Source organism: Xyrauchen texanus, chromosome 5 (genome assembly GCF_025860055.1).
Source record: "Xyrauchen texanus isolate HMW12.3.18 chromosome 5, RBS_HiC_50CHRs, whole genome shotgun sequence".
Lineage (NCBI taxonomy): Eukaryota > Metazoa > Chordata > Actinopteri > Cypriniformes > Catostomidae > Xyrauchen > Xyrauchen texanus.
This window is the reverse complement of record NC_068280.1, coordinates 5,345,368-5,417,456: the sequence shown is the minus strand read 5'-3', so window position 1 is coordinate 5,417,456 and position 72,089 is coordinate 5,345,368. Positions and strand designations below refer to the sequence as shown.

Below are 72,089 nucleotides of genomic sequence, written 5' to 3'. Positions count from 1 at the left end.
GCCCCCTGCTGGACATTTCACTGGGAAAATGCAGCCAAACGTGTAATGAAGCATGTCATTTTGGTTTGCAAAATTGTCGCCTTTGTCACCTAAATTGTCATATATGCCATATGAAGACACAACGTTCCAGGTTTAACACCAATGATGCCAATGATCTCGAATCATCTTGTTTTAAATACCAAGCAGTAAAAATTAGATTTTAGAGCTACAATGTCTTTAAGAGCTCACACAAAGCTATCGAATGGCTTTCGAATATTTGCAATATGGGAAATATCCTTTGGGAAATCTTCGATGTGAGTACTGTTGACAGTGTAAAACAAGGACTGCGCTGTCCTGTTGGTGAAATTAAGAGGCTGATGGCCAAAAAAAAGACACCTTTGGACAAATGTAACTTCAGTACCCAGTACCCATCTGTTGTGTTGGTTCCAGGCCTCTGTGAAGACTTTTTGTGTTAATGCATAGCACTGCTGCCAATTACCACACTTTTGGACAGCCTGATGTATTCTTGGGTTTGCTGAATTATACCCACACAACCTCAAAACATAATTCTGAGAAATATTTAAGTACTCTAACGGCCTGTAGACTTCTGATCTTACAGAGTGTTTGAAGCCTCTTACATGGATTTTCCAAAGATATACTTTGCATGTGAAATTCATTTTCCAATTGTGCATGTGGACAATTTATTATAATGCGGGCAAGTGTAAGTGATATTAGTACAGTTTGTATTGTAAATCCAGCTTTGTGTCAAGTTACACTTGCTATGCCCAGCAGGGCAGCTGGTTTGACTATAAACAAAGAGAGAGTTATGGACGCCCACAAAACTGTGCTGCCAAATCGTAAGTGATGGCTTTGTTTGCCCCAATTTGTCTGTTATGATTTGGGAAACCCCTGACCAAGTCTAAAATATTGTGGAGATTATTTTAAGGATGGAACAGAAGACAAGCAATATTTTTAAAGGAAAAGTTTATCCAAAAATAAAATTCACCCTTGTATCATTTCAAGCCCATATGACTTTCTTGAAAGCTTTATCTCCGTTAGTTGTAACTGAATGGAAAAGAGCAACCAGCATAGTCATGCGTGTTTGGAAAGAAATAAGGTTGAGTAAATGTTTTTGATTGAGCTATTCCTTTAAATTTCAGGAGGTTGTTTGACACTTTTGATTATAATCCAGTGGATTGTGCTTGGAATCTCATAACCTACTTTGGCAGCTGATATTTGGTGCATTGTATCTTCTTGATAAAAGGGGAGATGAATCTGGAATACAGACTTTTGGAAAGTCATGATCAAAGAAATACAAACCAGTCGCACTTGGTGTTTAAGACTGTTTGCCTTTATTGATCTTTCTGTGGCGGTGGGTGACGATCATTTGAAAGGAAGCAGACAAAGTTGTGACCCATTATGGTTTCTGTTGCTGTATTGCATTATGTTCTGATGATTAAAAACGTGGAAAATCCACATCACTGCAAACCTCATGATGAAGAACACAAAACGGACACAACACAATTCTTACTATATCAAACCATGACTAATATTACCATCAGAGTGTCTTTTAATAATTCTGTATAGATGAATGATATTTATATGACTAGTCTGTTCTAAAACCTAATGATGTCTCTACTGTATCAAATCGGCATTTTGAGGCATTAAGATTGTTCCAAAAGGTAGGTAGCATAATTATGCTGCATCTTTTGGACACATTTTAAGACAGCATTTCATATATTCTTCACAAAGAAAGTTAAAGCAGATCAAAGGTTTTCTGCATGTTTTTTTGTGCAGTTGGACAGTTTGACATATGGCAGTTTTAATGCATGCTGTTTAACACAATGATCACTATAAGTGGATAATAGAGCTTGTTTTTCATTAGAAATCCTATACTCACTTTGCATTTTCACATTGAGAAAAAAGAATGTTGGTTTCAGAGGCATTATATGGAGTTAGGATGAAAATAAGGGGCATTTTGGATTGTTCTCAGACCGGTGTCAGAGGTTAAGCCATTCAAATAGGGAGCAAGGGAGCATCCTAAAGATTTCCTACACTGCTAAGTGCATTCACTAAACAGTCCGACCAAAAGTTCAGTTTCAGGCTGCAGATGAAGTTTGGAACACTCAACATGTTTTTCAGACATGGGACAATGATAATCAGTACATAGATTTGGAATTTAAAATGTATAATTTTATTATAACTTGGTTGGCAGTGATTGGATAATGCAATTTTTTAAATATAAATTTCACAATATTTGTAATATTTTAATATTCATTGAGAAGTTATATGTCAGTGCCTGCAAGAACTTCCCATAGCCTTGGTTGAAAATCCCAGGTATAGAGTAATTGTTTTCACGGACCATAATTATTCCTGTTAATATATTCGCCTTCGTTCAGGGATTTGTACATTGACTACTTTTCCACTACTTTACATGAAGTTCTGCACATTGCACTTACATAATTGCATTCTGCTTGGCGGCCACAAATCTGAAGATTCAAGCCAGCACAGCTCCTCTGACACTGGACAGAACCAACTTCATAATCTTTTCAGCACTTTATCATCTTCCAACAGTATGGCCAAATTCACTTTTTCACCATATGAAGATTCCAGATGTATTGGAATATGATGTCAATTATGATATCTACTGGTCACACAGACAAACATTATATAAAAGAACTACGGCTTGGCTTTTTCAAGGTCCTCTGCTTTTTAACTTTCACAGTCTTACCTCAACCCAAACAGATTCTTATAGTAATGCTATCTATCCATCCATCCATCCATCCAATCCCATCCCATCCATCCATCTATCCTACTTATTTTTAGAGCATTCTATAATGTTCTATCTGTTTCATTGCATTTTTGATTATCTTGCTCTCAAAATATGTTGTCTGATATGGCAAAAAGCAATCACTAAAAGAGAGGTCACTAGTACAGACATTAAGCTTTTTTTGGATTTGGGTGTCAAAGCACAGCATTCACTGACAGAGGAAGAGATATGGGAATTGACCTTTGACATTGGCATTACAACTGGCCTCCATTAGCCCTCCATTAACCTCAACTGTCATTCAGTGACCCTCTATCTCAAGCACGTCCATCACTCCTCTAGTCATCACTAGGCCATTTGGACACTTTGCCCAAAATCACGTACAAGCTAACTATAGGAGAAATGCTATCTGCTTCACCTGAAGCAACATATCAGGTTACAACAGAAACATCTATGGCCCTGAAAAGGAACATAAGTATACATTGGCTGTTATGCGTTTTCTAAAAGTTGCTCTTCCACACTAAAACATATGAAAATGCTTAAATCTCCATTCCATGTACGGTTTGAAATACAATTGTCCTTGTGTTTTGTCGCCGGACAGCAATTCTGTGGAAACTTTGTGTCGCCTATAAAGAAATGCATTGTGAAGGTTATACAAAGTAACATTTATCTTTAACAAATGTTCTCAAAGTGAATAACAGGCACACTAACGCATCTACAACATGGGCCGCCATCTTGATTGCTTTGGGTTGGATGGATCAAATTATGATAACAAATGAATCATCATTTTCACATATCTCCTTCCCTGTCCACACTACAACATGAAGATGCCGTTTTCAAATTTGTCCATTTGGGAGAGCATTTCAAAAAGCTCTGTTTCAGTCTCAGTGTGGACGGAAGGCCAAAACATAGAGAAAAAGATGCATTTTCAAATGAAACTGTATTAGCGTGGACGTTGCCTCAGACACTCTAAACTAAGTTCAGTTCATTCAAGTTTATTCGATTCAGTTTAATTCGCCTAATGTTTTATACACTAACAAAAGTGAAGTTGTGAGAATGATCTGTAATAACTGTGTGACTTAAATGCCAAAAATTGTTCAAATACTTTTTGGGCCACTACATATTAGCTTTTAACTTTGTGATTTGATTAACTTGACCAGTTATAGTCACATTTGTGTAGTCTATTAGTGACCCTTGTATAATAGAGTCAAAGTTAATTTACTATATTTAACATTTTACATCTTAAAACATTTGGGGCTATCAATTAAAGATTAAGGGCAACAGTCCCTTCAGCCCCAGTCTAACAACTCCCCTTTGTGTCAGTAATGGTGGGAATTCTCTGCTCAAACTGTCATGGCTGTATGTTTCAGCTTCAGTATAGATCTATAAGTAAAGAATGGATCACATGGGAGAGATGCGATTTTTCTCTGAACAAATAAAAGGGCCCCATTAAGAAACCACACTTAACTGTCCCTTAGAGACATTTAGATAAACACGGCACTCCAATGCTCCAGGTGTCTTGTTACCACAAGGGACAGGGCAAAAGAATAGAGATGCTGTAAGAGCGTTGGAGAAAGCATTGCAGTTCCTTTTTTGTTTGTTTTCTCTTTCTCTACCTGCCTTGTATTGTTCCGGGTGATTTATATATACACGGACGCCACGTCATTTTCTCATACAAATGCAAAAAATCATTCTGTAAGGATGAAAACAAATGTCTGTGGATCCCGTCTAACAATGACAAGATGAGTTTTTATCCCAGGGTCCAACAGTGGCCTGGGGATATGCTGAGGAAAAGAAACAGGAAGTGCAGCGCCTGCTCGCTGTCTAGGGCAAGAACTCTTCACATGAAAGGGAAGCATGAATTGGCATGAAAGTAAAGGTGAAGGGTCACTTATAACACTGTCATCAGTCAAACCCTCAGACGACCCAAAACCCATCAAGAGGATTGTGAGACCGCAGTCTGAACCAGTGCTGTCCTTTAAGAAACTGCATATGAAAACGAAATAAAAGCATTGTTGTTAACTGCAACAAAAGAAAAATTACAAAATGACATTACATGTCCCTCAGAGGACAGGAAGGGAATTTATTTTCTAAAATAGTTTTGTGTTCCCTCGTAATACCTTTATCAATCTCTTTAAAAATTAACCATGGTTTTACCATAGCTGAACTGATATTTGTCGTAAAACCATATTAGCCACACAATTTATCTTGGATTTACTCCAGTAACTATAGTTCAACTATGGTATTTATAGGAAAACGTCTAGGTTACTGGTGTAACCTCCATACACTGATGGAGGGAACGAGACATTGTGTCGAGTGAAGCAACACTAGGGGACTTTCTTGAAGGCCTCGGTAACCTCTGAACTTGAGAAAAGGCCAATGAGAATTTGGCAGACAGAATTTGCATGTCCCTCCCCCGGACATACGGGTATAAAGGCAGGGAAGCATGTATCTGTTCATTCAGGTTTTGCACTGAGGAGCCGAAAATAAGGTTCGGCCATTCCAGTGGCTCTGTTCAGCGCCGTGGCCAGGGGGACACAACGCCTCATTCCCTCCATCAGGGAACAGAGGTTAAAACAGTAACCTAGACATTCCACATCTGTCGCTCACTTTGACGTTATGTCTAGTGAAGCAACTGACATTCAATCATGCCATGCTTGCCTTGCTCTGCACAATCGGCGGGGGGCGGGTTAGTGACTGAGGAGGAGGTCCCGTGTAGGCGTCCTCAAGACTCATCAGAACTGGCCAGCTGGGGGGCACCAGCTCCAGAGCAAACATCTCATTCCCTGGGTCGTCTGTCTCAGGAACGCTTAGGAGCCTTCCGGGTCCTCGAGGACGTTCGGCAGAAGGGGGCATGCACTTCCTGTGGTGCGCTCGACGCTGGGGCTGAGAGCTGGGCCCAGGTAGAGGCGGAGCTGTCTGGCATTTGGAAGCCACAGGAGGATGCCCTCAGCGAGCAGACGGAGCATGGCCCGTGCTGGACGCTGGCGGGGCATGATGTGGGAAATGGCCTCCGTCTGTTTCTTCACCGCCGAGAACTGTTGGGCAAAGTCGCTGACGGTGTCACAGAATAGACCGAGCTGGGAGACAGGGTGTTTAGAAAGCGAGCTTTGTCTACCTCCCGCATCTCCACCAGATTCAGCCATAGGTGATGTTCTTGGACCACGAGGGTGGCCGTTGCCTGCCTTAGTGCCACCTGGCTTCATGGCCAGGAGGGCGAGGTCGGTCGCAGAGTGCAGTTCCTGCATCACGTCGGGGTTATGACTACCCAAGTGCAGATCTTTGAGTGCCTTGACCTGGTGAACCTACAGGAGGGCCATGGCATGCAGGGCGGAGGCGGCCTGTCCGGTGGTGTTGTAGGCTTTGGCGGTCATTGACGACATCATCCTACAGACTTTAGAGGGGAGCACTGGGTGATCAAGCCAGGTGGCAGCATTCTCTGGACACAGGTGGATCGCAACAGCTCTGTCCACCTGGGGGACCTCCGAGTACCCATGGGCCGCCAGCTCATCATGCACCTCTGGGAAGAAAGGGACCTGGGGGGCGTGGCTGTGAGCAGCGCCCAGACCCTAGGAACCAATTGTCTAGCCGTGAAGGCTGCGGGGAGGATGGAGGTTTCCAGTCCAACCCCACGCTGACGACGGCCCGGACAAACATGTTGGCCTTCTGGACACCTGAACGCTCTCCGATGCAGTGGTGAATTCATCATCCAGCTCGGGGGGCTTGGACGGAAGTCAACGAGGTGCCGGGGGGTGGTTGGTTCATGGGGATCTACCCGGGAAACCGAGCACGCTGCCATCCCCAAGTTGCCTCCATCGCCAGTCGGGTCATCCTCAATCCCATGGGAAGAAGGTGCGACTTGGGGGGCTGCTGGAGAGGTGTTCCTCTTTAAGAAGGAAAGCCGCGACCGCAACGTTGCCATGGTTAAGTTCTCGAAGTGAGAACATGAATCATCCACAGATGCCGCCTCAGTGTGATCGCGGCCCAGACACACGAGGCAGCGTCTATGACCGTCAGTGGCGGAGAGAAATCAACCGCATCCAGGAACTACACAGGGGCGTAAGGGCATCTTTACAAAGACGCATCCTGAAAAGTATGTTCAATGCCAGCTGTGTATTGCTCTTTTAAAGAAAATAAACTATATTTGGAAAATACTCTCTTTTAGCAGCGCTGTCAAGCGCCCAGGGGCAAAGCTGCACTACAGTCCCTTCACTAACTAAAATTAAATAAAAATGACCACAAATTTGTTTGATACACAGTATATCATACATTTTGAAAATCAGCCCACCTTTATTAAAAATGAAAACAAGAATGTGATAACACTAGATGGCCATTTGAAAATCTAACGTGTATTTAACATATACAATACAAATATTTTAATTAGAGCATTAAATTTGGCATCTATAAACAGTAAAACTAAAAGCTAAATAAAGGGGAAAAGCTAAAACTAAAACCAGAATAAAAAGAAAGAAAAAATACACTTAAACAATCAAAGTGGAAATGAATGAAAACTAAACAACTTTAATTGACATGACAAATTAAAAATAAAATAGAAATAACTCAATTAAGTGTTAGAGTGCTATTACAATTGCCATGTATCAGACTCACTACTACAACTTACAACACTGAAATAAAACATTCAAAATGATAACAACCATAGTCTGAACCCTTGACAGGGGAAAACTTTAAAATGAAAGACTTGTAGACGTTGGCTTCTTGGGATCCAGTGTTCAAAATCTGAACAGTGTGTGGCCTGGAGGAACCAAAGTTATAGCATCAGCACAAGTCATTTGATGAAACAATCAAACTTTCTATGGCAATTGTATTCTTTTTTTCTTTTTTTCTGAACCTATGGAGACAATTGTCTTTGAATCAAACTTTCTCAGTAACCTTGATTATATTAGTGAAGATAAAACAAGCCAGAGATATCAAGAGCACTGCTCCAGAGCCACCCACCGAGTTTTGGGAAGCGTATTAAAACTGGCTATCAATAAGCTCCACGGCTCAGCAGGACAGAAATATACATAAATCTCCACACAAGTGATATTGGAAGCTTTTCTATTCATTAAAACCATTTCTGCTTAACCAAGATCATCTTATTTTATGCACAAGATGAAAGAGAATAAGAGATATTATGTCAGTTTTATTTCTATTGTTATTATTACTATTTTATTTACCCTAACTCTAATCAAATGATGCATTGCAGTGATTAGAGGCCCCATTTGTTTTAAGAAAAAACTTTAAGGAACAAAATGTTTGGCCACATGAATAGGGGACATATTTTGTAACAAATAGACTTTCTAAAAAGCATTTTTGCATGTTGTTTTCATCAAACAAAAAGTGGTTTTGTTTCATACAGTACATTATATTCTCATTTCTCAACCATCAATCTGAAGGTTCAACTTAAATTTCCTTGTGATGCTGGATTTTGCTTTTGCATAGACATAGAAGTAATTTTGCTTTAAATAATTTTGTAATTAGTGGTGCTCGTTAAGGCAAGTAAGTCATAAATGCAGTACAATATAGATTATTAAAACATAAAGCATTTATTTATATTGTTATATGTTTTTGAGGGTTACAAATTCATCGTTTAACGAATGCAAACTACATACTATATTCTAACTGGTCAGATAAAGTCTTGGTGCTAATGGCATATTCATACTGCACATTTTTCTAACATTACCTAAGCACACACACTGCCACCTCTCCTTTTATTTCTGGTTCTACTCCTGAAATGTCCTTAGTGTGCAGATTATTTTTAAAGCTGTTGTTCCGATTTCCATGGATACTTAACATAGAAAGGCACCAATAGTTATATAGAAACAAGTGCTTTGCCATGTCCCCACAAAAAAAGAAATATCGCTGCTGTTAATTTCTCATGACAGTGCATAGTTTTTTTTTTTTTTTTTTTTTGTATAAAAGTATCATTTTACTTGCCAAAGAATTCATCATTCCTCCCACGGTGGGACCCAAATCTATGTCTTGGCTGATGGCAATAAACAGATCATTACATTTCCAACGGTGCTGTTAAAGTGACAATGCATGGGAGACTCCTACACTACGGTCTCGTACAGACGAAGGTGGTTGGATGTGTAACACCAGTCTCTAGACAGATTGAGTAGACAATTAAGCAAGCTTAGGATAGGTCAAAGGGCAGATTTTCTCAATACTAATTCAAGCGCTTGACAGAGTCATTCTAAAAATTCAAAGTTAACAAATCACGAAAATGTAGGGAATGCTACTGCTCTGTTTCAAAACCAAGTAGCATTTAAAGGAATCACAGGCCACATCTACACTAATCATTTTATGTTTCAAAAAGCATTGGTTTTAGTAGGCTTACGCCTCTCATACATACTGGAATGGCACGGAGACAAAAATCCATCCAAGATGGCGGATGAAGCAAGATAAATTTTTATTTTTAACATACTTTATAAAGTATCTATAAATATAGCTTAATCGAAATAAAACTGGATTAATTTTATTCATTTAGCTGTGTCCCAAAGGACGCAATATACACTGTGCACTTACGTTATACTCTATGCAATCGGTCAAGGGAAGTATCGTCCCAAATGGAACACTAACATTTTTTACTACAAGGAAGCATTCAGTGTTTTTCATTGAAAAAGAAGTGATGTTTCAAATGCACACGATGTGTAGCTGCTAGCTTTAGCGCAGTATCCAATCTCAGTCCAACACATACGTATATATCAAAAAGTGTTCATATTCACAAAGCGTGGGGTGACGGTAAAGCATTGAACTCGTATTAGCAAGGTGATGTCTTCCCAGATTTTTCGATAATTGCCACAATCACCGTTAAGTACAAGTCAAGCTAGCGTCGCGGCAAGGTAATCCCGCCCCTTCTGCTACATATGCATAGGGTGGAGAGCAGGGCTGGGTCGGGATTCTGGCCCGTCTGCCGGCAGGTCATCCCGTCTACCTGGATGAGGGAGGGGAAATGGGGAGGGAAACAAAATAAAATGGAGAAAATGTACTCGCCGGTTCTCCTTGGCCACTCCTCCACCCTCTAATGGACGACAGCCGCGCTTCCCCGGGAGGATCGGAGGCAGTCCTCCGGCCCTTGGTGGACGGAACGCCCCGCCGCGTTCTGGTGGATGGAAGGGGTCTCCCCTGCCCCTTGCAGCAGTCTTCCCGCTCCAGGCGGTCGGCCAGGAGCCCCTCCCAGCTCGCAGTTGGCGGTCTCAGACCCCGCCTTGTTTCAGCGGCTAGTAGGGGTCTCCTCTGCACCTGGCATTTTTAAAACCAATTTAAAGTTTTTATTTTTTTAATAGTAAATTAATTTGAAATGTATATATTTGTAGACAAAGGTCTCAGCTAACTAGCCATAGCCACAGGATTTTATAAAAATACTTTTTTCTGAAAATTGACATTTATTCACTTCATAACTTACATTTTAATGTAATTTGTTTCACCTCCGTCAGACACACAAAAAGCATACTATTTTAATTCGATCCATCCAAAAAGAGTGTAAAGTATTGAATTATCTTTTTTATCTTTTAAAAGAGTTAAGTGATAAAATACATTCTAGAAACAAATGTCTTCCTGTTTTCACACTATTCTGAAAATTCTGATATAGTTGATGTGTTGTAGTTTTTTCCTCAGTTGAAGCTTCCTCAATAGCCTGAACTAAAATGCCAAAATTTATCCCACAATTCAAACAGAAATTGTCATAATGGGAATGACAGAGTTGACATGTTGAAGCTGTGACTGCAGAGACTTAAACATTGTTTATTTAAAAAATTAAAATATAAAAATTACCGGACCACGTGTCCTACTGTTGCATCCACCATGAGCAGGAAGTGGGAAGGGGTCCTCAGAGTTATAGCTGACCATAACATTGTCTGATTTATTCAGGATTATATACAAATCTGATTGAGTTTACGCAAAGTGAGTGCACAAATTTGATTGCATTTTTTTATGGAAAATGTCAAGTTTACTTTATGTATTATTTGATAACTTAAAGATCCCTACCTTTCATTTGATATTAACATTTAGATTTTTTAGCACTTTTAAGCACTTTTATTTGTCAGTTTAACATTGTGATAGAAAACTAAGCAATAGCTTTAGCTATTAGCATTAGCATTGTACTATTCTAGTTTTCAAAATTCATGGTATTTGGATGGTGATTTAAGCGCAGTCAAGATTCGACATCATAATGGATTGGTTCTCAACTGATAGGTCACGACCCAAAAATGGGTCACAGGTCTGTTCTAATGGGGTCGCGAACAGCAAACAATGCTAATTGTGAATTATAATCACAAGAGCTGCATGCACACAATCAATATATTTGCAATTCCGTTAGGTGACATTAGGGGTACAAAAGGACATTTTTATTTATTTTATTTAATTTTGGTACAGTTTTATTGTCGCCACTTGATGTCCAATGTAATATCTGGTTTCTTAAGCACAACCAGTTGAAAACCACTGTCATAATGGATATAAGCAATGCAAAGGCTTTTTTGATGAAATCAAGCATGGTATAGATTGTGTTTTGCCCCCAATGAATTCAACTCGCTGATATAAATCAGTATGTTTTCAGAGGTAAAGCTCGCTAAACATCAGCCTGATTGTTCACAAGATCTTTCCCAATGCTTTTCCCAACCGATGAATGATGAGATTGTAGAGGGGAGGGGGCGTAGCAGTGCGGTAGAGGACAGACCCAGGTAAATTTATCCTGTGGGAGCCGCCCAGTTTGTGTGATCTGCCCATTTATATAGTGGGATGTGGGGAGGAGGGGTGGCTGCTCTTTTTAACCGCCACAGGAAGGATGTCTCCTGCCTTCATGAAACTCTGGCGTCCCTTTTGTTATTTTTAAAAACAAAACAAAAAAGGGCAGCGAGTGAAAAAAAATGGAAAAAAAGTTTGAGCCAGTCAACGATAACAATGCAGTCTGCTGACTTGAAGAGACATGATGTCACCAGGGCACCGGAATCCCTAGTGTGGAGCGAGCAGGGTGAGGTATGTCCTACCCCCGCTACAATTTTCCCCTGCCCCTATCTCTTTCCTTCTCCCTCTCTCTCTCTTTTTTCATCTTTCTCTTTCCTGTCCCTGTGAATGTGTGTGTGTTGAACTGGATGTGGGAGCTGTTGAGCACATAATAGGATGCCTCACAGCTCCACTTCCGAAGAGTGGTCACACGAAAAGCCCATTTCCAGGTCATTCATTCATTGTGGTCCCCGTGTGCATGGCCAAGCCTGCTAAAGACTGTTAAAGGATCGCTCCCACGAGGAGGCTGTGTGCCATGTGAGAGGAAGAGATGGCTTGCTCTCCACATTGTATCATGCTAATCGTGTTTCTTATCTGAGGCCGCTCAAAAATAACTCAAAAACACATTAAAGCATGCTACAATATATGGCTTGAAAATATTTTTGGTTGAATCGCTCATAACTTTCAAAAGCCAACAACAAATAGCAAGAATTCGGAGAACTTCAGACATTTTTAATAAAAAGTATTACATTTAATTGAAGATAAATGTAATTCTTAGCTGAAACGTAGCTAAAGGGCTTAGCTGCTTTTAGCTGGTTTAGCTAGTCCCGCAGCCTGTCCAAGTTGGTTTTACCTGGTTTAGCTTGCTGGCCAGCTGGTCTCTCAGTATGAAAAAGCTGACAGGTGCACAAAACCCCTCTAAAAATCAGCCAACAGACCAGAAAAACCAGTGTAGCCAGGCTCAGAGACAAGCTAACAAGCTAACAAGCTAAGTAGTGACTGTATAACGTGTCGACCGGTCGAGATTTTTTTACCACGTAAAAATACGTTAGAGCAGGCCTCGCCCACAACTGGTGACGAACTTCACCCTATTATCATAGATCCTCCCCTGAGTGATCTACACACAGTCCGCCATTTTTTTCCACGCTGGAGCAGATACAGTGAGAAGAATAATGTCTCAGCTTCGTAAGCATCATAAGTTTTGTTTTTGAAGGAAATGTTCCACAAATCTTACAAAAATATGTGTATGTTTGTGCAATTTTACACCGGACTGCTTTGTGAATGAGTGTCAATATAAAGCAGGAATTTCAAAAAATTTGATTCTCAAGCATGGGTCAGAACCAACTGTTCCAGCTTTATATCCTGAAGATGTAAGTACGCACTTTATATTTTGTGAATGTTAGCAAATCGCCTTTCTGTATGTGCTTGTTAGCTGATTGCACGGCTAATGCAGCTAAAGTTACCATTGTCTCTGATTGTATTCACGGAGACCAGATATACATATATATATTCATACATATATTGCTGAACTTCGGTATTTATGATTTCAGTCATATTGGTTCTGATTTGTTGTTGCTGTAGTATCAGAAGCATGAGCTGTAAAGGCACATCCCTCAGCAGCAGCTCATTTGCATTTAAAGAGACACACACAAAATCAGCATGTTTTTGATTCCACCCAAAAAGAGGCATTTATAACATGGCATAATAAATGATCTGTGAGGTATTTTGAGCTTAAACTTCACAGACACATTCTGGGGACACCTGAGCCTTATATTACATCTTATAAAAAGGGGCATAATAGGTCTCCTTTAATATCATAATGTAGGAACTATGACTCATTTATCAATATTGTTTATACAAGTGAGTGTTTATCACTTATTTGCATATCTTCCTGGGTGCCGACATGATTGTGTGACGTCACGCACCTGCAACTCGGCGAAATCGGAGTTAAAAATTTCCTCATGACTTTCCAAGTTGGAATTAAGACTTCAAGTGGAGTTCCATTGCACTTTTCCCAGTAGGAAGTTGGAAAATCTGACTTACCGAGTTGAATGGAACACAAAATTAGTGCATGCTAAACCCCCAAAAAATACATGATGGAGGGGTTTTACGTTCTAAAAAGAGAAGCTTGGATTTAAAAACCATGCAAAGTAAATAAAACAGATAAAATGTTATTTTTAATCATTTGTAAAAAAAAAAATTTATTGCTTTTTTCCAAATGCTACTTTGGACATCGTTTTAAATAAAATAAAGAATGTAATTTTTTTCAGAGGTTTTTAAATAACTTTCCATCAACAAAAACTGCTACAATATCATTATCCACCAAAAATTTCAAGAATATCGCTAAATACGTTTTTGCTTACATTGACCGCCCCTACCAAATTGTTATTTAATACTGTATATTGGCATTTTTTTGTTGATTATCCAGAAGAATAAACAAATAACTATATTTTATTCATACCATTACGTGATATAAAAATTACTCGTACTATGAAATAGAATTTTGGTCATATCAAATTCAAATCACATTTGCAAGGTGTTGTTTTCACATAAGCAATGGTAGTTGTCACATTCACCATTAATTACAACTGATTTATCAGGCCACCTTCGTGGCCAGATTACCATGAGCGCTGAGTGCATTAAGTGTTCCACAACCAGTTTGTTCAGTTGAAGAGGTACATCATTCGGATTCTCGTATTACTCATTTTTAAGTGTGAACACACGACTTTATACACTACAAAGTGGCATAGAATTTAAAGCAGAAGTCTGTCATTTGGGACACAGCATCTGAGAATAGTACAATGCTAATGCTAATTGTTAAATGCTAACTCTCCTAACTGTTAAAATGAGATCATATTGCTGAGGTGTAGCGGTTAGCATATGTGCAATGACATGTTGACACTATAGTCGACACTATATCACTGTCAAAACAGGGGTGAAAGTCACAAAAACACATTTGTTTAAGAATTGATGTGTTTTCAAATGTGTAGCCAGTCTCCACAAACAACTTTGCAAGTGAAAGTTGTTAACGAAACACCCTAAACTATACAATAGTAATGGAAGTTCCTAGCATACACACATATTTCCTGGGTTTGATTTAAAGATATATGTTGAGAAAACAGTTAAGTAAAAGTCATAATAAAGACCTTGCACACATTGTTTCATTACTCGGGAATGCATAGTGAATAATCCGATGAGCATTAGGCATCCAATTAGCCTTTCTAGACAAATGTTCTGAAAGGGTGGTCAGTGCCGGGGTGGTCAGCAATTGATTTGTGAGAGGAACTTGGAAACAGCAGTCCACTTAAACACCTTTCCATGTAATGTATGATCAGGCACAAGCCAGTAACATACATGCGATTTAGTCAAACAAGCGTGCTGACAGCGAAAGTAGAGCCTGCTACACTTCCAGCCACCCATTCACTGTCTTTCAACAATAAGCGTGTGTGCCAGATGAAGTCATGGCCTTTGGTATTCACCAGTAAACCAGCTGCATAAATGCCACTGCCAGTCTCCGTCATTGATTTCATAGAGCGTTTTTGAATAGAGCACATGACCAGTACAAAAATTGTTGGTGATTCCAACTTCAACCGTGTTGAAGTGGCCAAACATGGTTAAACCCTACCCAATAAATATAACCTAAGTATGAACTTGCATGTCTCCTAACCAGAGCTTAGCATGTGGTTCTGCTTTTAATTTGATTACAAACACACACAGCTGGCTCCAGCTTTATACTAAAAGCTTTTCGTGACATTCCACCTCAAGTCAATCTCCAGCTCCATTGTCTCCTGGTAGCACTGGGAGATCGTTGAGAGAACTGAGAGATGCACTGATTCACCAAGGACTTTGATAATTGTTTGGCCTCCTCCTGTATTTGGACAGGGGGAAATTGTACCCTTTGCCACCCACAAGAACTCAATAAGGCCTATCCAGTTAAACTGCCAAAGTGAGATCTGGACAAAGAGCCCTTTTTGGAGATGAGGGATAACACTGGATGTGGATGGGACGAGGAGATTGGAGACCCCCTCCTGGGAGTAGGAGTGGCAATGTCGCTCTGAGCCGTTGAAAGGTGAACAATACAACAGGATATCATATTGTCCCATCTGACAAATGGATTCGCTGTCGTGAGTGGGGCAAGAGGTATCATTCTTGACCAAGACATGGCCATTTAATGGCCACGTAAGGTGAATTTTTGAAGAATATCTATTTAATGAATTTTTTGGTGAGCTATCCCTTTAACAAAACATTTGACGATGTGTAACGGTTGTTTAAAGGACTTTATTGGAATATTGCTGACAGATTTCTCACCCGCACACAATGATTTGTGAGATCCTATTGTACATAAACATCCCCAACTGTTGCTTCTCCTAGGCTGTTGATCAATGGTTTGTTACACTGGCAACCGCAAGAGGATAAGAACACGATGGCTACTCAAACATTGTGCAAACAAACACTGCCAGTGTTTGTTCGTAGACAAACACTTAACCCCAAATTTTGCTGAAGAAAACAAACAGGAACCCTCGTAACTATTATGAAATGACATGTAACAGAGCTCTAACTCATAAGTTGTGTTCTGTTTGTAACTTTCAACAACAAGAAAATGAAAGATGTTAGGTCTAATGAATAAAACATGCACAGTACATGGCAAACTATGAATATCACATACTGTTGGGACGAAAAGATAAATGTATCTCTGTAAAAAGACTGCTTGAATTGTGTTTATGCTCCTTTGTATCCTTCTTTCAGTAAAATGTCATACAAAATCTCCACTATGATAAATAAGGGAACCGTTTGAATATCATTGGCCAAGCTTATTCACCAGATGGCTTTTCATTCTGAGATATGCCATTAAACATTAATCTATCTGTTTAAATTTATTTCCTTTATTCTGTGTATTTTATTATAATTCCATATTTCAACTAAAAAGGAATATTTATACCCCATCATACTACCTACAGACCCCATCAGACTCCATTAGACTTCATCGGACTCCGTAATGACCACAGCAAACCCCAACAGACCACATAAGACTGCCTAGAGACAGCAACAGACACCATTATACCTTATCAGACCCAGTAGAGACCACATCAGACCCCATTAGAGCTCAACAAGACCCCCTTAAGACTCCATCATATCCCCTAGAGACCACATCAGACCCCCTAAAACCCACATGAGACCTCCTTAGAACCCATCATATCACCTAAAGACCACATCAAACCCCATACCTGCATACATATAAATACAGGCTTAAGTGCATCATATATAAAGCTCTGTAGAGTTCCTGTAGCTGAACTGGTGGAGCATGGCACTGACAATGGAAGGTCATGGGTTCGATCCCCAGAAAACACACAACTGTACAGCTTGAATGCATTGTGAGTTGCTCTGGAAAACAAAGTCAGCTGAAAGCATAAATCTATTTTTTGTATTAAACTGAGGTAAAACTGGGTCAAAAACATTGTTTGTGGTAATCAACAGCATGCCACAGATGCTGTCGATAGCCATTTAGTTGAAAATAACCCGGAGTATTCCTTCCTCTAAAAAAAATACTTAAGTCCTCGCTTGAGCTCATTTCTATGTTTTTCCCTTGAATAAAACATGATCATGATTAAAGTCATGAAAATTGATTATGGTTCTATGTGACTCCAAAAAGATTTTGGCATTTTGAAATACACGTGTTCAAAGCAGATCCTTTGAGATTTAAGATCAAATCTTTTTCCATTTAACAGTTCCCTGATGTCTATCTTAAATGCGTAACATGACATATGTATCATCGGTAGATGAAAATGAAACATAGAGTACTCGCTTGCACCAAAGTCAGCTGTCCTTCTATACAGTATGCTATAAAGAAACAAAGTGGGAGCATTGTGGAGCCATATTTAATTCAATATTGAATAAATAAATAAATAATGGACAATGCAACACTGAATTTGGGAAGTGAATTGACCTGATGACCAAACCTGGAGCAGCCAGTTCAAAATAAATAAACAGATATCTGTGATGCACATGGCATTCTTCTGTTTACAACATTATCTGTCAGATTCAATCAGTTTTGTTTGGACATGTGTCTAGGCAAAGATGCACATATGATCTCTTATGATCATATGATCTCTGTGAAATCAGGCTAGGCCATTTTCTCTCATAACATAAGAAAAGACTGTCAAAAAAAAAAAAAAAACCTCCATTGTGGAATAGTCTAAATAGCTGTTTCATAATGGTGATTAGATTGCTTAGATATTTTAAATACATTTTCTCCCAGGTGGTGTTACAAAGAGAAAGCAAGCTAAACTTTGTGATGAACTCTTTAGTCTATACTTTGCAATCTACTGCACATTGCTAAATTGTGATGGTATAGTGGTCTAAAGCACATAACTGGTATTCTGGTAATCAGAAGGTCACTGGTTCGAACCCCACAGCCACCACCATTGTGTCCTTGAGCAAGGCACTTAACTCCAGGTTGCTACGGGGGGATTGTCCCTGTAATAAGTGCACTGTAAGTCGCTTTGGATAAATGCGTCTACCAAATGCGTAAATGTAAATGTAAATACAGTTCATATGTTCCAAGAACTGAAACATTCATTGCCTTTATCTAACACTTTAGAATTCCCAGCCAGCGCTTGGTTGAATACAGCAAACCTGATGTGGTTAATCTTGTGGACAGATGTGGATCAGATCATCTTAAAATGTCTTGTCCTCCCAATTGAAACATGTTGCCTCCTGATTAAAACACACCTGGGTTATGACAGGTATACGACTTATTGGAATTTCTTACTGGCATTAATGTTGCCATTTGATGGGTTCTGCTCAGTAATGATGAGGAGCGAGCAGGACTGATTGTTTTACCAGGAAGAGTTCCAGGAATAAGGGACTGGCATTTTTCAGTCAGTGTGTTTGGATTAAATCTAAAACAATTATGACCCATTTCTTGGCCTCATTGCATGTGGTAGGTTCGACCTGATTGAAATGATTTCAAATTCGCAAGAAAATGGTTTATGTCAACAGCAGAAATAGCAAAAGAGTAATGGAAACTTTGAGCCTTTTCTGAAACTCTGATCTGTTCTGGTCTCTAGGGGGTCTGATAGAGTCTACTTTGGTATTATGTGGTCTCTAGGCTGTCTGATGAGGTGTCACTGGGTCTTATGTGGTCTCCAGAAAGTCTGAAAGGTCTATTGGGGTCTGATGCAGTATCTAGGTGGTCTGATGAAGTCTTTTGGGGTCTAATGTGGTCTTTTTGGGTTCTTATGTGCCCTTTATGCGATCTGATGCAGTCCACTGGGGTCCATTCTGGTCTTTATGGGTTCTAAAACAATCTCTGTGTGGTCTGATGAGGTCTATTGTGTCTCTAAGATGATGTCGATTGGTGTCTGATATGGTCGTTAGGGGGTCTGTTGTGGTCTCTATGGGGTCTGATGAGGTCTACTGGGGTCTAATTTGGTCTTAAGTGGGTCTGATGTCACCATTGTGGAGTCTGGTGAGGTCTAATGGAGTCTAAAATGGTCTGATGGGGTCTGATGCAGTCCGAAGAGGTCTACTGGGGTTTGATGTGGTCATTATGGAGTCTGATGAGGTCAAATGGGGTCTGCTATTGTATTTGTGGGGTCTGATAATGTCTAATGGGGTCTGATGCAGTCTCTAAGCAGTCTGATGAGGTCTACTGGGGTCTTTTGTGGTCATAAGGAAGTCTAATGGTGTCTAATTTGGTCTCTAAGTTGATGTCGATTGGGGTCTGATATGGTCTTTAGGGGTTCTGATGTGTTCTCTTAAGGGGTGTTATGCGGTCTGATGTCATCTACTGGGATCTGATGTGGACATTATGGAGTCTGATGATGTCTAATGGGGTCTGATGTGGTATTTAGGCAGTCTTATGAGGTCTCCTAGGGTTGTTTGTGGTCATTATGGAGTCTGATGGGATCTGATGAGGTCAAATGGTGTCTTATGTGGTCTTTAGGTGATCTGATGGGGCCTTACAGAGATCTGATGGGGTCTTAAGGGGGTCTGATATGCACTAATTGGGTCTGTTGTAGTCTCTAGGGGGTCTGTTAAGGTCTAATTTTGTCTGTTGCAGTCTCTAGGCAGTCTGATGTGGTCCTTAGGGAGTCTGATGGGGTCTGATAAGATCTAATGGGGTTTGATGTGGTCTTTAGGTGATATGATGGGGCCTAAGGAGGTCTCATGTGGTTTTTAGGGGGTCTGATGTGGTCTCTAGGGGATCTGATGGAGTCTTAAGGGGGTCTGATGAGCTCTAATGGGGTCTGATGTGGTCTCTAGGGGGTCTGATGTGGTCTCTAGGGGATCTGATGTGGTCTCTAGGGGATCTGATGGAGTCTTAAGGGGGTCTGATGAGCTCTAATGGTGTCTGTTGCAGTCTCTATGCAGTCTTATGTGGTCTTTTGAGGTTTTCTGTGGTCATTAGGGAGTCTGATGAAGTCTAATGGAGTCTGATGGGGTCTGTAGGTAGTATGATGGGGTTTAATGAGGTCTAATAAGGTTTATCTGGGTCTGATTATGAATGGTGTGGTCTCTTATCTGATGAAGTATATTGCAGTCTGATGTGGTCTTTGGGGGTCTGATGAGGTCTTATGGGGTCTGATCTGGTCTATAAAGGGTCTTTTCTCAAAGGGTCAAAAACTCACAAATTCTTTTTTCAAGTCCAAAGGTACAGCTGTCTCACAGCGAAAGTGAATTTTCCCAGTACTAGCTGTTGTCATCTGCCCCCTTGGTGTTTGTGTGGCCTTGACGTTCAGTATTCCACACATAATGTCCAGGAAAGTGTGCCACATGCTATCTCAGGCACAACACCAGGGCCCTCCATCAATCAACAGCGCATTAAAGCCCGTTGGCACACACGCAGTCAAACAGAGGGCCAACGCTAACAACTGTGTTGGATTATGATGACACATTTGTCTCTGTGGAGAGACCAGCTTTGGGCTGCAGACATCACTTTGAACCAATTAGCAGATTACGGGTGCTGCTTGTAGCTTGTGGGTGGCCAACTGTTCCCAAACTTCTCTCTTCTGCTTCGCTCTTCCGTTAAAAAAAAAATAACTTTAGTAAGCAATATATTTCACCTCGGCTTTGAGGTTCAATGCCCATCAAGGGACTTTTCAAAGAGTTTATTTCTCACCAGTATTTTTATAAATATGAATTGATAGATAGCTCAAGGAAAATTACAATACTTACCTTGCTCCCAAAAGCCCACCCAATGCTTTAGACACAAGTCATTATTAAGAATAAAAAACACCTGTGAAACATTACACAAATGTCTGGATAGTAAGGGAGAAGCTTACTTAACCATGACTTACACCATGAGCTGAAAGGTGCCTCTAGACTGTCCAAAAAGTTGAGAAAATGATTTATTATGGGCTGCAACACCAGAAACTAAAGGCCTTTAAAGGTCTGTAAAAGAAAACCATTTAGAAATTACTTTCACAAGCCCTAGATCTCCATGACCAATTGTTTTTAATGACTACATGTGACCTGTTTGCGATCACCGATTTCCATACAGTGTCACTTGATAATGACTCACTTTAAAGCTATAAATGCTCCCAAATGTGTCATAAACGTAGCCCATGTGACTCGTGGATCATATTCCAAGTCTTCTTAAGGCATATGATCCCTTTGTATGATGAACAGACCAAAATGTAAGTTGTTATTCACCCTCAAATCAAATCATTGCGACACTTCAAGAACATCCAGCCTCATTGTCGCATCGCCATATTTGATTTGGCTCCGTTTACATGAGTTGATCACTGATTTTATTTTATTTCAAAATGAATAACAACTTAAATTTCATCAAGTTATCATATGCCTTCAGAAGTCTTGTAGTATGACACACGGGTCACATGGTCGTTTTCCATGGTCATAGTGAATTATATGGGCCACTTCAGCTTTGTAAGGGGTTTGTCATGTTAACAGCCTTAGATACTTTATATTCTTTCGTCTGTACTCATAAAGTGTCTGCCAGAAATACGAGCGACCAGTCTCAACTGAGTTTTATTGGCATGTTAGACTTACAGCTGGGGAAAGCACAAAAGTGGCTTAACATAAGAGCCTTACTGTATTAGCTAGTAAATGTCATTACTTATAGAGTCACATAAGTACAGTGCAGACCACTGAAACTACTGAGAAGTTAATTTAGGGTAATTCTCAGGAAATGTGCCATTTGTGTCCCATTTGAGCAGATTGTGTAGATTTAGGCTACAGATATTCCACATTAACAGGATATTGAACATAGTCACATTATTTGATAGATTTGACTGTGTTGAGTGTGTAATACAAAAGAAGTATTTAAATAAAACATATTTTTAAATATTTGTTTTTAATGGTAATATAAGCCGGTTTGCAAGCCCTCATGCATTGTCATTATTTGAATGGGTAATTAGAGCAACAGTTTTACCAATGTTTTTTTTTCACGTTTCTAAAATGCTTTTCAGAGAAATAGTTTTTGTTCCTTGCTTTCGGTTCTTTGTTCAGAAGCTGTTTTATTCAGAGCTGAAACAAAGCGAGCATTCAAATCATTGTAATACAAAATACATTCTTTAATCTGTGTAAATCAATGTAAATACACATTGAGACATATGAGAAATATAACAGCGCTGTTACAACATAAGAACAAAGTAAGGAGGAACCCAAAAAACAGACATGAAAACAAAGACACAAAATGAGCTCTAATTTCTGTTTGAAAATAATTTAATAATAATAGTTCTGCATGAATATTTTCATATCTGTAGCGTAAAAATATAGAGATTGACAAAATGGATCTCATACTATATTTAAAAAAGTAAGTCGAAAGTAAAAAAAAAGGGATTTATGTCTTTAAGGAACTTTATTCATGAGATCCTTTCTTATCAATATATACATGATATACAACTGCTTTTTAAATACATTTTGAAATCTTTGCATGTTATTTACAATATAAGAGCTTATCAGTCTTTGCTATTATTTTGTGTTTTAGCTAAAAGGTGGTGTGGATCATGGAACAATGCAATTTTAAGATAAAAAAGTATAGTTGATGAATATGATTCGTAAAGTCATTGTTATAAAAGCACATTATAATATCTGAACATTCACTGAACACTGCTCACATTGTAAACAACTTCCCTTAAAGGGACAGTTCACCCAAAAATGAAAATTCTCTCATCATTTACTCACCCTCATGACATCATCCCAGATGTGTATGACTTTCCTTCTTTTGCAGAACACAAACAAAGGTTTTTACAAGAATATTTCAGCTCTGTAGGTCCATGCAATGCATGTGAATGGTGACCAGAACTTTGAAGGTACAAAAATCACATAAAGGCAGCATAAAAGTAATCCATAAAAACCAGTGCTAAAATCCATAAATTCAAAAACAATATAATAAGTATGGGTGAGAAACAGATCAATATTTAAGTACTTTTTTACTATAGATTCTCCTCCCTGCCCAGCAGGTGGCAATATGCACAAAGAATGCGAATCACCAAAAACAAAAGAAGTACATTTACATTTACATTTATGCATTTGGCAGACGCTTTTATCCAAAGCGACTTACAGTGCACTTATTACAGGGACAATCCCCCCGGAGCAACCTGGAGTTAAGTGCCTTGCTCAAGGACACAATGTTGGTGACTGTGGGGATTGAACCAGTGACCTTCTGTAAAATGTGAAAGTGAAAGTGGAGATTTATAGTTAAAAAGGACTTAAATATTTATCTGTTTCTCACCCACATTTTTCATATCACTTCTGAAGACATGGATTTAACAGTTGGAGTTGTATGGATTACGTTTATGCTGCCTTTATGTGCTTTTTGGACCCTCAAAATTCTGGCCACCATTCACTTGCATTGTATTGACCCACAGAGCTGATATAGTCTTCTATAAATCTTAATTTGTGTTCAGTAGAAGAAAAAAAGTCCTACACATCTGGAATGGCATGATATCCCTTTAATAATCAGAATCGATTTAGTTTTCCTGACTAAATAAATCTTGTGAAAAAAAATTATATTATCTATGACTATTGTGTTATGAATAAATCTGAATTGAAACTATTTGTCAGGCAAGTTTGTTTACTAGTACATGACTAAACTTCTGTTTGGGTGCCATGTACACATAGGATCCTTCTCATTCTTTGTACAATCATACTAAAAGTGCACTTTCAGAAGTGCAGATGTGTGGTATTTAGGACAAGGCCATTCCTCAACGTTCATCCACGTGGACCAAAACATAAAAGTACACCAACTTTTCCCCAGCAACAGCGACAACAAAGGTAACTTTATATACTGCCTGCAAAACCCATTACATTACGTGTTCTTCCAGAGATTGGCACTTTCCGCTGTTGAATCTTAAAATATGCATTTGGTTAGTTTTATCTTGATGGCCAACAACAGAGTTTCACCCATACATTTAAAGCCAGTCTTTGATTTGCCCCAGTCGCACATGATGACAATGTCTGGGATAATGTGCATCCCATCCCTCCAAGGATCCAATAAAACTATTTATCTAATGTCATATTTCAACTTTATACAATTTAATGCTTATATTTACAATGAGAATTGAGGATTAAGGGGCGAACTTGGCAGTTGCACATACTGCTTTTGCGCAAAGTATTTCAGCATTATGCATTCTGACATTATGTTTATTACAGATTGTGCTTTATTCACAAAAGTCAGCGCTATTTGGCTGGTGCAGTTAATGTTGCGCTATTACCAGCCATGGAAAGCAGGCGGTAAACACAGTTTTATTTCAAAGGCATATTTGTGAAACTGCACCATGCAAATTGACCTGATTTACATTAATTCCTGCACTTCCGTAAACTGGTGCTGAAAAACACATGTGCAAATAAATGCACAATCAGTGTGTGCAACTCATATCCTCTTAAATCTTTTGTGAATAAAAAGTTCTGCTTTGATACTATGATACTATGTAGAATGGATGGACAGAGTGAGACATTAGGGATAGATATGGCTTTTAGATCAATACACCTCGCTACCGTGAAACATATGCAGCAAATATATTCTTTTTAAAAGAGGCCAGCATTTGAGCATCCATTGGTTAATTCCCATCCCAAACCCACCCAGTTCTGGCACACATTCATCTGTATATCACCCTTTCTCCATATATCACAGTTGAGTAAGTCCTGGAAAGAGGAGTTCTTGCCAGCGGGACTCATGTGCCCCAAGGTGCAGCTTGTTTTAGGGGCCTGTCATCTCAGATTCTCTGGCACACGTGCAGTCTGGACCGGGAGTAGGAGGTGGCATCCTTCCACACCTTGCAGGCAAGTCCTTTGGCACAGTCACAGCGCTGGAAGATCTCCAGACTGTGCAAGCCTTTCTTGCGTTGTTTTGTGCACACTTCTCCCTGTTGCAGCACCGGCTTGCAGATCTTCGTCCAGAAGTGACGAGCACAGCAGTAGCCCTCCGAGCAGTCGGACGATCGCAGGCAAGGGTCGCCATCGTGACCTGTAGGTGAAAAGAGAAGGCGCAGAGAGATATAACTATGATGGAGATGGTATCTTTTTTCCATAGAGAAAGCAGTTGCATTAAAGGAATGGTTCAACCAAAAATTGTAATTCTGTAATTTACTAAAACAAAAAAGGAGAGAAAAAGATTAGGGGAAGATTATCAATAATATCTTATATTTTGGCTTGTTCCTCACAGGTTTGGAACGATATTCACAATCAGTCTTGAAAGTAAGTACTTAAAAAAAGTAAGCAACTACAAATATCCAGGGTTGGGGAGTAACGGAAGACATGTAACGGGATTACGTATTTAAAATACAAAATATAAGTAACTGCATATGACTAATTACTTCTCAAAAATGTAACTCTGATTACTTTACTCATTACTTAACTGAAAAAGTAAATACATTAATAATTACTTCACTTTTAGGATACTTTCTAAAACAGTTTTCCACTTGTCAAATTCAAAAGAATGTTTTTTTAGTGCTGTCTGTCAATTTACATTTTTAATCACGATTAATTGCATGATTTTTCATAGATAATTGGGATTAATTGCAGATTTTGAAAGTGTGTACCTTTTACACCCTATATACTTTTTTCCTGTCAAAATGTATTTTTTTCCTTCTTAGGAAAGAAAACAAAACAATATGTAACAATATAATGCTTTATTAACATTTTCCACAGTATAAAGATAGAAATGCTCTAAAATACACCAATTCAAGTAACATTAACCGTTTCCCAAAGTCCAAGTGTGAGTTTGTCTAATTGAAAGGACTAGTCCCCACATAGTTTGCATATTCATTGCAATGTGCATTAAATCTCTTAAACTCTCATCCTCTATGATATTAATCAGTCGGCAGACTGTGGCTATACGGTTTGCTACAGCTGTCATCCAGCCGCATTCATGATATGCATCAGGGCATCAACGCCAGCGTCAAGCTCCGCTTTGAACTCCACATGAAAAATGCTCTTTCTGCATTTCCATGATAGGTCAAATTTGACATACCTCTGTGTGTCTGTGTGAGAGTAATGATTTTGGGCAAACACATCGCAAAGGTTCCACCCTACTCTGACCAGTGTTTATGCTGGTTCATGCTTTATTAACGGTAAATGGGTGAATCGCACTTACGAAAAATGTGTTAAAACATTTTAATAAATTGCATGCGTTATCACGTTACCTTTGACAGCTCTACTTTTTCTATTTTGAATTAAATCAATTGAAAGTCAGTATCTGTAATCTGATTACAAGAATTTAAAATGTAATGCGTGTAACTACTTTTTGACTTTTTTAATTAGATTACAGTAACTAATGATTTTGCAGTTGGGTTACATCCAACACTGGTCACAATTTATTTCAAATAAAAGAGTAATTAAGTAAATCTTAATTAAACAAGGAAATAATGAGTAAATCATTTCTAAAAGGCAGAAAAGTAAAAGTAAAAAAAAAACAATTTGCAAAACTGTATTCACAAAAATAAGGTTAATGAGTTCCTCCCAAAGTAACTGTTAGGTTAGGGTTAGGTAAGGGTAGGGTTAGGGTTAGGTTAGGTAGGGTTAGGTTCAGTTAGGTTAGGGTTAGGTAAGGGTAGGGTTAGGGTTAGGTTAGGTAGTTTTAGGGTTAGGTAGGGTTAAGTTAGGGTTAGGTAAGGGTAGGGTTAGGGTTAGGTTAGGTAGGGTTAGGTTCAGTTAGGTTAGGGTTAGGTAAGGGTAGGGTTAGGTTTAGGGTTAGGATTATGGTTTAGGGTAAGGGTTAGTGTAGGGTTAGGTTTAGGATTAGGGGTAAATTTGTACTTTGTATCAAACGCTTATTTACATAGTAATTAAAGACACCTTTTATTAAGTGGGTCTCAAATTTCTTATAGATATAACAATGGCACAGTCGGGTGTCTGTTGAGAAAGAACAGGAAAACAGCCCATCACATTTTTTTGGCTTTCTTACAAGACTAAGAGCATTTTCTGTACTCCATTAGACTACACTTTGAATTGCATTACAAGGCCTGTATATAGAAACTGTGTTGAGGCCCCCAACTTTGAGCAACTCATTTCCTGAAATATTAAGTAATTCAGCCCATTCAAACAGAACTTGATATGTTCTTTGCCGATGGTTTATTTGAATCTTCAAAGGGATATTTAGTGTAGCAAATATTTATTATACATATATGTTACATAGTCAAGCAAGTTTTTCTTTTTGTGACACAATTGAGCATGAAGATTTTTCATGCCATCGGCTATTTAAAGCAGAAAGTGGGCAATCTTAAACAAAACCACAGTTTCCTGTACGATTTCCCCAATGCGAACTCTGATCAGAAGTGTCCATGTAAGAGAGGGACCCGGACAGACTGCAATCACTCATGTGCACATGCGGTTGAATTTAGCATTACCAGTCAACACATATTATTGTATTGTGGGTCATTTTCACAAAGACTATAATCTTATTTTTATTACTCTCATGATTGATTTCAAAATGCTTAATATTTGCAATAAGGTCATTTTGATGGATAAATTAACCGACTACTATCGGGAAGGAGATGGGGAAGTTAGATCAAGTTCCATTAGTGCTATTTTTTAATAGTTGGTCAATGTAGACATGTGCCAGATGGATGTCTACATCGTGTCTGGCTGTTTTTCAGCGTCTCGTGAGTGTTACATTTTCAAGAAGGTGTGTTAACTTAAAAATCGTGAAATACACCAATGAGCCAAAACATTAGGACCACCAGCCTAATATGCTGTTTGTCCTCCACGTTCCGCCAAAACAGAGCCGACATAGGCATGGACTCTAGAAGACCCCTGAAGTTGTCCTGTGGTATCTGGCACCAGGACATTAGCAGCAGACCCTTCAAGTCCTGTAAGTTGCGAGGTGAAGCCACCGTAGATCGGACTTGTTGGTCCAGCACATCCCACAGATGCTCAATCGGATTGAGATTGTGGGAATTTGGATGCCAGGGCAACACCTTGAACTCTTCATTATATTCCTCAAACCATTCCTGAACTAGGGCAGGGAATATTATCCTGCTGAAAGAGGCCACTGCCATCAGGGAATACCATTGCCATGAAGGGGTGTACCTGGTCTGCAACAATGTTTAGGTAGGTGACACGTGTCAAATTGACGTCCACGTGAATGGCCGGACCCAGATTTTCCCAGCAGAACATTTTCCAGAGCATCACACTCCCTCAACCTGCTTGTTGTCTTCCTATAGAGCATCATGATGCAATCGATTCCTCAGGTAAATGCTGCACATGTAAAGGATGTCCACTTGATATAAAAGAAAATGGGACTCATTGGACCAGGTGACCTTCTTCCACTGCTCCAAGGTCCAGTTCCGATGCTCACGTGCCCATTGTAGGTGCTTTCGATGGTGGACAGGGGTCACTCTGACCAGATTTTGGCTACGCAGCCCCATACGCACACAGTAAGCATCATTAAAATTTTCTTTGACTTGTGCCACAGTAGAACATCGTTCAGTTCGGACCAGACGGGATAGCCTTTGTGGCCCTTGTGCATCGATGAGCCTTGGGCAACCAACACCCAGTTGCCAGTTTGTGGTTGGTCCCTCCTGGGACCAATGTCGCTGGGTACACAGCACTGCTGATGGGGAGCACCCTGGACCGAGATGCTCTGACCCAGTCGTCTTGCCATAACAATTTGGCCCTTGTCAAAGTTGCTCAGGTCTTTACTCCTGCCCATTTCTCCTGCATTCAACACATTGACTACAAGAACTGATTGTTTGTTAACCATCTAATCTACCCAGACCTTGACATGTGGCCTTGTTAGGAGACGATCAATGTTATTTTCTTCACCTGTGAGTGGTCATAATATTTTGGCTCATCGGTGCATTTTACAAACGCATCTCAAGACCCCTGCGTTCTGTTCTACTCATTTACGTTCTGTCTGGTTTTTTTTTAACGCAGAATCAGAATCAGACTGCTAGCAGAAATGCCATCATAACAAATCACAAAATTAAAAATGAGGTCTTATTTTGGCATGTTTGCCTAAAGTTCTTACTTGACTTAGAGAAATTATTTAAAGCTTTGAAAAAAAAATAAAAATCAAGTCTCGATTACTTAAGTGGGGTTGTTAATTTAGTGACAATAATATAATTTGCCTGTAATTCAGTACTTTAAATGTATGATATATTGCAAAATGTCTGTTCATTATAAACCTCAAGAAGAACCCATGCATTATTCTAAATGGCAGTCAACACAGCATTTGGGGTTCCATAAAATGTCTCAATGTCTAAATTCATGTTTTGTGGTTTTATTTATTTATAAGTGTGACTGTGCAATCATTATATGTGTTACCAAGGCGTGATTATATACAGTAGGTGTGGGAACAGCAATGCATTGTGCTTCATACCACACAAGCCTTGCGCTGTGGTTAAATCTGAAGATATACAAGCTGCTTGTAATTACAGCCAAATTTGTGGCCACCATTCCACTCAAGCCTAAGCCAGTGAATCAACTCATTGCATATAGTTAACCCTTCCTTGCACTAAAAAAAGTATTTTTGCAGGTTGTTCAGTTTACTTATTTAAAATAAACTACAGCAACACAATTGTGGAACATTTTGTAACAATTTACTTTAATTGCATTCTGTCCCGTTAAATTGGACAAATTTGAGATTACTTAATCCATTTGAGTTGGGACGACATAACTACTTTTTGTAGCATTGATTAAAATTATAATAAATTAAACATCGGACCCATTTAGAAGCATTTTAAAAACAGGTCAAAATCACCCACTAGACCACGAGGGGTTAATAATTATTTATGTATTCTTTATAATATGACCTCTAGTTTTTCATGCATTCTGAGATATGCGATTCCTCACCTTTATGAGAGATCTTGGCTTGAGCTTTCCCATTCCTCCTCCAGCCTTTGTCTTTGATAGAAAGCTTGTTATGCTCCTCCAAAGGTGACTTGTGCGAGGACAATACACTCTCCGAGATGCAGATATCTAAAGAAAGACAATGTAGTTTAACTGTGTTATTCAGCTGAAGTTAGCCTGAAGATATTCACTGTAAAACAACAGGAAACACTCATACAAGTACTTACAGTTGCTGCAGCGGTTGCCGGGGCAGCACATGGCATCTCTGTGGCAACGCTTCTTTCTCCTGCGGCAGGTGAGACAGCGAGACGGGGCGTGTTGAGGACTTTGACAGTAACTGCCCACCATGCACTCTTGATCACTGCTGCATGGGTATCCCTGTGAAGAAAATGAGAAAAAGACAGATCAGGTCCAGTCCTTCTTCACCAACTTCTGTTATCAACACTGGCTATCAACATAAACTTGAACTCTATTTTTTAAGATTTCCATTCCAGGACTTTAAAGGGATAGTTCACCCAAAAATGACAATTCTCTCCGCATTTACTCACCCTCATGACATCCCAGATGTATATGATTTCTTTCTTCTCCTAAACACAAACAAAAATGTTTAGAAGAATATTTCAGCTCTGTAGCTCCATACAATGGAAGTGAATGGTGACCAAAACTTTGAAGCTCCAAAAATCACATAAAGGTAGCATAAAAGTAATCCATAAGTCTCCAGTGGTTTAATCCATGTCTTCAGAAGCGATATGATAGGTGTGAGTGAGAAACAGATCAATATTTAAGTCCTGTAAGTGGCAATATACGCAAAAACTTGAATCGACAAAAACAAAATAACTCTTTAGAGGAAAGAGTGCTAAGAAGGGTTTTTGAAAGTGGAGATTTATAGCAACAACAAAAAAAAGGACTTAAGATGTATCTGTTTCTCACCCACACCTATCATATTGCTTCTGAAGACATGGATTAAACCACTGGAGTCATATGGATCACTTTTATGCTGCCTTTATGTGATTTTTGAGCTTTAAAGTTTTGGAACCTGTTGATTTGCATCCACTGTTTGGACCAACAGAGCTCAAATATTCTTCTAAAAATCTTTGTTTGTGTTCAGCAGAAGAAAGTCATACACATCTGGAATAGCATGAAGTTGAGTATTCATTTCTGGGGGAACTATTCCTTTAAATCTTACTACTGGTGGGACTCATTTTATTGATTGCATGCCACAGAAGGTTACTTGTAAAAAACTCCCCAAACAACTAGGCAGTTATTCTGAAATCAAATGTATGTTTATTGTTACAATACATTGAAAACCAGTAGGAAGAGCCAGGAGCGACTGCATGTGTGAATTATCTACTCATTATGGCATTAACTATGACTTCTCAGAAACAGGATCCATAAAACCCAAAACACTCTTGTAACATAAGCAGATAAGTATCGCTAGTAATTTAATTTGGACTCATTTCTTGTTTCCGTTTAAAAAGCGAAATCAAGGTTACTGTGAGGCACTTACAATGGAAGTGAATGGGGCCATTTTTTGTTCAGTGGTAAAGACGCTGGCTACCACACCTGCAGTTCACTAGTTCGAATACCAGGGTGTGCTGAGTGACTCCAGCCAGGTCTCCTAAGCAACCAAATTGGCCCGGTTGCTAGGGAGGGTAGAGTCACATGGGGTAACCTCCTCGTGACCTCTATAATGTGGTTCGTTCTTGGTGGGGCGTGTGGTGAGTTGAGCGTAGATGCCGCGGTGGATGGCGCGAAGCCTCCACACACGATATGTCTCCTTGGCAACATGCTCAACAAGCCACGTGATAAGATGCGCAGGTTGACGGTCTCAGATGCAGAGGATGCTGGGATTCGTCCTCCACCACCCAGATTGAGGCGAGTCATTACGCAACCACGAGGACTTAAAAGCACATTGGGAATTGGGCATTCCAAATTGGGAGAAAATGAAAAAAAAAAAAAAAAGAAAGAAAGAAACGTGAAGCTTATAAAAGCAATTGGTTATAAAACCAATAAAATGACTACACTGACTCCTCCCCCTACCCGCCGAACACTGGTCTTGCTTTCTCACATCAGGATTTTACAAGTGCACGAGTGACTATTGCTACAGGTGTTTCACAAAAGTAGTAGCAAAAGTGAAGGTGTGAACATTTAAAGTTGCAGTGCCAGATTTGAGAGGTTGCAAGTGCCGATTTGTGGTTGTACTGCAAAAATCAATTAAAGTACAAAGGTTAATGTGTAATACAAGTTTGTATCTGTCGTTATTTTTATGTGAATGTCATTTTACACATTTGTGACAACTTGTCTGCAATTGTGAATTCAGAACACAAGCTTTGAATTATTGTCTGTGAGTGCAGATTCAACATTCAACTTCACATTCTTATTTGACAAGTTTTCACATCGGTGCTGTGAGTGTGAGATTTAACTTACGAGTACAACTATTTATTCTACAAGTTCTCAAATCCAAATATGGAAGCTTTCGAGTTTTGCTACTGATTTACCTTCATAATAGTCCATCCTCAAACAACTGTAACAGAACAGCCATGGTCAACAACACGTCTTAACACACCCAAACTCTCCAATCTCCAACAATACCCACTCTATGATCTGGGACCACAGTAGCATTTGCAGAAGTGAAGAGGCTAATTTCTATAGTACAAGACCAAGAATATTTCAGGAGCAGAACAGATGGTGGCACCTTGAATATTTCAAGACTTTGTACCAAAACTCTTCATGGTGCAAAAAAGCTATTTTCCTGGATGGAAATGTGTATCGGATGTTTCTAAGTGTTACCTCATCTTGGACAATTGCTTCTCAAGGTGCCTTGAAAATCTACCCTGGATGGATATTGAGACATTATAGCCAAATTAAACAGTGCCAGTATTGGGTAAACCTCATTAACTTTGAAACCTTAAGACGAAATCTAATTTCTATCAGCAAAATCCACAATCAGGGTTGGGAGGGTTACTTTTGAAATGTATTCCACTACAGATTACAGAATACATGCTGTAAAATGTCATTTTTAATGTATTTCGTTAGATTACTCAAGGTCAGTAATGTACTCTAAATACTTTGGATTACTTCTTCACTTCTTTTGACTATATAAACTCCAGTACAGTAAGACAAAATACACGTTAAGAATAAATTCTCTGAAAAATGTCTAATGCTAAATATCTTATGCAGTGTTGCAGGATTTATAGATCATTTTACAGGAAAACAATACAACAATTATTCTCAAGAATATGATTTTTGCTCTAATATCAAAGATCTTACTAGAAAATAAAGAAATTATGATCCAACGTGAATTTTCTTGATTAAAAATATGATCGTGTCTGGTCACATGTGCATGTAAAATGGCTAGAAATAGCATTTTAGCTTAGCGTAAAGATAACAATTTACACAATGTTTATTTCTATTTCTTCTGCTCCAAACTTACTTCAAACGTACTTCTCTGTCTGCTCGTATGAATGTAACACATCATAAGAAAGTGTTTCACCACTGTTCAAATGCACTTTGACTGGATCGCATCATTAATATGTATAAATGTTTTCCATCAGAAAGGATTAAATATTAAATCAAACAAATGACAATAAAATGCAAAGTAATCTCTTTGGTAATCAAAATACTTTTTGTATGTAACTATACTAAATACCAATTATTTAAATTGTAACTGTAGTGGAATAGTTACTTATACTTTGTATTTAAATACGTAATCCCGTTACATGTATTCCATTACTCCCCAACCCTGTTCACAATTAATGCCAGTAAATGTATCAGAATACAACCCAGCATAAACCATTACATTTTTACGCAGTTAATCTGTCAGTTCAATAATTTCATTTCAGAGACAAATTATGAGGGGACCATCTCCATGTAGAATAAAACGTCTTTTAAAAGGTTACTTATATGGCTGGAATCTGCCTGTTTAAATGCGTTCACAATCACAAACTACAGAACAGAAACCAGCTAATGAAGATTTACTAAGGGACACGGGTTACAAGCCTCAGTTGAGCGCCAAATGCAAAACATGTGTTCTGACAAGGAGAGAACTATATCTCAATATCTAATAGCACTTAACGAAAATATTCAGAGCTTAGAGCAATCTTCCTTTCTTGTTAACGTAACAGAGAGTTCGTAACATTAAAAACACATGATGAAACCACGCCAAACCACCAATGATATATTCACAAGAGGAATAACAAAACAACTAAAGCCCATAAAGATTTGAAATACTAAAAAGTCACTGACCTCAAAACCCAGCGCATCATTAGTAAGTTACTGAGTACATTAACATGGCAGTTGAATGTACCATTTAAAACAGTTCTGTACAGATTTGGGTATTATTGCGTGGGGACAGATGGTAAAATGTGGCTTGATTGAATTCATATAGTCCTATATTCAGGGCTGGACTGGGAAGAGAAATCGGCCCGGGATTTTACATAACAACTGGCCCAAAAGTTGAGCGGGGAGGGTTTGGGGGGTGTTCGCTGTCCTTTTCTGCATATTGATGTTGCGTTTTGTGGTCTGTTTTGCATAACGCGGCGGCTCATTTTAGCTTATCGCGGCCCATTTCGCGGCCGACCCACCAGCCCGCTCGGTTCTCCCGATGGCCAGTCCGCACCTGATCGGCCCCAAAGTGTGTCGGCCCACCGGGAAAATGCACGGTATGCCAGATTACCAGTCCAGCCTTGCCTATATAGTGAGTCTTCACAGTACATATTATTTTGGAAAGAAAAATAAGTAGAAAAAAAGTCAATATATTGCACTGAAATTAAACTGTCCTCTTATTTAATCAAGGCATTTCACATAGAAAAGATCAATCACAAATAGTTTTTTTCTTCTCCCAGACAGCAATAAAATTATTGGACATCAAATGGAGACTTTGCTTTTTATTCTGAGCAATAGACCAAAGAAAATAAAAAAATCGTGTCGAGTTTAAGGAGATAAGTTTCAGGAGATATCGTAACAATGTCATAAACTGTGCTCAGATTTGCCAATATGCAAAAGTATATATTAAAAAATATTTCTCATAACATTCTTATAATACAAAGTTATCTCCAAAGGAATTATAGGACAAACATCTAAGGCAATGTTGAAACCTAAATGAGATCTGACACTCAATGAAGTTTGCTCTTTGATACTGATCTGAAATCTTGTTTATGATATGATAAAGTTAGCAAATAGGTGGAACAATATTAAAGTGTGGAACTGGTGAGGTAACGTAAAGTTATGACGAGGATGAGGTAAACCAATGTTTGATTCCCAGGCTGAAAGAGTCACCCGCATGACATACCCTTCTCTCCACAGCATCACCTAAACCGCAAGCCAATGTCGACACAACCATGTCTGCGGATGATCTGGCAACGCCATCACATCAGAATTTAAATGACCCAACCAATGCTTGGATACGACTCAATGCTCCTCATCCCTCACTGATTGCACAGACTGTTTTTATTCCTTTCATAGGTTCATGTGTGAGATAAGTAGCAAGATGATAAGCTTCGAGACAGACAGTGATGGGGGAAGCCCACTGGCTCCTGTGTCACTGCTGTCATGCTAGCAACAAAAAAAAAAGAAGCTGGACTTTGAAGACTAAACGTGTCATACCTTTGAAATTCCCTCCCTATCTGAATTCTCCCTCATCCTTTTGGGGATTTATATCAGGTACTACCCAAACTACATCAATTCTTATCTTGTTAGTAGCAACAAGTAAGCATGTTATATTTGAACTATTTGAATCATAGGCAGATTTATCAACGGATTTGAGCCTGGCAAGGCCTAATTCCAGGGCTTGACATGAACACCCGCCCATCCGCCCACCTGCCAAATTCATATAGAAATCAGCAGTGGCAGGTAACTTCATCACTGTAACTAGCCACTTTGGCGGGTGACGTTTTCAGGGTTTTTCCTGCATTGAAAATTCTGTGAATTAAATAATATTCATCTTGCGTTCAGTGCTCTAAATATTCTAAATAGTCTTGCGCAGCGCGATTGAAGCCTGATTTTGGACTGTGGCGCAAGCCAACACAGACTGAACAGTTCAGCGCTATCCTATATCTGGGCATGTGCGTCCCTCTTATCCACACATTATTAATATTATGCATGCATCAGAGACAGTATAACGCAGAGCTGATCGCAATCTGGCTTCCCTCGATATTGCAGCGCAGATCACAATACCTATGCAACCCATTCGAAATTTTGCACATAATTTTCTACATTACAGGGCTTTTAAGGAAGTCAAACATTTTAAATGGCTAGATATATAATTGAGCTAACCATTGTTTGAATTGTTGAATCGGTTCGTTCAGATAGTTCAGGTAAACAAACCAGTTAAAACCCCTAAAAATGCATCAAAATGTATTCACTAAAATCAATGCTTCCTATGAGTAAGAGAGAATAAGTTAGGTGAGCAAGAGACAAAGACAGTAGAGACAGACTGGTATTAGCTTCTCATGATGGTATTAAAATGAATGGGAGAAATTGGAAGGGCCAATGGCATATTGGAAATTTGAGGGGTTTTTTAAAGACAAGGACGCAAGACTGAGAGACATGTGGCAATACAGAACAACGGAGAACGGCAACATGTGCTCATGCCAAACGACAGAAAATATGGGACATTTGTGTAAAGGATCGACCACAGATAAACATGCAACCAAGACCAAAGAGGCCGAACCTCAGCACACCATGACAACGGATCATGACCCAGACGCGCAGCAAAACGAGAGCGCTAGAGACAAACACAAAACAATTGACACGAGTGCATGCCACAAGATGCACTCGTGCCAATACCCAACAAGACAAGAGAATGCATGACAATGCCAAATGGGCGAGCCATGCATTCTCACATAGTATAGACAAGACACAAAACAAGGATGTCAGAGCTCAGCCACAAAGACAACAAGACACAATCAACATAACTGGATGAACTCTGACAACTATGATTTTCTTAGCCCGATCTCATGACAATTACGTGGCCGTGGCAACATTTCTGCAAAACGAAATTGCTTCATTACAGGTTTTACTGAAGTTTCATATTGAAATGTCCAGCAGGGGCACTAAGATTCAAGTGAAATGGTGAATATAAGAGGTTTTAATGAGTAAAACATGCCTACCTAAACTAAAACTTTAACCTAAACCTAACCAATAGTGCTCTAAAAGCAAATGCGACGTGACAAGCATACTTTCTGAAGCAACCTGACAAGCATACTTTCTGAAGCAACCACGAAATTTTGTGTTGATTCTATGACACTCTCGTCTCACGTGTCAGCTTGCGAGCTTGACTCCTCCAAGTCCAAAGTCCAACATTCTATAAGGTGAGCTACAGTGCAAGCTAATTACATTGGGATTAGTATGTAAATGTAGATGGCTCTGTAATATGAGCATTGTTTTCAAATGATGCGTTAGAGCAAGTGTTTCATTTTCATAACATAAAAACGTAGTGTTTATAAAGTCATTATCAGACTTATTATAATTAGATTATCGGTGAAACGTAGAACGAGGCATGTAAAACTCTAAACATTTTGTTAAAGTAACATTTATTCTATGAGACTAGGTTGGATTTTCTTGAACCCATAGTTAATCTACACAACAGACTATGAAATTGTGAATAGGCTTTTCACACATAAACCTCATGTCTCACAAATATGTTCCTCTAGGGCCCCAGGGCCCGGCTTAACTTGACCTTGCAAAAGCAAAGCTGACATCTGACACCATGAATGGTGTTAGTGAATTGAGAGGGTTTCCAAGAGTAAAATAAACTATGTCACTGAACAAACAAACCTCATCCACCCTCAAAGGGCACAGCCCTATGGATATCAGATGGCACAGGAAAGCTACACTCTCTCCCACTGTTTGAAGAGCATGCTTAAGGTTAATCTCTGCAACACTCAAAACATATCTGTAGCAAACCTTGAAGTTTGCAGCTCTTCATTGATAGTGGTGAACCTGCAGCAAACCTTTGGCAATAATGAAGAGTTTGCAGCAAAGCTCATTTGCATGTGAAAATAATGAGTGACAAGTTTGCCAGAAATCTCAGGCTTTGTAAGAGCATGCTGCCACAGAATGAGAATGATGGGAAGTTTAATTTTGTCCTGCAAGCCTGTTGCCTCATAAATGGGCTAAATGACTAGCATCGCAGCTAACCTTATTGCTATTCTTCATCAACAGTATGTAAAAGGCAAGGGATTTAAATTGCACATTCAATCTTTATTGTTACAAACTTATAATGAGTCAGATCTGGTAATTCCAACATTGTAGTGGTGTTAATTTTTGCCTATTGGTTATTGAACTAGCTAATACTATGCTAACTGTTTTAGCCTCAGAATTCTGGAAGTGCTCCAGAGATGCAGTATTATACCTTTGTGGTGGTAAGACACCCCATTGTGTGTTCTAGACTTCCCTTTTACCTCATATGAAGGAAATAAAAATTATTAGTCTGGCTAGCGCTAAAAGGCTGCCACACCTTTGCCTGTTTTATTTCACTCTCTCAGCTCGTTAGCATCACTAAACAGTCACTTAACCTCAGAGGGAGCACGAGGGGGGAACGCACCTCGCCTTTTTTACAAGCCAGACACAAACAGACCCCCACACCAGTCCTACTCGTTAACGGAACTTCAGCGTCAAATTAAATCAGAGGAAAAGTTAAAAGTCCCAAAGCTGCACCACTGATGTGAAACAGCTCTTGTGTTCATGTGAAATACTAGCCTGTTAGCCCGCTAGTTGAGAGGTTAAAGTGGTAAACGTGTCCTGCCAAATTCAATATCCTTCTTTTGGGTTGTACACAATTGGAAACCATCACTGGCCACTATTGATCTTGTACTCTACTCATCTAAAGAGAGTGAGTTTAGTTCATTAGCTTGTCTTAAATGGATAGTTCACACAAAAACATTTCGCTTTGTCATATTTACTCACTCTCATTATGTTTTCTTCTGTAAAAAACAAAAGGATATTTTACGCACTTGTTCATACATCAAAAACAGATGTGGGTGTTTTAGACTGCCAAAATGCTCCAAAAAGCCATATGACACTTTATTTCAAGTCTTCTGAAACCATATGATAGCTTTAAGTGAGGGAAATTTCCCACTAAAAAGTACTGCATGGCTTCTGAAGACTTAAGGGAAATTACGCAGTATTCACGAGGACTTCTTTTATGATAATTTTAAAGTGATTTTTTGGAGCTTTTTGGCAGTATTTGGCAGTACTTTCATTATATGGAAAACAGATTAAAATTATAATCATGCAAAATCTGCATTAAAATCCCCTTTGAATGTAAGTCATCTGGGTTTGGAACTAAATAGGGGTGAGTAAATAATGACAAAATGTAAATTTTTGGGGTGAACTATTACTTTTGCATGTGAATGTAAACAGAAATACAGAAAAGCCAACATCTGACATGAGTTTCAACGTCCAAGTCTTGGTAGGCACATTTCAATTAAGCTATAATTAGCTCTGGTAATATATATTGGCTATGGACCAGTTTTACTTAGCAAGAGGCAAGAACACACCGAATTCGGCTTGTCCCCGTTAGTACGGATGTACAAAACTGGGTGGCCATTTCTCTTGCCTGCCTAATTTGCAGCACTTGGGAGTACGCCAGTGCGGGAGATTTATTGGGAGCTTGTGTTATAATCTTCACCATATCCTTGAGAGTTAGTGAGTTTGAGGTCTTGAGAGGAAACATTTTAGCAGCTGTGTAATGACATATAAAAATGCAAAGCATTCTTCAGATAACTCATCCAGATGGAAGAGAAAAATGTAGGAAAGTGACTACAAGGATTTAATAGTGAATTAGTGAATTATATCCAGGTTCACTTCAGGATGCCATCTATAACTTTTTGAACGATATCATCCCTCCATTCCAGACAATGTGAACAAAGTTAAACCAAAGGCTTATATTTAAATGAGTGCATAGCTTGTGCAAAATGTGAGCTTATTGCGATAATTTAGTGGTGTTTTAATATATCTGATTATTTTAAGGCAATTAAGCATTAATCTTAATGTAATAGCTCACCCCAGAAAATTGTTTCATAATTTACTCATCATCCCATATTATTCAACATGATCACGTGGGAATTGATACGTTGCTTCCGAAAGTTCATGTACCCTGAAATCAACCCCTTACTGCCGAATAACTGAGAAGCGGCATCCCTCATCACACATTTTTGCAACCATTTCAATGAAGGTCACCTTTTTCTTTAACACTACCTTCAAGACATGGGTTCTGGTACTGTGGAAACCATAAAGTAATCCCATTCACATCAACAATGGTGAGCATGATTTACATTTTGATTCCACTGTTGGTAAGGCTTAGGTTTGGGGTTTGGGTTAGGGCTAGTTAATAAAATCTGCATTCCGATTAACTGTATTATAATAAATTCAAATGTGCTGTAAGCTATTTTAGCCGTTCTAGAATTTGCCGTTCTAGAACTGGATTAGCCACGCCCCCTTTTTCCAAAGCCCAGCACTCCAAAGATACCAAATGAGCTTTATTGAGACCGACACAAAGCAGAAACGGTTGTTATGAGCAACATGGCATAAAAATGGCAGTAAGCCTCAATAAGTCACTGAGACAACACAATGAGAACGCACAAAATGATTGACAGGCAGAAAGCATCATTGTCCGTGGCTTGTGGACACATTTATTTAGCTGAGTCTAGAGTTGTCACAGTGACCGGTGAGATATCTCATGACACTTATTTCATTAACAACTTTCAGGGAGTAGTAAAAAATGTTTTGCATACATTTCCATGAAAACATCTCTTACAGCACCTTTAAGATATTAATTACCGATAATCTTCCCCTCCGCCATAGGTCTCAAATCTCATTTACAGTTGAGTTTTTCAAACTCGCCAAGACATGTGAGCAACTTGTCTAAAAAATAGACAGCTCATAACACTGTGAATTCAGCCAGCCTGATCTCATAGTGAAATCGGAAAGAGTAGAGCAACATTTATTTCGTCAAAATCGGTATACGTTAGCTGAAATTTCGAAACACTGCCTCCAGTGGCCAAAGTGGTAAGTGTTGCAGGGTATATGGGCATGTGTGAGCTCCATTTATGTCCAGGAGAGGTCACCAAAAGCTAGTAGTGAAGCAAGTTGTTTTGAGCTTTAAAGGATGTTATACGGTGAAGAGAAAAGCATATATTTATAGATTCTATCCCCCAACCCAAACCCAAACCTTACCTTAACCAATAGTGGACCATAAAATGTGATTACTGCCTGGCATTGAACCCTAGTCTCTCACGCATATGATGCAACTCGCTGTCAATCGCATCAAGGGGAAAGTTAAACACATTGAAACCACTGCAAACGTGTTTGATAAGAATGCTGCATGTTAGCGCATTGGCATCCAGTAACCGATCCTAGGGTACAAAACCCATCGGAAACTTCATGCCGACTTCACGTGTGATCATGTTGATATGGCAACAGGAGTTCAAAAGTTATACAGCTAAAATTGGTCTATGCTTACTGAAATTCAAACCACTGACCCAAAAATTGGAAGTGTTGTTGAGGTAAAATGTCCACTTACTGGCGCCAAAAGTGAGTTGTCGCTATCACAATATATGAGACTGGCTATTACATATTATCTTTCGTTAGCATCATTAAATCTTATAAACAAAACTTTCAGTTTTAGAGATGCATGGAGAGTTGGGATTTTTCCACGATGTATTTGTCTGCAACATCTGCAATTGGAAACTTCCAAATGGGACAAAACACTTCTATCTACAGAGTTGTTAACAATCTACATTTGGATAAGCAGCTAAATGTAGCATGACATTTAACAAATTTTGGATTACAGTGGTTTCCACATGTATGTCTGTGGTCTGATTTACCAGGCCACCTGGGTTTATAGACATGGCAAGATTTAGAGCAATTGTTTAGATGAGAGTCTAGCAATTGAACTTGCATAGTGGAGGTTTCCCCACTCCAAAGAGGAAGTGAGATGGAGTGAAAGCTCTTCGCTCATCGCCTTCTTGCATTGATTCCTGCAATAAATCGTGTCTGCTTTCAATTAGGGCAATGTCTGCATATATATTGCTGATCTGAGAGACATAACCAAGACCAAAACCGAAGCGCTCAGGGGAGTTCCATTTGAAGTAACAGTATACGGTGATTTACACATGTTGAGAATTTATATTTAACGAGTATCTTAATTTAAATCCTTAGCAGCTTTGCAATAATCCAACATTTACCTAAATAGAAATATGAGAAAAGCATAACTCATTTCAAAGAACTTGGCTATTCTACTGACCTCCAACCTCTCCTTTCATTTCTGAAAATTATACTTGCGTCATCCACTAAGTAAAACCGCCCAATAGAACTAACGTAATGTTTGAGCCCTAAAATTGATCATAGTTGAGATACGTAAAATATTGCATGAGATTTTAGCCATGATTGAAACTCAAGGTCTGCGTTGGGGATGAGATAATAATCTACAATGCAAATCAGTCAAACCACACAATTGCATTGTTTTTAGGAGGAAACACAAAGAAAAGTTGTGGAAAATCCTGCAGTAAAATATGACAGTTATCTCCATTTACTTTCATTGCATCCTTTTTTACTATAGAATGAAAGTGAATGGTGCATGAGACTGAACGTTTTTGGTGTTCCATTAAAAAAAATAAAAAAATCATGCCGGTTTGGAACAAAATGAGGGTGAGTGAATGATGACATTGGGTTAACTATCCCAATACAGTATAATACATGTGATTTATCACCTCAAATACATATGAGGTCCATTAAGTGACATATGATAATTATTTACATAAAAATTCCATTACAATATCCATGTTACGTTAAATACTATAGATAATAACAATAATAATAAAAAGCTCCACCTAATAATAGCCCATTCAGTGGTTCATTATGACTCAACTGGCACTAAATACTGTAAATACATGAATATGAGTACTGTAATGTAAAATGAGACCATGCTGAATTTTTAATAAAGTTAATGGGTGTTTCTTCAACTTTGGGCACGTTTAGCACCACAGATCTCTTTAAAGTCTTGTTTTTACATTTTTCACATTTTTTTATTTGTCTACTAAGTCCAACATCACAGGAGATTTGTGCATCTTTTGTTTTTGTTTTTATGCAAATTTCCACCACAGTGTTATTTACTGCACATCTCAAATTCTGTATTTCTATTTTATAGAATTCTGCGGTGAAAATGACAGTGACGTAAATGAACATTTTAACGCGTTTGAAAAACAATGGTTGACTAAAGACACACAATTAAATCATTTTTTCACACTTTTTCCATTATATGGCAAGATTACAGCTTCATTGGAAATTACGCCCAAAATAGCTACTCATCTCATCAATTATATTTATATAATTATTATTATTTACATAGTTTAAAACATAAAAATTCGAAGATATATTCATCATTGATTTTTATAGTTTAATATTGAAAGGGCCATCAGTGATAAAGCTTAAAGGTTTAAAGCTGCCAGTCTAATGAAACAATTGTCGGGTTTACCTGGGCGGGGATGTTGCCTTTCTTCGCGGTGCCGCTGTATGGAGCGCCGGAGCGGTTAGTAGCGGCGCTCAGCGGCTCCAGTGATCTGATGGAGTTCCCGTGGGCGCTGGTGTCGTTCCCTTGAGTTTCTCCCATCCGCACTGCTGTGATCATCAGCGTCAACATCCAACACCACCGACTCCGCGTCAGCTTGACCATCCTTTCAGGGACTGCCTTTTTTAAACGTTGAATGAGCGTTGACTTCTTTCGTGTCCTCTAACTGTAACTGTAACTCTATGTGCTATGGCAAGCACAGTTTGGCTTTAAACAAATTTAAATTCCCTTCTAGAGTGTCCATCAAGTAAACGGTCTAATATCAATGGGACAAACTGCATATAAATATTTGCCTGTATTTTTTCTAATGACCAAAACGTGGAGAGACCTAAAGGATGCTGTAGCCAAAAAAATCAATGCAAACGTGCTCAGTGCGTGAGTAGAGCGTGATCAGATGAACACGGAGTTCATTCCTGCTCGTGCGTGCGTGCGTGCGTGCGTGTGTGTTGCTGAAGCAGTCCGGTGTTTCATGATGTGAGATGCCTTCTTTTATAGGATTTGTTTCCTCCGCCCCCATTATGCATTGACAAAGACTGAAACTGATCCCTGGTGCGCCCCTGTTCACACACTACTACTGACATCCGAAAACCATAGGAGGAGATGTGCACGAGATATCAGTTATTCTGGACTATTAAATTAAACCTGTTAGCTGAGGAGATTTGTTCAACATCCATCCATCCATCCATCCATCCATCTTTCTTTCTTAGTGATAGAGATAAACATACCTGAATGAAAACCTAAAATAGTCTAGATAAAGTTGCACTATGTTGTTTAAATGCAAAACAGATAACAGTAAAATAGCAAAATATAATAGTGATGATAAACCGCAAATATAGTGATGTCGATATGGGTCCTCGCCTTCGTTTTTAACCAGTGAACAGATGGAATCTGTGAGAATCTGTTATTTAAAGTCAGTATTTTTCAAGAACACTTGTCTACTAAGGAGGGGAAACATATTTGTTAAGGTTTTGGGTTGCATTTTGGATAGATTTGATAGCTTAGGATGTCTTTGTGAACTTCACCTACCAGATTTTGACCCATGACTCTGCCACAATAACACGGTTACAATAGCAAATCAAATATGAGTGGGAAACATGAAACTACGTGGATAGAAATGAAGTATAGTTATGTTATGCAGTGTAATGCAGTCATATGCTGCATAATGATGAAATCATAGGGATGGAGTGTTTGGCAGCAACATAGGTAATCTCACTGGTAAAAATCGAGCCTGAGTTGTGGAAAATATGGGACATGAGGGAATAAGCAGTGGAAAAATAAATAAACTCTCAGAGGAGATTAACAGAGAACTCTGGGTGGCGTTCTCGAATTCTGTCATCGCCATGGTGTCCGTAAGCCAAGTGAGCTTTGATCACTGCAATGTAAGGTTTTTGTGCACATGGACAACATTAGAGGCCAAAGGCTTTATCAGCTCAAGCCATCTTGAGTGCAATAACCAGGGACAAATTTACAGCTGTTGTTGTTTCCATTCAATCTTATTCAAATGTGGTGGTTCATTTCAAATGTCAGGTGCCAACAGGTGCCAACTTCAACTTGGTAATGCGTAATCAACGTGGCATCAAATATGACTCACATCTGGCTGAATCCAGGAGAAATGATGCCCGCAAGAGGTATAGTACAGAAACATTACCAGTTCCATCTGTCAATGAAGGAAGGTGTCTTATCTCCTTTGATTACATCATATGCCAAAATCGACTATGTCCTTTGCATCAAAACAGTGGTCATGTGTGCTCATATTATTATTACACATTTTGCTTAACATTAACAAACTGTAGGTCAACATTTGCATGCCAAGTAGCTTAACAGACTAAAACAAAGACTCCATTGAAATATTCAGTATGTTGTGTTGAAGTTCTATCCAGTGAGTCCCAATCAGGGACAACATTTCAACAATTACCATGTTCAGAAGAGAATTGTAACCCACTACTCTTACTAAATAATATCTCAGCTCTGTAAGTCCTTTCCATGCAAGTGAATGGTGACCAAAACTTTGAAGCTCCAAAAAATACATAAAGGTGGCATAAAAGTAAGCCAAACAACTCCAGTAGATTAATAAATGTCTTCTGAAGCAATGCAATCACTTTGGGTGAGAAGCAGATTAATATTTGATTCCTTTATATATATGTATATATATATATGTTTGTGTTGTTCTGCCTACTGATGTGTTTTCTTCACTGTATAATCTGTGCATTGCTCATACAGCTGAAATTTCACTTACTGCCCTCTGGAGTATACAGGTGGTACTACAAGCATTTCTCAGGAATCTTCCTTATTATGGTCCGGGGGCAGTGCGATTAATTGCGTACATTTTTTTAACGCATTATTTTTTGTAAAATTACGTGTTAAATCGGCAGCCATATATATATATATATATATATATATATATATATATATATACACTTTCATTTTAAGGACTTAAATTTTGATCTCTTTCCCACCCACACTTATCACATCACTTCTGAAGACATGGATTAAACCACTGGAGTCTTACGGATTACCTTTATGCTGCATGTATGTGTTTTTTGGAGCATCAAAGTTGTGGTCACCATTCACTTGCATTGTATGGACCTGTAGAGCTGAAATATTCTTCTAAAAACCTTTGTTTGTGTTCTGCTGAGGAAAGAAAATCATAAACATCTGGGATGGCATGAAAATGAGTAAATGATGAATTTTCATTTTGGGGTGAACAATCCCTTTTAGTGCTTTTCTCACAGACTTCATGAGTATCTTGTGAATCACTCCTTCTAGGGTTTGCACATGTTTGTGTGGCATGGGCAACACACCCAGATCTTTAAGCACATCAAAACTGAACTTTATATTTCTAACTTATTCCAGGTGGTCTTTCTCTCTGAGCATATACATACTGATGCTGGCTCAATGTAATTCAGCCTCACCTCAGTGCCAACATATATGAATGAAACAGGTGGCTATATATCCCTCTAGGCCATCATAAAATGGGTTGCTTGTTACACAGAATCATAATCTGAACAACACAAACAATTTGCCATTTCATTTATCCACTTCAAATGAAAAAATATTTCTGAGTAACGCCTTTGAATTGCACAACTTGAGTTTTGTCCCAAACCATGATGTTTCCCTAAATTTCTTTCGACAAATGATGAAAAACAGGTGTGGGGTTTCAACTTTATCAATTATCCATAAAATTCAAATTCCGAGTCATGGCTTTCTAGATACGTTGATGGATAATCAAACAAAACCTTTTATCTTTTGGGGTAAACAACAAGGAAACTGAGGTCAGGATTTGCATTTCATAAACAAAAGTTTAAATGAGTAAATTAGAAGCTATGTGTTATTCATATATTAAACCACTGGAGTCGTATGGAATACTTTTATGCTGCCTTTATGGCATTTTGCCTGGTAACCATTCACTTGCATTGTTTTGACCTTCAGAACAGAAAGATTCTTCTTAAAATCTTCATTTGTGTTCAGCAGAAGAAAGAAAGTCAAGTCAAGAGTTAAGGTGAGAATACCATTTTTGGGTGAAGTATGCCATTTAAAGAGACGTAAGTACAATGACACTTCCTTTTTTTTAGTGGTGCTTTGTCTGAAGACATGACATATACATGGACATAAACTTCTCAAATCTACATTCTTTGCAGACTAATCTTGTTCCTCAAGATCCTTAAATTCCAGGAAGTCTTGGTTTTGACACTTGGATTGGAATGATGGGCTTCCAGCTGCTCCATCTGATAACCGGACACTTTTTTTCCGGAAGATGGATTGGGTTAATTTCCTAGAAGTCACACAATGGTCGGTGCATGAATGCAGCTTCTTGATTTCTTAATGACTCAGATTTTTTAATTGATAGTAGTGACTGCTGTTCAGTGAAGCATTAACCACATGAAAAGAAGCTGCTGGTAATTGAAAGGCTAAAAGGCATAGTCTTTGACTCAACCCCAATCCTGCTGATATGGGTTAATACAACTACGCCTCAGGCTAAAGATTCAATGAAACCTAAGAGACCTATAAGTGTGAGATATATAGAGAAATAAAGTGTCAAGAAAAAGTATGTGAACCCTTTGGAATTAGCTGGTTTTCTGCATTAATTGGTCATAAATTGGTCATAAAAAGTCACAAATTTAGACATCAAAATGTGCTTAAGCTAACAACACACAAACAATTTAAATCTTTCATGTCTTTATTGAATGCACCCCATTAAACATACACAGTGCTGTGGAAAAAGTAAGTGAACCCTTGGATTTAATAACTGGTCTATCCTCCTTTGGTAGCAATAACCTCAACCAAGCATTTCCAGTAGCTGTGGATTAGACCTGCACAACGTTCAGAAGGAATTTTGGACTATTCTTACAGAACTGCTTCAGCTCAGCCATATTCATATGGCTGGACTCTGACTGGGCCACTCCAAAAGGTGGATTTTCGTTTTTCGAAGCCATTCTGTAGTGGATTTCCTTTGATGTTTAGGGTCATTCTCCTGTTGCATCACCAAACTTCTGCTGAGCTTCTGCTGGCATACAGCCACCCTGATATTATCCTGTAGGATATCTTGAACTTGTGAATTAATTTTTCCCTCAATGATGACAAGCTGTTCAGGCTCCGAAGCAGCAAAGCAGCCCCAAATCATGATGCTCCCTCCAATGTACTTCACCGTTGGTATGATGTTTTCCTTTTGGTATGCGGTACCCTTTGTACACCATACGTAGTGCTGCATATTCTTCCCAAACAATTCAACTTCAGTTTGATCAGGCCACAAAAAAAATTCACAGTAACGTTGTGGAGTGTCAAGTTAGTCTTTAGCAAACTTCAGTTGCACAGCAATGTTTTTGTTGGAAAGCAGGGGCTTTCTTCGTGGTGTCCTGCCATGAGCACCATTCATGTTTTAATATTTTCTGTATAGTAGACTCATTAACAGAGATGATAACCGATTCCAATGATTCCTTTAATTCTTAATCTGTCACTCTAGAGTTCTTTTTTACCTCACTGAGCATTCTGCGGTGTGCCCTTTGAGATATCCTGGCTGGACGGCCACTTCTAGGGAGAGTACCTACAGTACTAAATCATTTCCATTTATAGACAGACGAAGTGTCAGATGAATAAATAAGCTCTACGATATAACTCGAAAACGACGTATATGACATATATGTCTTGTGTATAGCAAACTCAAAATGTTTAAGTGCTTTTTATAAGTCAAAGTAGCACATACTTTTCTCATCCATTACTGTGAATGTTTAAATTATGTATTCAGTATATACAAGAACAATACAATAATTTGTGTGTTATTAGTTAAAACAGAATGTGTTTTTTCATTATTGTAACTTAGATAAATATCAAACCAGATTTCAAAACAAATGTATATAAATGCAGATAATTCCAAAGGGTTCACATACTTTTATTGCCACTGTTTTTAATGAGTGATCCTTAAAAACCCCGAATCCTTAGAAGAATAGGTCACCCAGTAGTTCTTTCTGTTTATACAATGACATCAGTGACTGAAACCTTGTGCTTTTGCATAATGCTACATCCACGCCAGTAGGTGTCAGTACAGAGTGTCAGTACAGATTTCTGACCGTAGTGCACAGAGAAATATAAAAAAACATTACTTACTGCACCACTCTGGTAAACACATAAAGATCTTGATGCAAAAAGTCATACACACGTTGCAGGAATTACATTTTGCGGCCAGCTCGTCTGCTTAGATTTACGACATGCCATGAACAAGTAGGCCCCAAACCGCTCTCATGATAAACTGTGATTCCAAATATTCCACTAAATCAATCTAATCATCCATAAAACAGGATAATGCGATCGTGGTTGTATGTTAATAGCACGCTGAAATGCAACAGTGAGCAGAGAACGCAGCATACTTGAGTGCAATTATTGCTATATAATTATAGCAGTGTACACTCTTGATTGGGTTTGTCAGGAATGGAGTTTTAATTGTAGACAGACAGATCTTTAAATGGAAATCAGACGCAATGAACAGGCCAAAGTCACTGTTTTTGAAATGTTCTGCTGGACTAACAACTGCTCTGTACTTTACATGTTTTCAGCTTCTTCTGCCTATAAAGCCTGGTGCACACTGTACGATAAAGCGTAATCTTAAAAGACTTCTTTCGTTTTAGGACAAAATTGTCAGTCAAAAATGGCAGATTATTGCTTTTGCAATAGGGAGCGGGTTGGTTTTGCCGGGAAAATCCGAAGGATGTGACGTTTATGCGCGCTCCCGAGAGCCTTGCCACAGTAATAGCTTCTCTTCCGCTAATAAACAGCGACAACAAACTGCAATACTATATAACTTTATCTTAGAGATGGAATCCAGTAAACGTCCAGCTCCCAGCAAAACACCGACTCCTACACAAACTCAGAGTAAGCCAAAAAATAAACGTTTATCTACTGAATCCTGTCTGGATAAGTGGGAACATGATCGTGGTCGAGCAAAAACTAGAGTGAACATCGGCAGGGCATTTCATTCCTGGAGGGACTTTCGTTTGGTTTTGGGTATCAAAACCGACCCTGAATTTGCGTTTTTCTTATTGGACAGGTAAGCTTACATAACTGCAAAGTATGTGAAATATAGTGCCATAAGGATTGATCTGTGTAAGTTTAGCTAACTTGATCTTGCCTGCTAACGCTAACGAAGTGCAAGCTACCTATAAATAATTTCAACGATCTTCTCTTTATAATAAAAGTCAGGTATACAGGATGAATGTGCTGGGTTTTTATTCGTAGTACAACATATGACATACAAAACATACAATAGTGCATCAGTAAACTGTCTGGTATAGTTCTGTATTACTTAGCTGTATGTGTGTAGCCATATGCTATGTTAACTGATAAGTTGTTTTAGTTTAGTCTCAAAGTTTGTAGTAAAACAATCATAAATGTGTAATTAAATTATGCTACCTCATCTGTCAGCATGACGCCTGTGAATCACGTTCAGCCTCTTTGTACGTTACATCATTGTTTTGGCTGGTGCTTGCTTGTGTCCCTATGGAGTGTGTGCATGAGTAACTGATAGCAGGCTGCAGTTCACTTATCGACCACAGGTGTCATTAATAACAAGGATTTCTGAATCTTACATACTGCACCTTTAAAATGCAATAAACACTCCTTTTATTAGACACAAGTAAACATGAAATCAAACCAATATTTTATATAACTAGAATATATAACTATTTTCTATTCTTTCTAAAACAAATGTATTTATAATGAATATACTGTATATTGTATATATAAAATAATAAATAAGTAAAATATATTCAAAACACATTTATTAATATATTTAACAATATATAGCTGCAAAATATTATCCTAATATATTTTTCGGCCATTTTTTTTTATCTATGGGAAACATGGTACAGTGTGTTAAACTGCTGACAGTAAAACAATCTTAATATGAGCATAATTAGATCAGCCAATAGATGGAAATGCAAGCGCTGTGGGATGTGTAGAACCAATTCTGCACAAATCTATGGAGATCAGCGGGTGCGAATTCCAAGTGGGTCTGGTTATCACTCATTTGCTTTCATGGTACTAGTTCTTAAAGTTGTCAGTTAAAGAGTTGGAGTAAAAAAATAAAAAATTCCTTTCAATACGATACAAAACAGCAGTTTTACACTGCATGCCATCTTTTTAAGGGCCAGAATTGCCTTATTCGGTCAAATCAATGCGTCTGTGACTTTTGTTACCGACTTCCTCTGAATTCTTTGGTGTTTTCTCACATTAATCTGGCCACAGATCAGTATCTAAGGTGCTCCTTTGTACTTGGCTTACAAGCATTTGCAGTGACATCATTTTATGTGATCACTCACTGTCAAAGCTTGCAAGCTGCACAGGATTGAATAACTGCCACACAATGGGGCATTGTCCCTATACATAAGATGTAGAAATTGCAGAAGAAGCAGACGGGATGGGCACCCTGTGTACTAACTTCTAGTGTCCATATCAGCAAATGCTTATGTGCCCAATTGGCATTATGAGATGGAATAAAGCACTTCTGTAGAAGTTTTTTTGTTAATTTGTTTTTCTCTTTTACCTGCTTAATATGCAGAGACAACTATAAGTAAACCATTCTTGGGCCAATTCACCCGAAAAGCACAAAGACTATGGCTCTGCAGCGCTACAAAAACATTGCTCTGTTTTATAATGCATCCCAACCATCCTGACACTGCAACATTTGCTCAGTGGCATGAATTTTGGGTGGAACTGTCTGTTTATACAACCAATGAGAGACAAAGTGGTGTTAATAGCACAGAAATAACACACTTCCATTACTTTTATAGCTATAATTCAATGCTAATAAGAATAGATACAAATTGATCAAACTAATTAAGATCACATTCTGTTATATGCTTTGTACTTAGCTTTTTAGTATGAAGAGCGCTTTTAGAAGGCAGTAACCTATGTAGGCAGTAGATACTGTAGCAAGGCAGCTGACTATGTTTTGGAAGGGAGCTGCAACAGTGGCAAGAAAAAGTATGTGAACATTCACAGTGCTGTGGAAAAAAGGAAGTGAACACCTAGACCAAGGGTTGGCAACTATTTTGACATGTAGTGCCATTTTTTATTTTCCTGGTCAATGGCTGTGCCGAAACGAGTCCACTTGTAAAAAAAACTATTCTATTTAGCATTTATCTAATTTAATCTAGTTGACTTTTTATTACAAATTATATTATCAGCATATAGTTTGAGTGAAAAATGTGTGAAAAACCTGATGATTATAATGTAATCATGATCCTGCATGTGAATTTACACAGAATTGCACCTGCAAAATCCTAAAACTTTATTTCCAGATTTAATGGATATTTTGAATATGCTCAGATTTTGAACCCTACAATGTGGGTTTATGTTTTCTATTTTAATTGTTTAATGTCATTTTGAGTGTGACTGTGGTTTCAAGAGGGTGTACCTTTATGCTTGGTTGGAAACCTCAAGGATTAAAAGTGGTGTTTACATCAATACTTATTACATCATGTGTTGTTCTGAATGCAAAGAGAAACAAAAGAAACACGGAATGTAGGCTGTCATCCGCGCAGACTGACCGAAGCAAAGCGAGCACGTTTACTCACTCCTCTCGCGCCATTGCTGGCGTGCCAGTGATTACCCCTCCGCAAGCCAATGCTGGCATGCGTGCCATAGGTTGCCGACCCCTGCCCTAGGCTAATGATGTCAACAAAAGCTAATTATGGCACTTTTCCACGGCATGTTATGGTTGACTCGACTCTACTCGCTTTACTTTTCCACTGCTGTTTAGTGCCGCCTCAACGTGGGTGCGATTATAGGCTGATCGTCATAGTTGCACCGCCTCTACTGCCGTGACATCATCTTAAACCCGCCACAAAACAATAAACAATAACATGAATGCTAGCTGTTAGCTACTGGCTCATTTTGCTGCAGTTGTTGCATGGTGATTTTACACAAGTGTAACAGTTCAATTGGCCTGGTTGTTTTAGAAGCAAACTAAAGTGAAGATTTTAAGCAGAGTATAGAGTTAACATAACAAAACATACCATCCTCCATTGTGGACTCCAGCTGTGGCCGAGTCCAGGGCACTCTCCCTCCCATTGCTCGCCGGTCTAGATAGCGTCCATTTGGTCAAACCACTTCCACTTTTCCTTGATAGTTCTGTAGTCACTTTTTACGTTTTTTTTTACTTTCCCTACACTGTTGGTAGGTCCGGTGGTAGCCGTTTGCGGCCAACAGCTGAGACACTTCTTGACAGACTTTTTTGTTTTGCGTCGTTTTGTTCGTCGTTAACAACAGGAACGTCCGCACCTCAAGCAGTGAACAAGTGATACTGCTATCGCTGTTTCTAACTTAAAAACTAGCGGGTTGATAACCCGTGTAACAAATCCAGTGACGTTGGTAGTGACAATTCTCTCTGACCAATAAGTGATCCGCTGGGGTTTGACGTCACATTTAGAATCATATCGACTCTGCATGCTTGGAACCTCGACAGGTGATACTAAAAAAAGTACCAGGTACCAGGTACTATCCACATTGGGAAACCCCCAAAAAACCCAAAAAGTCGAGTCGAGTTGTACTGTGCAGTGGAAAAGCCCCATTAGTGTCAGGAATTGGCAAAAATGGCATAAAGCTGAAAACCATTACAGAGTAATCTCGAAGAGCTTAGATATTCATCTGCCCACAGTAAGACACACATACTGTAAGGATTTAGTACTGTGGCTACTCTCCCTAGAAGATAACTCAACACCACAGAATGCTCAATGAAGTAAAAAAGAACCCTAGAGTGACAGCATAAAATTTTAAGAAATTATTAGAACTGGTTAACATCTCTGTTCATGAGTCTACTATATAAAACATTAATCAGGCATGGTGTCCATGGCAGGACACCACGAAGGAAGCCAATGCTTTCCAAAAATATGAAGAAAAAAAAACATTGCTGTGTACCCAAAGTTTGACACTCCACAACTCTAAATTTGTTGTGGACTGATGAAAATAAGGTGGAACTGTTTGGGAAGAACACCCATAACAACATGAAAACATCATCCCAAAGGTGAAGTATGGTGGAGGAAGCATTATGATTTGGTGCTACTTTGCTGCTTCGGGGACTGGACCACTTGCCATCATTGAGGGGAAATTAATTTTTTTCAGGATATCCTACAGGATACAATGTCAGGATGATTGTGCACCAGCTGAAGCTCAGTAGAAGTTTGGTGATGCAGCAGGACAATGACCATAAACATTGAAGAAAATCCACTACAGAATGTCTTCAAAAAAAGAAAATCCACCTTTTGGAGTGGCCCAGTCAGAGCCCAGACTTTAACCCAATAGCTCTATCCGACTTCCATCCCCTTAAAATAATTTGCCTGCCAACCATAATGCTGGTCAGAACCCAATTTTTTATGTGTTTATCCACAAAATCTATGACCGCCTCATCGCTCAAAATACAGAGCCTGGGGCAGAGTGAAATTCAAGTCCCCAAAACGTCACACACAAAAACTCTGAACCTTCAACCAAAATTCCTGGATCTTAACACACCCCAAAAAATCATGAGTTGTGTCTCCATCTTCTGTTTGGCATCGCCAGCAGGTAGGTGTGAATTTAAGACCAAGCCTATACAATCTAGAGGTGGTCCAATAGAATCTATGGGGGGTTGTATAATACATAATTTAGGGTTCAGCCATATGCTTGAGGCAGCATTTAAATAAATTTATTTAAATAAATAAACACTTTTGTCCATACCAAGTGCAAATGCAAGATAACGGGATGTAACTTAACTTCTCCGATTAGTTTGATTGAAAGGCTTTGCAATGGCAAAATAGGGGCAAGAACTTCCTGTTCAATACAAAACTAGGGAGGGGCTCTCTCAGGTTTAAGGGATGAGCAAATGTCTGAGACCAAATGCATAATAATAAAACAAAATCTTGGGTAGGCCTCGCCCATTTTTGTCAATCGGCCTATGTAGCTTATTAAAATGTGATCTAGGATGCTTACCATTCTAAATGAAGGACATCGCTTTGCTATCAATTTGCTTGAAGTAAGAGAGGGGTACATCTACAGGGAGAGATTGTAATCTATTTGTTTGTACCGCTACTACCGAGTGTCTATAAAGTAACTTAATCCATCCAATAAAAGTATTCCCGAACCCACATATTTCAAAAAATTTAATAAAATTTTTTTTCGAAAAAGATAATCACATTCTACCATACCAAATGCCTTTTCGGCATCAAGTGAGATGGCAGCGGCCGGAGTCTGATCAATCGCCACTGACCACATGATAACATGAAACACCTAATCCTATCAGAAGAGCTGCGGCCCCCGAATAAACCCCACCTGATCTATATGTATAAGAGATTTTTGACAATATTTTAATGTCTAGCTGGATCAGGGAAATTCGACAGAAACTCTTATACTTGTTTGGATCTTTGTCCTTTTTTGCTTGCATCATGGATGATGGAAGCTTTTAGTTCTTTAAATATTCTGTATAAACTTCTAGAAAAAGTTGATCCAGTTCTGTAGCATAAGATTTAAAAAACTTAGCGGCAAAGCCATCTGGCCCTGGAGCCTTGTCTGTAGGCAAGGCCTTAATTACCTCGCCAAGCTCCTCCAAGTATATCTCAGAATCAGGAGAATTGTTTTGCTTAGTCGTCAATTTAGGGAGTTCTAATGGTTCCACAAAATGTCTAATATCTTTATCAGTAGACGAAGACGTGGAACCATAGAGATCAAGATAGAATTCTTTAAAAGCATTATTAATATCAATGACCGGGGTTTCAATTTCACTGAGGGAAAGGTCGAAAAAAAAAAACTCTCTCTGCTATATATATCTAGCCAAAAGCTTTCCTGCTTTGTCCCCTGACTCAAAGTATGCCTGAATAGCAAAAACTCCACCTTCCATGACAAAATAGTGTTATGTGTGTATTTAATTCGGGTCAATTCTCTGAAGCCATCATGTGATGAGAATTTAATATTCTCTTCCAACGCCACGAGTTCTCGTATTTAGATTTTTTGATGAATGAGGCATACTGTATGATCCGACCCCTAGGAACCACCTTAAGTGCCTCCAAAGCCACGCCCACTGAGGATACTGAGGACCAGTTGATCTCCATATAAACACTGATTTCAGCCTTTAACATTTGTGGAAAGCAGGATTTTGCAAAAGGGATACATTAATGCACCAACTATATGATTTCTATTTCTCCATATGTGGCAAGATCTTTCCAATTGAGCAATCAACAGCAGACGAAATGAGGGACTTAGATATATATATATAAAAAAAATCTATTCTAGAACAAATCTTATGGACTGATTAAAATAATGTATGGGTTCACAGATGGGTTCAAAAGTCTCCAAATATCTGAAGACCAAGATTGTTACACATCCTGTGGAGCGTCACTGTTGCTCTAGGGGGCTTGCACACATTTGCTTCACTATGATCAAGGACTGAGTCCATCAATAGATTAAAGTCTCCTCCCAATATTATATCATGAGGGGTGCAAGCGGCTCCATTCAAGATCTATAAAAAATCCCTGGGGCCTTTTTATATCTAATTGAAAAGGAATTCAAATATTAGCAGTAACAGGAAATACTTGTTTGGTATGTGCTGAGTTTGGAGAACTTTCCCATGTCATCATAGAGAAGGAAGATACAGTAACTAAAAATGACAGCAAAGAAGTGTCAAAAACAAGATTATAAAGATCACATTCCAACATTAGTACAATAATCCATCTTGAGCCTGTTGTTACATGAGTGCAGCAGATGACCTAATCCTTCCAATTTTTGGACCGCTGATTACGTTGTTTAGCCGGTTACAATTCGCAAGGTCTTCCAACTTTTCCCAGACGCACGCCAAGTCTGTCTTGGTTGCTAGCGTGTTAGCAGCTAATTCCCTCTCCGATGACTCCAGATAATCTATCCGTTTCTAAACAGCCGACACTCTTGTAACCAACTCAGTGAATTTCGTCACCATGGCAGTGATCGATTGACGTATTACAGCAAGATCCTCCAAGTCAGCAACGACCTTCATCAGAATTGCCGTCATGCTCGACATTTGACGCTGAATCTTTTCCACCGCACCATCCAAATTGAGTCCCGAGCTCGAGACCTCCAGAGGGTTGTCAGCTTGAGCATGTAAGTGTCTTTTAATGTCTCCAGAGCCCAAAGATTTTGAATTCTTTGACATATTGTCTTCCTAGAACAGTTAATAATCAGGGTGTATCGAATCAAACTGGTTTATGACATGAAAATGATTAAAACCAGCAAAGTGCACAGAGCTCACCATTCACTCCGAACCTCGCATGACGACACGTGACTCCCCTGTGTGTTGTTAGATTTGCACGTTGTATGTATGTCTATCCTTGTGACTTTGATGAAGATGAGATCACATTTTATGACCAATTAATGTAGCAAAAACAGATCATTCCAAAGGGTTCACATACTTTTTCTTTCCACTGTATGTTGGCTGTGATTTTGCCTTGGGCGATATTTTCTACTTAAGACTAACTGCTGTTCAGTTGCTAAAGAGAAGGTTTGGTCAAATGACAACTTTTCAGGAGTGCTGACACATTCTAGAGGCGACAATTGATTCCAGAAGACCTTCAGCATGTAAAGGGAAGAATTGTGGGCAAATTTTAAAGTGAATAGTTCCATATTTTGCCACACCGCAGGCATCTAAAATGAATGATTTCTCAACTCCCTTAACTGTTACTTCTATTCTGCCCCAGTTTTTGCCACAGGTCTTTCCAAATATTTGTAGTGATCAAAATAGTTTGGGTTTAAATGAGGGTGGAGACATTCCAAATGGCATTGCAATGTTTTATCAAAGTCAATCATTCATGTTCCTGGACACTAACGCCCCAGTTCTGGGCAGCTGGAGTGATGAGCAAGCCTGCAATCACAAAAACATTCAGACCACCATTTAATAAACACTGGAACATAAATACACAGTGTCTAATGAAGTTTGGCTTCAGTCTACATGGAACCCCTGGGTTGGTGTGAGCATGAAATGAAGTGCAAATGTGATATCTCGTAAACTAGCACATTAGTATTAAGAACGTATTAAGATATTTGTGGAACACATTCGGATTCAAATGCCCCTTGACAGAACAATAAAACCATGTACTGAGACGTTTGTGTTGGTGAATAACACGTTGTAACCATAAGCTTGACGAAATGTTGCATTAGCTTTTAACAGACTCAAAGAAAAGTGGTTACTGGACATTTCAATTTCCTTTTTACCTTATCTGGTTGCAATTTGTCTAGATATACATTTATATTTTCAAGAAAATGAAAAATATCCAGATTGTATAAGGGTGAAGCATACATACACTCAAAGGTATAGTTGACCCATAAAATTAAAATTCTGTCACCCTTATTTTGTTCCAAACACATATTACTTTCTTAAAGACCCTGTGAAATTAAAATGAAAGTTTTGCTGCTTTTAGTCCATATCTATTAGCTTTAGGGTAATCTACAGTATATGCCAGTATACTTCTAAAGGTTGAGAAAAATTCATTTTCAGAAGATGTAAGCATTTATATTATGCAGTCTCGCTCTTCCTGCTAGAAAGACGCAGTGAAATCATGACGTCAAACTGTACTAGAGAAACTTTGTCCAATCAAATGCATTCTCGAACGAGAAGGCACCCGTCTCATTAATCTGCTCACCGCACCTGCACTCACGGGAGTTATGACGTGATGAAAGTGTTTAGAGTTTGTATTCAATGCAGCCGTTTTCAGAGGTTTCTTGGGATGTACACCACAAGTAAGTGTTCTTTGCTCTTTCTATTTAGTGTAGTGTGATTCAAAACATTGATCATTTCAGTGTTGGGCAAGCTACTAAAGAATTTAGCAATCTAAGCTACAAGCGTCTTGGTAACTGTTGTAACCTCCATTCCCTGATGGAGGGAACGAGACATTGTGTTGATGTAGTGACACTAGGGGTCGAACTTGGGAACCCCAATCATCTCTGATATTTGAGAAAAGGCCAATGAGAATTGGCAAGTGGAATTTGCATGCCACTCCCCGGACATATGGGAATAAAAGGAGACAACTTGAATCCACTCATTCAGGTTTGTGCTAAGGAGCCGAGACAAAGTACCGGCCATTTCAGTGGGTAGTTCAGTGTTGTGACAGGAGGGACACAATGTCACATTCAACTGAACTGTGTTACGTGGATCTGTACAGATGTAGGCAGGCTACTATGTGCCTAGAAACAAGTGCACACAGCCCTATCGTAACCTTCCCAACGCCCAACATAAGTCGCAAAGTCCTTCGTACCCCAAAAGGTGGGCACAAGACGTACTTACAATGGGAATAGGTTGCATCAGCTGTTTTGACCTTTTTTTCCTCTATTGAAAATGAAAATTCACTTTGCTGGGACCAAGATATATTCATGCCGGGGAAGGTGTTCTTTTCCCCCATGGAGAAAGGACACTGCAGAGACCACATCCTGCAAGGGAGGAACTCTACAGCACAGCGATTGGTGGCAGAGCAGAGCTCTGCCCAGGGGAAGACACAGGTTTACCGTCAAGGTAAACCTGTGTTTTTCATACTGTGAAAAACACCTCATAAGGGATTACTGACAGGGAACCATTATATATGGAGCACCTATCCAAAGTACATCAGCTGACCTGACAGGGCATACTTCACGAGTACTGGGCCTGGCACCCAATTCCTCCACCGAATTCGCCTGTCGCAGGGTGCTAGGGAGGAAAGACATCTAGGTTTGCTGGTCCCGGGAACTCACGTGGACGAAAAAGCACAAGTTATCTCTTCAGGGAGGGGAAAGGCGCTTAGTGCAAGCGGTACACCCAGCCAGCTGCCCGCATATTTACCTGTTCGTACCTGCTAATACACAGAACAAAACTGGCTCAAAACGGAGATTGTAAAATCTTACAAAGGTATTGGATGTCAATCAAAGCAGGAGCTCCCACGTCGAGGGGCCTCGTGTCCCGAACTCGTGGCTGTGCTGAGAGAGATGTTAGAGTTACCTCACTCTGCGTACCCACTACAGGACCGGTCTGTGACGGGAGAGGATTCTGGGCATCCTCGTGGTGCGTCACATACGCCTGATTGTGGGTAAGTGTGTGTCATAGCTGGGTGTGCGAAGGCGGAGGACTCGCGTCCGCAGCGCCCCTGCTGCGAGTGTTCGATGTATGGCTGTTGTGATACCGAGTGCCGTGCCCCTTGTAAAATCAAAGAAAAATGGAATGAAAGATTCTCCTCCTGGCCCTCCACCGGAGGATGGAGTGGTCTGTATACCACCTCCTGGTTGACAGTGGGTCTCCTTACCCATGGGTTGCCCGTCTCAGGGATGCTTCGTAGCACTCCTGGGGTTCTTGGTGCCAGACCGAGGGACTGGGGGCGTCAACTTTCTTCATCTCTGGCAAACGATAGGACACATCTGCAGGTTTCGTTTCCACGTAGATCCACTGCAACCAGCGATATCTTTATTTTCCGTGTTATAAAATACTCTGCGAGCTTATTGGCATGTGAGAGCACACACAAACGATTCAGCAGAGTGCGCAAGCTTTCTGAGGCATTCAGGTTGAATCGTGAACCGATTCAGAATTTTTTCGATTACGTGTGACCAATTAATTTCAAAGAATCGACTCAGATGAGCGATTAATTTGTGATCGGACATTTTCAGTTTTTATTCAGAACTGTGATAGTAAACAACGGGTACAAGGCATGATGTAGCTGTGTAGCTTTTCTCAATGCTACGCCACTAACTAGTCAAAAATATAGTTTTGCTACTGAAAAGCTACTTGATTTAAAAACTAGCGAAGCTATCACCATCGCTACTCAGAAATGTTGTTAAGCTTTAGCATCCCTATTTATAGCGAAGCTACTACCCATCACTGGCTATGTAATTTTCATGACTTGCACAACAGCTTCTGCCCCGACATTACTGAAGTCCACAATGCGCTGTTTTTGTTTGTAACAGGGTCAGTTTGATCACTGTTCATACCTCAATTCAGGGGAAAAGTGGCCGAACTAGGTTGAGATTGCTCAGTTTCTGTACAGTTTCACTCTCTAACAGCAGCGCAGTAGATAGAGGAATGTGTGTGTGTCTGTATGACTGCGCTTATTGGCTATTTTAAAAAAAATGGCACAAGCCGAACAAGTCCCGCCCCAACTTCATGTTTCAGTAGGAAATACGTCAACAGGTTAAAGCTGTGCTCTTCAAGGCACTTCACTGGGACTTAAAGCAGTTTTGGCCTTTCAGCTACACCAAGAAGTCAATTTGCCTTCTCTTACTCAGCAGGTAAGGTAAAAGGGATTTGAAAAGAAAGGCAGAGACACAAGATCAAATACTGTTTTTCTGAATAGTGAGGAAACATTTCTTTATTTGTAGTTCAAAAGGTCTCAAAGAACTCTGTAAAGCCATAAGCAAACCGAGCGTACAATAAGTGTATTTAACAGCCACTTCCTTCAGGCATTAAACGAGAATGTATGCTGGCAAGATTCCAGAGCCCACTATATTATAGGGTTTATATAGTGTAAAATGATTTTTTTACAGACCAATTACATGTTATATCAAAATGACCAAGTTTTGGGAAATTATATAAATTAATGCTGCATATATTTAATTGATTTATGTGTAATTTATATAATTTAATTATACTTTTACATAGCAACAAAATTAAAAAGAATAGTTCACCCAAAAAGGAAAATTCATCATTTACTCACCATTATTCCATCTCAGATGTGTATGACTTACTTTCTTCTGCTGAACACAAACAAAGATTTTAAGAAGAATATTTCAGCTCTGTAAGTCCATGCAAAGCAAGTCAACAGGTCCAAAATTTTGAAGCTCAAAAAAGCACAATAACGCAGCATAAAAGTAATCATAAAAAGTAATAAAAGCGATATGATAAGTGTGGGTGGGAAACATCAATATTTAAGTACTTTTTAACTATAAATTCTCCTCCATGCCCAGTAGGTGGCGATAAGCACAAAGAATGTGAATCACCCAAAACAAAAGAAGAACTCTTAGGAGAGAAGAGCGCAATAGGTTGGCTATTTGAAAGTGGAGATTTATAGTAAAAAAAGGACTTAAATATTGATCAGTTTTTTGTATATTCTGACCTATTTGAAATTTGTCAGGACGGTTCCAGGTCAGTGTTTCAGGGAAATCAACCTATCAGATGACTTGTTGTCACTCCATATTAAGCTGGTATTGGAGAAAATATTTTAACATCGTGAAATGCACATACTTCACCTTTAAGGAAGTCCAAAAAAAATCCCATAGAAGATGGAAATCTGCTGTCTTCAAGCTTCACAAATGGAATCCATGTGCATGGAGAATGTCCACTGTCATTTTGACAAGCATTAGTATCACTCGAGTGTATACACTTTTAATATGGTTCATCTGCAGTTCCATTTTGCCTGATTTACACTGAAGAACGATTAGGTGTAAATGAGTGAAGGTATTTTGAGTCACAGATACTACACAATGTGAATTATGTTAGACCAACTATAATTCCCCAAATGTTGTCCCAAAAAACCTTTTAGAGTTGTCTGAATGAATAATTTCATGTTTAACCATTTTTAACCACGAGTTCCCAGCATGCATTGCAACATGAATAGCTTATGCAGTTAGGCTTATTTTTCACTATTTATTGACTTTATTTATCCTCTTATTGTTGTTTTTTGTTGCCACTGTTGTTGTGTGGGGATGTTAGGAGTTCACCCAAAAAATTAAATTTCTCTCATTATTTACTCACCCTCATGCCATCCAAGATGTGTATGACTTTCTTTCATCTGCAGAACACTAATTAAGATTTTTTTTATGAGAATATTTCAGCTCTGTAGGTCCATACAATGCAAGTGAATGGGTGCCAAAAGTTTGATTTGCCAAAAAGAACATAAAGGCAACATAAAAGTAATCCATACTACTCCAGCGGTTAAATCCATGCCTTCTGAAGTGAAATGATAGGTGTGGGTGAGAAACAGATCAATATTTAAGTTCATTTTTGCTAGAAATTCTTCTCCCAGCCCAGAAGGGAGTGTATGCATGGAGAATGTGAATCACCAAAAACACAAGAAGAAAAATATGAAAGTGAAAGTTAAAGTGGAGATTGACTGAGCAGGGAGGCGAACTTTTAGTTAAAATGGGCTTAAAGGTGCAGTAAGCGATGTTTTCATGGAAATGTATGCAAAAATGTGTAGTACACCCTGAAAGGTATTAATGAAATAAGTGTCGTGAGATATCTCACTGGTATCTGTGACAACGTTAGACTATGTAAAAAGAAAACAAAATTTTTTCTGCGGGCCGTGGCCCAATAATTTTTGCATTCTCATAGTATTGTAGTTGCAACGAATTATTGAGGCTTAATGCCATTTTATGCCATGTTGTTCATAACAGTTGTCAGTTGAGGGTGTTATTATGCTTCTGTTGTATTTGACAAATGTTTCTGCTCAGTGTAGGTTCAATAAAGCTCATTTTGTATCTTTGGAGTGCAGGCTTTTGGAAAGAGGGTGCGTGGCTAATACAACTGCTCAGTTTGTGGAAATTCTAGAATGGCTAAAATCACTTACAGCACTTTTAAATATTGATCTGTTTCTCACCCACACCTATCATTTCACTTCTGAAGACACCGATTTAACCACTGGAGTCATATGGATTACTTTTATGCTGGCTTTATGTGCTTTTTATGCCCATTCGCTTGCATTGTATGAACCTACAGAGCTGAAATATTCTTCTGAAATGTTTTTGTTATGCTGAAGAAAGAAAGTCATACACATCTGGGATGGCAAATGGGTGATTAAATGATGAGAGAATTTTCATTTTTGGGTGAACTTTTCCTTTAATGAGTTTTATTGATTGTCACCATTATTGAGGTTTGTGTGTTGAGGGTTGAGGTCTATTGTCAAGCAATTGTCTATTGTATGTACTGCCTTGCAAGACACACCTCTCTTCAGAGGCAAAGAAGTTATCATATTGCATATTGATAGTTGGCTGACCAAGAAATTAGTAGTTCTCTCAAGAAGAATTTTTGCATTTAGTGAAGAAACCAATTCACAAGGACTAAACAAAGCAATGTTACTGAGGACCGTTATTAAGACATCAGTAACATTTTTCCGGTGGGATAAAACGCTTACGAAATGTATACGTAAGGCAATGTCACCAGAAAGTATTCAGACCCCATCATTTGTTTCACATTTTGTTATGTTGAAATGCTAAAATGCTAAATGCTTATGCTAAAATGCTATAAATAAAAAAAATATCCCATAATGACAAAGCAAAAAACTGATTTCTGATAACTTTTCAAATTTATTACAAATAAAAAAACTAAATATCACATTGACATAAGTATTCAGACCCTTTGCTTTGACACTTGAAATTTAGCTCAGGTGCATCCCATTTCTCTGGATCGTCTTTGAGATGTTTCTACACTTTGATTTGAGTACACCTGTTGCAAATTCAATTGATTGGACATGAACTCTATAAGGTCTGCTGAAAATTCACAAATTCAGCAAAAACCAAGCCATGAGGTCAAAGGAACCACCTGCAGAGCTCAGAGACAGGATTGTGTCGAGGTACAGATCTGGGGAAGGCTACAAAATTATTTGGCTGCATTGAAGTTTCCCAAGAGTACAGTGGCTCTATAATTCTTAAATGTGAGAAGTTTGGAACAACCAGGACTCTTCCTTGAGTTGGCCACCAGGCCATAATGAGCAACTGGGCGAGAAGGGCCTTGGTAAGAGAGGTGACCAAGAACCCGATGGTCACTCTTGTTGAGCTCCAGAGATCATGTGTGGAGATGGAAGCACATTTCAGAAGGACAACCATCACTGCAACACTCCACCGATCTGGGCTTTATGGTACAGTGGCCAGACTGTGAGAAACAAGATGCTCTGGTTTGGTGAAATGAAGATTGAACTGTTTAGCCTCAATTCCAAGCGTCTTGTCTGGAGGAAATCAGGCACCGCACATCACCTGCGCAATACCATCCCAACGGTGAAGCATAGTGGTGGTAGCATCATGCTGTGGGGGTGTTTCTCAGTGGCAGGGAGTGGGGGACTGGTCAGGGTTGAAGGAAAGCTGAATACAGCAAAATACAGATACATCCTTAATGAAAACCTGGTCCAGAGCACTCAGGACCTCAGACTGGGCAGAAGTTTCACCTTCCAATAGGGCAATTCCCCAAGCACACAGCCAAGACAATGCAAGAGTAGCTTAGGGACAACTCTGTGAATGTCCTTGAGTGGCCCAGCCAGAGCCCGGACTTGAACCCAATCGAACATCTCTGGAGAGACCTGAAAATGGCTGTCCACCGACGGTCCCCATCCAACCTGACAGAGCTTGAGGGGATCTGCAGAGAAGAATGTCAGAAAATCCCCAAATTCAAGTGTGCAATGCTTGTCGCATCATACCCATAAAGACTTGAGGCTGTAATCGCTGCCAAATTTGCTTCAACTAAGTACTTAGTTAAGGATCTGAATACTTATGTCAATGTGTTATTTCAGTTTTTTTTTTAATACATTTGCAAAGTTATCAAAACTTGGAGTGTAAAACTTGGGTTATGGAGATAGATGTGAATACTGAATACTTTCTGAATGCACTGTATATCAAGTAAATAAAGATGTTCTGTCACATTTACTTCTGGTAGTGAGTAAAACCCTCTAGTCTACACAAAAATTATATATTTGTTTTGTACTATTATTTATTTATGTATTTGTGTGATTCAGTCCCATTTTCCAATGTAAATAAAACCAACGAATTGCTTTGAACCTTTAAGTTTTTTTTGTATCTTAAATTAAAACAGGGAATTCTAACAAAGATAACAGATTTTAAGTCATGGCAACTTTACATTTTAAGCACAGTCGAGACATTTGAATAAAATAATGTAGTAAAGAGTAAAGTCAAGGCATGCAAAGGCCTTAATTTTTTAAGTTCTGTGAACACCTTATTGATTACAGTATATACCCAAACAAAACATCCTGAAGCTTCAGATGAATTTGCCATAGAATAATGCAAAACCATATTTATTCCTGCAATTCATGATGAAGACACACAGCAAAGGCCTTGAAAATGTTTAAATGCTATCACGCATACTGCACATGTTTCCACTGCACATTCATACTGCCGACAGGTCTTGGACACAACTCTGGAATTTTGTCTTTTAGAAAGCGAACAAAGTGTCTGCGGTCAACAAGGGAAAAACTAACAGATAAAAAATGTGTCAATTGTTGAATGCACTTCCCAAGAATCATCAAGAACTGCTCTTCCAGACATGACTCAGAGGGCCAAATTAAATTAGAGTTTAACACTACTAAATTTAATCGACAGTGGTATATTTTAACAAATGAACTATTACAGATCTAATTGTACTGTAAGCTCATGTACCTTACCGTAATTGTTATTACATTGCAATGTTTGCATTACATGACTCAAATTTCACAGTAACTTAAATGATACAGCGTTTTACTTGCAATGCAATGGACGGAGTACGAGCTCCCTGGATCACTTTAAAGGGTTAGTTCACCAAAAATGAAAATGATCCCATAATTTACTCATCCTCAAGCCATCCTAGGTGTATATGACTTTCTTTTTCAGCCAAGCAAATTTGTATAAAAAGTTATATAAAGTTATATAAAAGTTATATAAAAAAAATATCCTGGCTCTTCCAAGCTTTATAATGGGAGTGAATGGTACCTTAGATTTTGAACCCCAAAAAGGTGCATCCATCCATCAATAATCCATCCATCCATCATTAATAAAGGCCTTCTGAAACAAAGCAATGTGTTTTTGTAAGAAAAATATCCATATTTATAACTTTATAAACTATAATCACTGGCTTCTGGTAATGGCCGTCCATATGTTCACTGGCTTCCTCTATCCTCTGCTTACACTTCGCCTACGTCATACGCTGGAACTCGACTCTCTCGTGAATGCAAGGATGGCCATTACCGGAAGCCTGTGATTATAGTTTATAAAGTTATAAATATGGCCACACACACCAGTTTAATCACAGGGCTCAGGGATGTGATCAAACCGATCTATTCATAAGTGCAATGTTACCACCACCATGCATTTGTAATTGGAAAAAATTAAACAAGTGCAGCATTTGATTTTTCAGAGAAACTGTAAATCTGTAAATGTTAAGATAAAGCATTTAGGTTAAATTAAGTGGCACTAACCTGTGTGCATTCTACAGAAGCAGTGGGATGTGTCCGAAGGTGTTTAATAAGGTTTCTGTTTTTTCCCCTTTGACTTGAAATATCTGTAGACATTGATGGCAGATGGGTTTTCCCAGCCTTAACAGGCAAAACCCAAAATAATTCAAAATCTTGTTATGTGAATTGTGTTTTGAAAAACTTCTCAATCTCCAAAGTTTTATTTAAATCCATATTATCCATTAGGAGAACCGCCAAATTAACACACTGAGATTCAGACATGTGTGTTTGAAGCATGGGAAAACCACACATTCAAATTTAATTAAAATAAACAATACCAAATAAGGGGCAAATTTTATACAGCATTTTGTGCTCTTAAAGGACACTGCGTGAAGTGTACGGCACTAGAAAAGACTACATTTTTAATGTTACTACAGACATATGTCTGACTCAAATGAAGGTTTTAGCGAAAATAATATTTACTACCGCACATACAACATAACTTACGCTACTACCATACTGATGGTATACCGTTTAAAAAAATACTGTGGCACCGCCAGTATTTTGAAGCTTTAGTATCGCAATACTATTGTAGCACTGGTGTACTATATATATATATACACACACTGGTAGTCAAAAGTTTGGAATAATGTACAGATTTTGCTGTTTCAGAAGGAAATTGGTACTTTAATTCACCAAAGTGGCATTCAACTGATCACACAGTATAGTCAGGACATTACTGATGTAAAAAAACAGCACCAGCACTATTTGAAAAATGTAATTTTTGATCAAATCTTGACAGGCCCCATTTCCAGCAGCCATCACTCCAACACATTATCATTGAGTAATCATGCTAAATTGCTAATTTGGTACTAGAAAATCACTTGCCGTTATATCAACACAGTTGAAAGATATTTAATTCATTAAATGAAGCTTAAAATTGTCTTTGTGTTTGTTTTTGAGTTGCCACAGTATGCAATAGACTGGCATGTCTTAAGGTCAATATTAGGTCAAAAATGTCAAAAAAGAAACAGATTTCTCTAGAAACTCATCAGTCAATCATTGTTTTGAGGAATGAATCTATACAATGCTTGAAATTGCCAAAAAAACTGAAGATTTTGTACAAATGTGTACACTACAGTCTTCAAAGACAAAGCACAACTGGCTCTAACAAGGACAGAAAGAGATGTGGAAGACCAGATGTACAACTAAACAAGAGGATAAGTACATCAGAGTCTCTAGTTTGAGAAATAGACGCCCCACATATCCTCCGCTGACAGCTTCATTGAATTCTACCCGCTCAACACCAGTTTCATGTACAACAGTAAAGAGAAGACTCAGGGGTGCAGGCCTTATGGGAAGAATGGCAAAGAAAAAGCCACTTTTGAAACAGAAATATCCATCTAAAAACCACTATGACCAGAGGCCTAGTAAAGCAAGGATAAATCTGCATTCTTTTGTGCTTCGACCAGCTGTCTTCAAGGGCAAAAGTGTGTCTGGGAAGGCTGAGCAGCCTGCTCATTGGTTTGAAGAGGTGTGTTGCCTGTACAGCTGCCGCACTGACTGCCCCCTACTGCATTGAGGTGGTAAATCAAGCTTGAATTGCTCCATAAAAACATACCTTATTACAGAATTTAAGGTATTGAACCAGAAAACATTCCTTAATGTCCAAATACTTTTTGGGGTGTCACTTTACAGTCAAAAAACATAAAAAGTTAAAGAGATGTAAAAGGAAGTGGTACGAGTTTCTGAGAATGAAATATCAGTCAAGTTTGAAGGCAAAACAAACAGCCAGAATTTACAAAAACACAATTTTGTATCAAGAACTGACAAATTTATGATTCATGACTCGGTTTATTGCAGAGTAATGAAAATGTCAGCTTTATGAGTAATGTTGGTCAGTTTCGCTATGCAAGTATATTTGCATTTGAAATGCCCCTAAAAAGGTCACAGGTTCAGTATACTGCAAAAATAAATTGTGTACAGATTACAAAAAGCTCCATTGTTTGCTGTGTAGCCGGGCTGAGGGGGAGGGGGATCAAATGTGCGGTTTTTGGAATTTAATGAATCACGCTTGTTTTCGGGTCCCGATTGCTCCTGTTTTTCCGGAATTCATAAATGAACAATTCCCTCTCATTCACCTCTCAGGTTTAATTCATGTGTTTATTTTTGTTTCGGGACCTGAGGATAAAAGACTGGAGCAGGGCATGGGGTGGGGGGTGGGTGCCCTGCTTAAATTTCAACTGATTCATTTACGCATCCGCCTTCATTCACAGAACTGAAAGAGTGTTGCACAATACCAGCCAAGTGTATTGTTGATGAAAACCATAAAGGAAGCATTTAATTGGGCTATTTATCCTCGACTTAAGTCCTGCACTGTGCCCAGTCTGTTTGGGATTGTTCACACACACACACACACACACACACACACACACACACACACACACACACACACACACACACACACACTCACACACTGTAGACTTCTCCTGTTGCACTGGCTGTCTCCTGTGGAAAGTGCGGGGCCAGATAATTACAGCTGCTCATGATCAAAGCTAGAACAATGTCCAAGACAAATACAATCGTGGCATCGAATAGCACCACAGCAGATGATATATGGGAAATCAAGGTTGCCAAACCAGGTGCTCTGCCAATGAGCACTGGCTTTTTACTAGTGCATATTACTGTGTATTACTAGTAAAAATATAAATAAATGTGGACACGTTCTTAGATTCTATTTTCTAAGTCATTTTCACAGTTATTCTTAAAGGAGTATTCCAGGTTCAGTACAAGTGAAGCTCAATTGGCAGCAATTGTGACATAATGCTGATTGCCACAAACTGAAATGGTCCCTCCTTTTCTTTAAAAAAAAAAAAACACAAAAAAATCGATGTTACAATGGAAGTGAGAGTTTAGAAGCAGAAATGTGAAGCATATAATTTTAGAAAAGCATTTATATTAATTATTCTGTTAAAACTTGTGTATTATTTGAGCTGTAAAGTTGTATAATTTGTTGTTTAGTGGAATAAAGGGTTTACGGTGTTACATCATCATGGCAATGGTTGGTGAGCACGCATATTGTTTACATTGAGGCTATATTAGTGAGGGTTTTAACATTTACGGATTGGACCAATTCACTTCCATTGTAAATTCCTCACTGCAACCCAGATTTCTGCTTTATTTAAAGATTTTTTTTTGTGTCAACAAAAACATCTACATTATGCCACAAATGCTGTCGATTAAACCCGGAACTCATTTCAAATTTGAAGTGGATGAATGAAGTCAGTTGCCCTCAAGTTTACAGAGATGTCCTAGAACAGTAACCACTTGGTTTCCACTAAACTTGATAACTAGAAAGTTTCCAAATATTGTTTGTCTTAATTTTGAAAATTATACAATGATGATCCAAAACATTATGACCACCTGCTTAATATGCTGTTGGTCCTCCGTGTGATGACCAAATGAGGCATGGACTCTACAAGACCCCTGAAGTCCTGTGGTATCTGGCACCAAGACATAAGCAGTAGATCCTTCAAGTCCTGTAAGTTGCGAGGTGGAGCCGCAGTGGATCGGACTTGTTGGTCCAGCACATCCACAGATGCTCAGTCGGATTGAGATCTGGGGAATTTGGAGGCCAGAGCAACACCTTAAACTCTTCATCAAGTTTCTCAAACCATTCCCGAACAATGTGTGCAGTGTGGTAGGGTGTATTATCCTGAAAGAGGCCACTGCCATTAGGAAATACCAATGCCATGAAGGGGTGTACCTGGCCTGCTATGATGTTCAGGTAGGTGGCATGTGTCAAATTGATTTCCACATGAATGGTTGGACCCAGGGTTTCCCAGCAGAAAATTGTCCAAAGTATCACACTCCCTCCACCGGCATGTCTTCCCACAGTGCATCCTGGTGCCATCACTCCCCAGGAAAACGGTGCATACACATACGGCTACGCAGCCCAATACGCAGCATGGTGTTATGCACTGTGTGTTGTGATACATTCCTCCTGTAACCATCATTAAAATGTTCTGTTACTTGTGCCAAAGTAGGTGCTCTGTCAGTTCGGACCAGATGGGATAGCCTTCGTTGTCCTCGCGTTCATAACTGCTGACCGGGAGCACCCCACAAGTCTTGCCGTTTCAGAGATGCTCTGACCCAGTCGTCTGTCCAAACAATTTGGTCCTTGTCAAAGTCACTCGGGTCTTTACTCCTGCCCATTTCTCCTGCATTCAACACGTAGACTATGAAGAACTGATTGTTCGTTAACCATCTAATCTACTCAGACATTGACATGTGGCCTTGTTAGGAGATGATCAATGTTATTTGCTTCATCTGTAAGTGGTCATAATGATTTGGCTCATCAGTGTATATATTGTTTTAGAATTTTAAATGTGGAATGTAGCTTTAAAAGTGTGTTTGTGCTTTAGATTTCTTTCAAATAAATGCCAGTTGGTTTGAAATTTTGTTGGGGGGGTTGTTTGTCACTGTATGCATGATATCCTACATGTAAGATATTGTTCACACAGGGCTTTGGAAAACAGTACATATAAAAACACCACAGGCTAAACTTACAATGTGTTGTCAAGATAAGCACAATTTTTATGGATATATTTATTTTGATGACCTCACAAAGTTGACACTCTTTTTGCATACTGCAAGGATAGTATCTTAAATTTGACTGCAAATGCCAGTTTGGTCGTATATCATCAAGTCGTGTTTATTTATGGCTCACTACCGTGAGAGAACACAAAACACAACATGTATTACCTCACAACCTTTTCTTTTTTTTAAACCGCAGGAGATTGCGTGTATATTTTGGTGTTTATTTCCAGTATTAGACTATAGAGATATGGAATGGAATATTAGCTTAAAGGAACATTTCGGGTTCAATAATAGTTAAGCTCAATCGACATTCGTGGCTTTTGATTACCACAAAAATTATTTTCAACTTTAAAAAAAGGTGTAAATCTGGGTTACAGTAAAACACTTCCAATGGAAGTGAATGGGGGCCAATCCATAAACATTAAAATACTCACTGTTTCAACAGTATATACACAAAAAGTAAACAATGCGTGTTACCAGCATAATTTTACTGTGAGAAAATCGCTAACGAACCTTTTCAGTGTAAAGTTATATCAATTTCATTCCCTTTCTCATTAACAACATAAACCCTGTTATCCTGGTAAACTAAGATTTGAACAACTTTACTGCT

At 38.9% G+C, this 72,089-nt stretch overlaps 1 protein-coding gene across 1 annotated transcript; it reads right to left on the bottom strand.

Moving 5' to 3' along the window:
- Positions 1–21,929: 21,929 nt before the first annotated feature.
- On the bottom strand, positions 21,930–43,742 carry LOC127643770 (dickkopf-related protein 2-like). Its single transcript, XM_052126636.1, has 4 exons — positions 43,203–43,742; positions 29,953–30,103; positions 29,729–29,854; positions 21,930–24,902 (listed from the first exon to the last, which is right to left on the bottom strand). The coding sequence occupies exons 1-4, from the start codon at positions 43,398–43,400 to the stop codon at positions 24,652–24,654; spliced, it is 726 nt and encodes a 241-aa protein (XP_051982596.1). The 5' UTR covers positions 43,401–43,742; the 3' UTR covers positions 21,930–24,651.
- Positions 43,743–72,089: the final 28,347 nt, after the last annotated feature.

What these genes read in the sequence shown, in the direction of transcription:
- LOC127643770 (XM_052126636.1), bottom strand. Translation starts at nt 43,400, where the DNA reads ATGGTCAAGCTGACGCGGAGTCGGTGGTGTTGGATGTTGACGCTGATG. An exon ending in CGGCAACCGCTGCAGCAACT is followed by an intron (nt 29,855 to 29,952) that starts GTAAGTACTTGT and finishes GTCTTTCTTTAG; the next exon opens with ATATCTGCATCTCGGAGAGT. An exon ending in AGCCAAGATCTCTCATAAAG is followed by an intron (nt 24,903 to 29,728) that starts GTGAGGAATCGC and finishes TTTCACCTACAG; the next exon opens with GTCACGATGGCGACCCTTGC.